Source organism: Furipterus horrens, unplaced genomic scaffold (assembly GCF_987537825.1).
Source record: "Furipterus horrens unplaced genomic scaffold, mFurHor1.1.pri manual_scaffold_1, whole genome shotgun sequence".
NCBI classification, from domain to species: Eukaryota; Metazoa; Chordata; class Mammalia; order Chiroptera; family Furipteridae; genus Furipterus; species Furipterus horrens.
The window spans coordinates 136959734-137031822 of NW_028327171.1; the positions used below are offsets into that span (position 1 = coordinate 136959734).

At 37.6% G+C, this 72089-nt stretch overlaps 2 pseudogenes; both read right to left on the reverse strand.

The window, feature by feature from the left end:
- Positions 1–9172: 9172 nt before the first annotated feature.
- LOC150021965 (interferon-stimulated 20 kDa exonuclease-like 2 pseudogene) lies at positions 9173–12929 on the reverse strand (annotated as a pseudogene).
- A 16452-nt stretch (positions 12930–29381) lies between these two features.
- LOC150021966 (translationally-controlled tumor protein-like) lies at positions 29382–29898 on the reverse strand (annotated as a pseudogene).
- Positions 29899–72089: the final 42191 nt, after the last annotated feature.

Below are 72089 nucleotides of genomic sequence, written 5' to 3' on the forward strand. Positions count from 1 at the left end.
GGGGTCCTTTCCATGTAAGCTGGGGAGCCCAGCTTGGGGTTTAGACCCTATACTTCTCAGGGAAACTTCTCAGGTGCTGCAATATCCCTCTGGTATTTCAGCTGCCATCTTGGAAGCTCAGCCAGTCCTGCTGCACCACCTCTGCATTCCCTACCAGTCTTGTTGTGGTGAAGTGGTTTCTCTTCTCTGTCCATGGTTATAAGGCTTCTCTCCAGCTAGTATTCAGTTAGTTATTCTGGATGATTTCTCTACAATTTAGTTGTAATTTCAGATAAGTCCTGGGAGGAGGTTAGTGTAGCTTCCACTTACTCCTCTGCCATCTTGGATCTCTCTTGGACTTAGTTTTGATTGCTTGATATATTTTCCCTCATTATGAGTTCTATTGTGTTGCTACTTTCCATGACTGATGTTTTTTTATTTGATACAGACATTGCAGATTTTTCCTTTTTGTGCCTGTATAGTATTATATTCTTTAAAAAATTGAGACTTGTTCTGGGATAATAAGTTACTTCGGAACAATAAAAGTATTTCAGGTCTTCCTTTTTTGCTTTGCTAAATAGGAGAAAAAAATATTATTACTTACACAAGATCCATACTAATTCTCTGATAATTTTTTGTGAATTATGAGCTTCCTCTCTGGAGGAAAAATGGCACCATTTTGTTCTGGGCAATTTTCCCTCAATCCTTTCAGATGGTCTTTCTCTGGCCTCAGGCTGTTTTCTCACATAGATTCATTAATAAGCAATCAATTGAACACTTAAATGGTTCTCTCTCCATACCCCAGAATTCTTGGTATGTGCATTTCTCTCCCCCTTGGTACTCTCTATGAAAACTCTAGCTGCCTTAATTCCCCTAAACTCCCAGCTCCAATTCCTCAATTCAGGGAAGCTCTGCTTGAGCATCTTCCTTGCACTGTGTTCTGGAAAACTTCCTTAGGCAGTAACTAAAAAATAAAGGGCCCACCTAGTTTGTTCTCATATCTCAAGGATTAATTGTTTAATATTTTTGCATTGCCTAATGTTCAATGTTATAAGGATTGTTGTTTTATATTTTTATTTTATTTATTATTTTAGGATATTGTGAATATTTTATATTGAATGATTACTTTTAGTATCTTTCTTTAAACAGCTTGTTTACCTAGGTAGCTAAATTACTATTAGATTAGCTTGAGTTTTTAAATCAGGCTATTTTTCCAAAGTATGTTTCCACATTTTGTTAGAGCATGTCTAGAGTCATCTTTATTCTAAGGCTAATTTAGACTGATTATTAAAGTATAAGCCTTCTAAGTCTCATCTGAATGCCTTACATGTCCAGCAAGGTTTTGTCACTCATACTGTTTAGGACTTAAATATCTTCTAATTTTGTGTGAAATTTGGGGAAAATTTACCTTGTAGTTTTTTGGTAAATAGCTAATTTTTTTTCTAGCTTTGCTGAGTTTCATCCGCTGTATGCACAGTTTAGTGTTCAAAGACTTGAAGGCATGTTCTAGAGCATGAGCATGTTTTCTGGATAGTATCTACCTATGTAGAACCTTGCTCTGCAAAATTTACGTATCTCTATCTTTTTCCAATTTCAATTTCTCTGTCCTCAATTCATTAATAACACACTCTGCTGACCTTCATAGTTTGTCCTGAATCAGAAAGTGCTTAAAAGCAGAAAGTTGGGACAATAGTAGAGATCACCTATTTTCTACTTTTGGGAGAAAAAATATAGTCCTGTGCTTCCTGTTGTCCAACATTCAAAAACAATATTTTCATAAAGTTTGTCCAATTTTCCAATTGTTCAGAGAGAAGGGTACAGAGGCAGTCCAAATTATTCCAAAATGGAAATAAAAGTTGGGATATTGAGAGAGTATATGTGTTAATATATATAAAGTTCTTATAACAGTTCTTGGCACATAGTAACTAATCAGTAAATGTTACTTTAAAATTCCACTTAGTCTTTCATCTTTTGCTACACTGTTTTTTTCTTGTTAGCTTTATGACCTCCAGGAGGGTCAGGCTTCACTCTGTTTCATCAATATATGGAGCCCCTTTTCTGACTCATGTGTTATTAAGATATGTCTGATGTTGTTCACTTTGTCTGGAAAGGTCTTCCCCAAAACATTATAGTATATGTGTTCCAAGTGACTCTAAGTCACACTTTTCACTTATATTTCACCTTAGATATAACTTTTTAATTGATATGCTTTTGACACTTCACCTGCAGCCTGACCTCAGTGCATGTTTATACTATTTTAGAAAACAAAATTTTCATTCAAAGAAATCCTCACAGTTTTTAATGGCATATATTTTTATATGATCATTTAATATGATTATATGATTAATAAATTTCTCTTTTTCTAAAATCAATGTTTGATGGGTTCTCAGAAGTAATAAGAAAGAATATAAACTTAAATGAGGTCAGGGACACTACTACATTTGTTCATCATGATTCTACGTGTCTGTTAAAAGTCCTGGACACAGAAAATGTGCTCAACAAAAACTTATTTGAAGGAATGGATTCATGAATTCACTTTGTCATTCTCTGAAGAATATTTTTTTCTGCCTTATACTTGATAGTAAGCAAAAGAAGCAAATACTGTAATTATATTTACCTGAAAATAAAATTCAGTAAAACCAAATAAAAAGGACTTTATAAATCATTTATTATTCCTTAGTCTTGTAAGTAAGTCTTATCTCTGCTAATGCAAAATGTTCTCTCAAAAAACATAAGTTCATCATTTCCCCAAATGAAATAGGAAATAGCATAAACAAAAAGAAAAACATCAAAACCCTTTGAAATAGTTAAAATAAATAAACCTCCAGTTATCCAGGAAATGCCAAAGGAAATAAACAAATTCAAACTAACTTAATCCCCTACCACATTTGAACATGTTTCACATGGGATTTCACTTTGAAGTTAGTTACAAATATTCCTAAATTAACTGAGAAGAGATAATTTCCTCATTTGGATTGAAATTTCCTGCTTCAGGGTAAAAAGTCCTTATGGGACAAAACTTAGCTCCAACTAGAAAAACTTTAAAAAAAAAGTGAAACAAAAATAAATTTAAAGACACTTCAAATTAATACATCGTAAGACTCCAACCCCAAGTTTCTGTAGGTAGTTGACATCTGCTTCAGATGCAGAAAACTAGAAATGATACTACTTCTGTGTACCCCTATAACATGCTACAGCATCAGAAACAACAAGAGCCCCAATCTACAAAATAATTTTCTCTTAACAATAGAGTCAGAGGCAAAACCCCCTAACTTAAAACCTAAGAAAATACAGATGCTTCAAAGGAGAGACTGAATGTAAATACTTGTCTTTCTGAGGCAGATGCCATATAGGAATGTAAGAAGAATTCAGCTAAATTGTTAAAGCACTGCTAATTATCATGGACTACCATGAGAGTATGAACAAAAAGGAATTTGATCCCACTTTTATAATCATCTTGATGGACTAGACATCTTTTCCAAAAAAAAGATTAAGGGCAGAAAAAGATATCTGATGTATGTCTAGTGATGTCAACTGCAGCTTCTAGAAATAAAGGTATACAGCCCTGCTCAGATCCTTTTCTCCTATTTCCCTAACAGAACAACAATCTGTATATCTTTTAAGCTTCTATGACAGGAGTAGCAAACCATTCGTTCTTAAAGCACAGGTGAAGACCCCATACGATTGGAGGAAGGGAACACATTAGAACCATCTGTCTCTGGGAAAGAGACAGAAAAATGTCCTAGGTCTAGACTGTCAGTGATCCTCTAATGGAGAGGAGCAAGATAATCCTGAAACCCAGGGACACATGCCTGTCTAAGCCTTAGGATGAATCAGAACAACAAAATATGACCCACTTGTCCCTTACTTCCACAATCCTAGTCAAGTAACAAATAACAGTAGTTTATTGGTGGAAGGAAAAAAAGCCCAGAAAGAGACTTTCTGAGAGGTGCAAGTACAAAAGCAATACTTCACCCTGCACCACACTAGCATAGTACCAATCATAAACACAAAGTGAGCTAGAAAAAATGGAAGAATATAGTGCATTAAAAGTAACCAAAGCAACAACAAAATCCAAACCCAACTAAACTATTAACTAGAATGGTTTAACCCTCCCACACTACAGTCCTCCAGAATACAAGGTGTACCTGCTTCAGGAAGATGCTTTTACTTCACATCATTCTCACCTCATAATAAATGTCTAGTAGGAGATGATATTTGGCCATTTTCTCACATTAATAATATCTACTTCTATCTCTACTGTCCTACACAAGATGCCTAACAATTCACTAAAGTTGTGATTCAAAAAAAGCAAAAGCAGGTATAACAACAACACTGTCAATACTCTAAGTAATCAATAGGGCAAGATTTAAATATAATACAGGTAGTAGCAATATCAGAAAAATAATTTGAAATTATGAAGAATAATATGTTACTGACTATTGAAAAAGGTAAACATCAGGCATGATTAAAAGCAATTTCAACAAAAGAGAGGAAAACTATCAAAAATGAAATGGAAATCCTAGAAATAAAACACATAATAAGAGAGATGGAGAAAGCATTAAATGGGCTCATCATTAGACTCTACACAGTTGAAGAAAGAATCAGCGAACTTGAAGATTAGTCAATTAAAAAAACTGAAACACAAAGAGAAAAAGAGTGGGGATAAAAAAGCAGAACACAGTGTCCATCAACTGTGAAACAATATCAAATGTCCTAACATGCAGGTAATTGGAATCTGTGTAGAAATAGAAAGAATAGGCAGAAGAAATATTTGAAGAGATAATGGCAAGTAATTTTTTAGTTAATGGAAGACATCATATCACAGATGTAGGAACCTAAGGGTATGTCAAGAAGAATTAATAGCAAGATAAGTAAATAAGTACATAAATAAGTAAACAAGTAAATTAAGTCAATCAATCATTCAATAGTAGACAGATTACATTCAAACCTATTAAAAACAGGTCATAAAGAGCATACAAATATCCAACAGGTACATGAAAAAGTGTTCAACATCACTAATTATCAGGGCAATACAATTCAAAACCACAATGAGATACCACCTCACTCCTGTTAGAATGACTACACTCAAAAAGACAAGTGATAACAAATTTTGCTCAGGATGTGAAGAAAAGAGAATATTTGTGCACTAGTAGTAGGAATGGAAGCTAGTGCAGCTGCTATGGAAACCAGTATGAAGTTTCCCCAAATAATTAAAGATATAATTACCATATGATCCAGTATCCCACTTTTGGGTATATATCTAAAAGAAATAAAAATTATTTCAAAGAGATATCTTCACTTCCATGTTTATTGTAGCATTATTCACAATAGCCAAGATGTGGAAGCAACCTAAATGTCCTTCAACACATGAATGGATAAAGAAGATGTGGAATACATATTCACTGGAACATTATTTAGCTGTAACAGCATGGATAGACCTTGAGGAGTAAGTAAAATAAATGAAACAGAGAGAGACAAATGCTATCTGATATCACATATACCTGGAATCTAAAAAAGCTGAACTTATAGGAACAGAGACAAGAATGGTGATTACCACGGCCTAGGTTATGGGGAAAATTGGTAGATATTGGTCAAAGAGTACAAATCTCCATTTATATTGTACATTTGAAAGTTAAGAGAGGAGATCATAAATGTTCTCATTTTCCACAAAAATAAATGGTAGTTTTGTGATGTGATGACAGTGTTAGCTAAAGCTATGGTAGTATTCATTTTGCAATATATATGTATCAAATCAACATGTTGTATACCTCAAACTTACACAATATTTTATGTCAATTATATCTTAATAATCACAAGAAAATAGTTTAAAGATAAAATATTGAACAAAAATCTTTCTATGAATATGTTTTTTTATTGGAAGTTTTAATATCCAGACTCTTTTTTATCGAACAATTTTTGATACTCATATCATTCAACTTTCTAATGGTCATTGCAAAAGATTAAGAGCAGATGTTTAATAAACAAAATTTTCCCTGCCCTATAGATAGGTCAAAAAAAGATTTATCTCTGACAATCTCTTATTATGGACCAGCCCCCTAATTTAAGTTATTTTAAGTAGTTAAGGGAGAACACTCACACTTCAGTAAGCAAATTAAAAAAAATTTTTCTGAGGAGTAAGAGTCTTAGAATTCCAACAGCAGGGATTGTTAAATGTTGCAAATGTATTAGAAGTAAGATACCAGACTAAATGCTTCCTCAAGGATAGTGAATTTATCTTTCACTTTATTCTGGCACTAATAGAAAAATCTGAACCACATAAACAAATATTTAAAAGATGCCTCAGAGAATAATATTCTAACAAACAAATTCAAGCAGCAGAAGAAAATAACAAGAAAGTCTTAGAATGAAATAATTATAAATCACTGCATCTTTAAGTAAATTTTCCTTATTTTCTATCACATTGCTCTGCAGTATACTTCATAAAGGATCCTTGAAATTATAATTTTTTTCTGGGTGCTACATCAAATCAAGCTTAGTCTAAGCATTTATTTCTAACCAACTTTTGCTCCCTTCAATGTGACACTAGCCAACCTCTGCTTCTCTTCTGAGAAATTTAAAGAAAATAAATTTCAGGAATGCATTTGATTGTAACAATGATTGGCACAGCACTTTAGCTGCTAAGTTTGTTCTTTATTAACAAGTCTTGGAATAAACATGGGACCGATTGTCTTCAGGCCAATAGAGAGATAGGTACTCACAATGTTGATTGCTTATGAAATAAAAGGAGCCAGGGTCCTAAGGAAAGGAGACCAGTCAGCAAAATAAGCCCAACTGCATGGCATGCAAATGCACAATTATTGTTTTTCCTCATGTGTTGTTTACTTCTCTTCAAATGAAAAGTAAAATACTTTTGTATAGAATATACTACATGCATCATATCTATAGATAGTGCCTTTGGACCCAACAATTCAAGATGGAGATATAAAATAGAGACATTATAATTAAAAACATCACTTGTAGGGAAAAAATTCTAGTTTTAAGGTGACTTCCAGTTTACTACAAGTCAGAAGTATGATTCAACAATGATATTAGCATCAAAATGAGTAATGGAAGTTTAGCAGCATAAATAGAATAATAATATTTACTGATATTCTGATCTGTGCTTCTTGGAGTATATCTGAAATGCTATATTCTGTTCTGTAAGCCAGAGGTTTAAAGAAATGTTTAAAAAACAAAATAAAGACACACAAAATCAAACAACTAGAATAAATAATAGCCATAACAACAACAACAAAAACTAGAGCACACACATAGAGAAGACATTGATGTTGTGTGGACTGACTGATAGATCTTAGCATGTTTACCTGGGGGAAAAGAAGACTTAAGTGGGGTTCAATAATATAAAAAAGTAGATGTTAGAAAAAGAGCTAGTTCAGTCTATAGATTTCCTGAGGGAAGGCCTCAGGGAAATAGTTATAGAAGAAATAGTTATAAAACATTATAAAAAATAAAGGATTCCAAATTAAATGAGGCTGCTTTTGAAATAATGTTTTCCACTGGCCTCATTAAAAATGTTTTGAGGACAGTTCAATAACAGTGCAATAAAAACAATAACAAACTACAATAAAAGTAATATCTCTAAGCATGTATTACGGGTTGAGTGCCAGCTGTTCTATATGTAATGCTTAACTTAGTCTTCAAAACAACTCTTGATATAGGTGCTATTAGCCTCTTTTTGCATCATAAGAAAGTATCTTGTCCATGCTCAAAATCAATAAGAGACAAAAAAGAAAAAGTTGTAGCCAAGTACTCATTTTAGAATCCAGTTCCCACTTTCTAGAAGTGGTAAAAACATGCTACACAAATGAGTTAAATGGCTGAATTGGACAAATCAATGTCATTTCTATCACTTCTATCAATTCTACCATTCCATGCCTCAATATTTCTATCAAGGTTACAAGTTAATTCAGTGTGTTCTGTTAACATGCTACAAAAGATGGTCTCCAGTTATGTGACTGAAAAGAGCTCTGCACAATGTGCAGTTCTTTCAACACCGTATGCCTGAAACCACATAGCACCACTCTGAATTTAGCACTGAGAAATCCAGGAAAAGTGGAATTTACCCCTTTCTTGAAGTAATTTTCTGTTTAACCAAGGAAGTTACAACCATGTAAAAGAAAAAAAGGGAAATCCAAGTTGGTGAGCAAAAGGAAGAAAGTAACAGCCGTGACAGGTTCCTTTCCAAAGCTCTTCTGAAATTTGAATTTTTGCAAACATTGAGATCTATATTCAGGGAGGATGTCTAGTGCCAGCAGACTGAGACATGTTTTTTAAATGCTGCTTTGGGTTGGGAAGAGTATGATTCCATAGCCAGACTAGGCATTTGCTGTGAACCCTCTTGCCAGCTTCAAGTTCCCTAAGAAGCAGAGAGTAGAACCAGGATGGTCTTACGCAACACTAGGTTACAAAGGCACATTTATCTTTTTTTTTTTTTTTTCCATTAACATTTATCAAGAAAGAAGAATTTTATCAAGGGAATAATTTGAGTTTTTAGAGGCTTGGTTCAGCAAAATAAAAGACTTTCAATTCTTTTTGAACCTGTCAAGTGGGATCTAAATTAAATAAATCCTCTTTTTGCTTTAAGAAAAAATGCTTTTCTAAATCATGAAAGTTGACTTCCAAGTCACACTCTCTTACCTCTACTACATTGTAACCCTAAGAACTAAAGCTCACCACGTATGGGTTCTCTTGAAGTCAGGGTGGGAAAAACAGGCAATATCCTGAAACAGACTAAATGTAGACTATTATATGTAATGTGATCATACAATTATCATCTAACCAGAATACTTCTGAGAGTGAAAAAGGGTGCTGTTAATCATTCAAGAACAAAAGGCATACAATGGGTCATATGGCCACCTTAGTGATAAGGCAGTCTGGGAAACTAAATTTCCCAGTATGCCCTGCCCCTTAAAAGTCAAAAAGCTTGACTAGAACAAAGCACCCTGGGACCTATGGTTAGCACCATTTAAGAGGTAAACAGTATAGGGCTGGGTGCTGAGACGGAGACTCCTCCTTTCATGGGACACTTAACCAGACACAACACAACATCTGAGGAGAGACTTCAATACATATTAAGTATGGGGTGGAGCCTCTCTCTCCCCAACAACTCTAGCTTCCAAAGGTATGGAGCTGGTCCATTGATGCACTGCCCTGTTTCTCCTAGGTGTGGTGCTGCCTCTGCCTCCTCTCATCATGGGTATTCCCACCGCTGCTAATCTTTGGGGGGATTCTGGGCCAGGTGCTGTTCCCACTCGACTTCAACCAACTTGTACAGCTCCATGGTGGCCTTAGCATCTTCCACAGAGGAATGTCCACTTTTTCCAGCCTGGATGTTCTGATTCAGCAGCTTCTTGGTGAGATGCTTCAGAGACATAGCATTTTCTGGGCAGTCAGCCTTCCGGTTGAGAGAGGGGATATGGGATGTGTCACGGGTGAGAGACTTGGGATGACAATACTGAAGGGCTTTGAAGTCATTGTGGATGGCATGTCCCACCACTATCTTCCCTGTGAGTATCTTCAAGATCTGGCCACGAGCATTCTTGAAGGGTGTAGCATTCACCATGTGGTGCTTGCGGATACCACTGCATCTGGTGCGGTAGTCCACAGTGTAGCAGGGGGGAAGGATGTATTCATCATAGAGCACATCTCCATTGTAGTAGATGATGCTACATCGAGCCAAGGAACTGACACGCCCCTTGGGTCCTGTGCCAACCATCTCACAGTCAACTGCCACCATCTTCCTTGGCATCGTCTGGGACACTCCGGAGCATTTATTCTCTGAATGAGCTGGGGTAGAGTTCTGTGGGGTGCTCTTCTGAGGAGGGTTCTTTTGGGGTCCCTTCAGGTGGCGAGTTGGGTGGCTCTTAATCTTTGGAAGGGCACTCTGGAACTCCCCCAGCAAATCTACTTTAGCCACAAGAGAACTGGCCTTCTGTGAAGGGGCAGGGGTCAGCCAAGGCACAGAAGCGTTCTTGTCCAGGGACTTCTCCGACCCACTACTAGAGGCAGGAGTCTTTTTTTTTTTTTTCGGAAGGGAGGAAATTTTCAAAGTGCCATCCATCTGATGAATTTCCCCTTTCTTTGGAGGTTCTGAGTACAACTTAGGCACATTGCTAGAGGGCTGGTTCTTATTCAGAAAGCCTCTCCTTTCCAAGAGCCGCCTCTTCTTGACAAATTTTTGGTGCTTGGCATTCCCCTCGAATGCTTTTCTGGGGGGGAGGTTCGCCAAAATCCAGATTGAGGAGTAAGGTGACATGAGAGTGGTGAGTGGCAGGAGAGCAGTTGGGAAGAGCGGCTTACCGATGAAAGGATAGCGAATTCATCCTCTGCTGAATCCCGCAGACCAACATCTGAAGGTTTGCAATACACCCTCCCAGACGGCCCTCTAAGGCCGGAAACGCCCGGGCCAGACACGGAAATCAGCGCGCACCTCGGGGCCTGGATCGGCAGACGCGCGGGTTGGAACACGCTGGCCCGCGGGCGCGCGCCCAGGGTTCTACCTCTCGGACCGAGTCCCGGGCACCGGCCTGAGCGGGGGCAGCAGCGTGAGCATGCGCGGTGCGCTCTCCGCTCCCTTAGCCCCGAGGAGGTAAACTCGAAAGTGTGAATCGGCCTCAACAAACGGAGACCGCTGCGCGCCGGGACCCCAAGCCTCACTTCCGGGGATGGGTCCCCATTTATCTTTTGACCCAAATCTTTAAGGACAGAAATTACTTAAAATATATAGGAAGAGATAAGATGCAGCAGTGTGGAAATGTGGACTAGTGTCCACATCAAATACCTTTAAACACAGGCAATTTCTTATCCACTGGTGTGAAAGACTCACCTGAGTTTTCTCCTTTAAAAATAATAAAAATGGGTGGGGTAAAGACCAGAAATAGGAGGAAAGTGAGGCTCTTGGGAGCATAAAAATTTTTCTTAATGATGAGAGGGAAGAACTCACCCAGGAGCCAAATTTGCCTAATACGCTTCTGGAGGGATTGACTGAAAAAAATAAAAAAGATCTGCGAAAATGCTAGGTCCATTTATCTTAGAAAGGTAGCAGGGGCTCTATCTGAAGGTATGTAACCTTCATTATCTTTGCCAAGTCCTTCTGACATGTATGGTAATGGTCACACATTCTGAGGCTGAGGGCTTGCACATCTCTGGAAGTCCAATATTCTACTTCCCGCGGGCAGGCAGGCAGTGGAATGTTGCTGCTTCAGTTTTCTTACTAGTTAAATGATGGGGCTGACTAAGCAGTTACAACTAAATGCCTTGCTTTCATGATAGGTAGGTAGGCTAGATAGCAAAACAAGGCAGGGAGCAGGACGGATACATCTCCCACCCACTGACTCAGCAGCCTTGAAATTCTATGCATCGTTTCCACTATCTGGGAAAGAAAGCTTTTGAAACTGTGCTTTCATCCCAAGGCCCAAAAGACCAGAAAGGGATTATAAAACCTAAAGACGCCCATTAACATCTTTGGGTATTCATGCCCTCCCCACCAAAGCTGGCACCGCCTTTACCTGTCAATCAATATGTAACTTCTTCACCCTCCCCCATCCTGTCAACTATCTAAGTCCTCCAAAGGACTCGCTCTCTCTGGCCAACAGGCCTCATGCCACCCCCGCTCTTGCTCTTGCCCCCTCTGCCCTTACCAACCTTGCTCTTGCCCTTCTCCCCCACCTAGGCAAGGACTGTTCTCTTCCATAACATATCAGTAAACCCTGCTTGATCACACAATAATAGACTCCATGATTTGTAATTCTTTACTGGGTTGTCGAGAAGAACTGAGTCTTAGGAGTTTCTCCTATAAAATATGATACTGATGATGACAGCCTACCTTCCACTGACATTTACATTTTTTTCTTCCTTTAAAAAAATGCTGTCAGTATTTTAATATGTCAGATTAATCTAATAAAAATCTATTCATGCATCTATGTAAAATAAACTAAGAATACCACTTCCAAAGCATCTGATTTTGTGAAGTTCTTACTTAAAGAACTCTGACTTCATCATCTTGTATGCTAATGATTGAGGGGATAGTGATTTTTCACAGGTGGGTAGTTTTACAGTTGGCATCAGAAGAGGGCTTTTTCAAGTCCAGATGGTGTGTACAGGGTGCTGTAACTTAGGAATGTCAGAAGAATCTTAACATACAGAATCATAATTGTTTATCATGAAGTGGATGCTGTGATGCACCATCAACATCTCCTTTAAAAAATGAAGGATTTATATTCACAACTGCTGGTAGTTCTCCAGGAAGAGGCCCCTCAGCCCTCAGCCTTCTGTACTCACTGTTTAGCTACCACTGTCAATGTGGGAAATCCTTCCAGGGGCAAGCAACATCCAGAGATTAATCAATATGGGGTTTAAAGATTCAGTCTCCTTGCTTAATTCAGGACAACTCTAAAATGCCATTCCAGCTTCAGTGCTCCTCAGAAGATCAATAGAGGCTTTTAGGTGGCTAAATCACAGCTCTGTTCTTACTTCTTCTCAATCATAATTTCATCCCATCTCCTCCACAGACGCTGATCTTAAGCATGCTCCCTAATTAACTACCCACATGCTCCACAGTCTCAGAGACTGCTTCTACGGTAAGGCAATCTGCAACACTAAGTAAAGCTTAATGCTTTATTAGCATGAAAGAAGGTTATGGTGATCATTACTGGTCTGAATAAAAATTGATGCAAATTAATGTCATCTCAAGTACAATCCTCTGTCTTTTAATAATAGGGATACTGTAACAGCGGAAAATTATAGCAGTGGGAAATAATCACCCACCCCACCATTCTCTGACATTGTTCATGTAAGTGCTGACTGACTAATACGTGGCTTACAGATGAACAGCATATTTGTATAAGAATCCTAGGAACTAGTTTCAAAAGATAAAGACTCCAACCTTCAAACATTCTAGCTCTGGGAGATTTGCTGAACTTGTTCATGGAGCCAGGATAACATAAAGCTGGGATGACCTGAATCCATGCTGACTAAACCAGGATAATGAACACTGGCTCATCACTTGCCTTATTGGAATGGACTGTGCTCATTTGCACGTTGACAACTTTGGAACTCCCTCCCTTGATCCCTGTGTTTTGCTTCCCTCTCCCTCCTTATAAAAACACCTCTGACTCCAATGAGAAGTTGAGACAGGACTTGAGACATGAGTCCCCCACCTTCCCAGGCAATGGGCTTTTAGACATGAGTCCCCCATCTTCCAGATGGCCAGCATCTACAAATAAACCACGTTCCTTTATATCAGCACCTGCTTCTTGAGTATTGGTTTTCACAATGGCAGACAGCCAGGCCTGTGTTTCAGTTACAGTACTTCTGAGAATCATATCAATAGGTAATTTTATTTTGTACAAATATCACAGAAAGCATTTACACAAACCTAGATGATATAACCTACTTCACACGTAGGCTATATAGTGTAAAGCCTATTTCTCTGTAGGAAAGAAAAATAATTTTTCCTCTACCCTTCTGGGCTCTTGGCTGTAATAAAAGACATATTAACAGGAGAAAAGTAAACAAAGTTTAATAACATGTGTACCTTCTGTATACATGGGAGAGATCAATAAAAACTGAGTAACTCTTTAAAATGGCTGAAGCCACCACCTTAAATACCATCTTCAATTAAAGGCAGTTGTTGGGGTTGGGGTGGAGTCAGTTTTGGAAGGTTACCAGGAAAGACACAGCAAACAAAGGTAAAATTGCTCTACAGATTAAAGTCATTGTCTTCTGTGTTGATAAGTGTTTCTAAAGGTAAGGTCATGCCCCACCTTCAGACACAACCTGAGAGAAACCTTTACAAATGGAGATTTTCATTACAAGTGTGAATGTGTTTTATAGAGGGTAATTTCTACTTTGTTCTCCCCATCTGCTATTTCTTAAAATTAACCAACGAAAAATAATTCTTATGCCAAAGAGACATATATTGGGGTGACAAATTTTGTTTTCCTATAGCTCCTAAGTTACAAGCCTCTACAACATGTTATAGTACTGAATACTATGAGCAATTATAACACAATGGTGAGTATTTGTATAATGTTATAATGTTATGGTGGTTATTATATCACTAGGCAATAAGACAATTTTCAGCTCAATTATAATCCTATGGGACTACTGCCATGTATGTTGTTCACTGATTCAACACATGACTGTATTAAAAAATGAAGATGATGATAACGATGGTTGTTACCAAATAACAGTTGTGTTCCTGCTGCCCACAGATTATAGACAAATTCCAGAGACAGAGGTTTGGTGAAAAAGAGAAGGATCCTTTATTCAAAAGCTACACACTTTTGAAATAACAGCTTTCCACATGCATTAGTCACTTAAGCCTAATAACTAAAGCTAAAATCTTTAATTCTTGAGTTCCCTATCATCCCCTTATTAGTTTTCAACCCTACGGCGGTTGCAGCTGATATGAGATACAGACAAACTCTTCTTTAAATATTGTTGCATATATTGGGTACAAAGGTTCCAGGTCATGACTAGCTGTGTGTTTGTATGTGACTAAGATTAAGCCATAATGTTTAAGCTGTCAGTTTGGTTAACATGTGTTGCATAAGAATGTGTAATATTCTGTAGTAAGTTGTATCTAAGAGATACTGCAAACTCTGAAGTAAGTGTTGATGTAGTTGTTTATTTACTTATTTATGTGTTTATTTATTTATTGTGTGTGTGTGTGTGTGTGTGTGTGTGAACTTTAAGGTGAGTGTTGCTTTTTTTTTTCATGTACTGTTGAAAATGACTGAAAAAATATATCATTTCAATAACCCAAAAGATTTAGAACTTCAGCAAATGTTACTCGAGTAACTTATTAAAATATTTTTGCAAGTGTTATGAAAAGTATTTATGCCTTGAGCATAGCAACGTTGTTTGTGATGACTGTTACATTTTGCAAAGCTGATTACTGAAGATTCTGATTAGTTAACATTAAAGACATTTTTGTTGTATTTTTAAGCAATATTGATGTTTGCATTATTTGAAAATAAAATTTTTTATTATTTGTTTTTATATTTCTTTAATAATTTCTAGATTATAACTGAAGATAAATTTAAAATTATGTTTTATTATAGAAATTTAATAAATGCAAATTTGCAGTGCTTTTATTTAATTTTTACATTTCAGCACATACTAGTAATTAATGAATCTCTCAGATACACATGACTTACACTGTAACTTTTTTGACTGTTACATCTACAAGGTTAATTATCTTATTTCTATAAGATTAGTTTACAAACTAAAACAACATAAGATACAAAAGCTACACCATTTTGGAAGACTGGCAGGCTTCTGCATCAGAGCCATTCCCCTCTAGAACACCCAAAGAAAAATAATTCTTCCACCCTCTGCCAGGCCACACCAGTCCTAGACTGTGCCCAGAGTTCCTTCTCCCATTTAAAATACTGTCTTTTGGGAAATGCAGGCAACTGTAGCACTATCATCTAGGAAGAGAAAGAATGCCAATTTCTTCCTTCTGTTTAAATCTCTGGCCCATAATTCCATGTGCTCCAGAGGCATCCAACTTTTCAGCCAATCCTGTCCTAGACTGGCAGATGAGGGTAAAGAGATCTGTCATGTGCTGCACTAGCTTATTTACCATGGCCTTGGGCAACCTCCTCCTATAGCCCCTCCTCCTCAGTTATTTGAGCAGATATTTCTCTATCATGATGATTTTTGAAAACTTGAATAATTACAAATCTCATACTACCTAATATAGAATAATTTAATAAAGCAACCACATTTTGTGATAAGATATAACAATAAAATAATTTATCACAAAGGTTTAGTCTATCATTGTTTTCTCCAAAACTTAAGGCAGATATGTCATTGTTTTCTTTATTACAACAATTTCTTGATGCTGTTTTTAGACCTATGTGGATGAAAAGGAGCCACATATGAAACCTGACAAGCTCAGGGGAGGCCTGCATTATAGCCCTACAAACTCAAAGACCTAAAGTAACCACAAAGAGTGATTTGAAATTAAAACTTATTAACTAAAAGCAGGTCATGGGAGGTAGTCATTGCCCTAGGCTAGAATCTTCCATGACAAAATGTCAATCTTTACCTTAATTGAACCTGTCTGTTATCCTTTCTTACCTCTGGAATGTCAGGTAACTTTATTTTTGTCCAAACCCCTGGGGTACAACCACCACACCATAGCAAAGATTGCGAATCCCTTCATTGTTACCATTATCATGTTAATTGTTGTCTGTTAACTATCCTATATCCACTTATGTAAAAGAATGTGTCTATCATTTTACTTTTTAAAAAAATATGTTATTTATTGATGTTTAGAAAGAGGGGGATAGAGGGAGAAAGAGAGGAAAAGAAACATGAATGTGTGGTTACCTCTCGCGCATATCCCTTACCAGGGACCTGGCCCACAACCACAGCATGTGCTCTGACTGGGAATCAAACTGGCGACCCTTTGGTTCGAAGGCTGGTGCTCAATACATTGAGTCACATCAGCCAGGGTTCATTTCATTTTTTTATCCAATCCCAAAGGTTTCCCCACTTTGCTTTCTCTGGCGTCCTTAATCTATCACCAAAGGATTTTATGAAAACCCCTTAGATCTCCTCTTTTGATTGTAATATATAAGATAAGGTGCAAAACTGCCATTTTTCTGGATAATTTTCTCAATCCATTGAGGTTTTGCTTCCTGGCAATTGTCATCTGTTTGGATGAAATAAACTCACAGAAATTCTCTACAGGTTTAAATGTTTCTAATGTTGACACCTATTATTAGGGTTATTTTATAGACAAAAGTACTGGATGTTATACTTATATAAAACATTATTTAGAAATACTGCAGACCTTCCGTGGATCAATGATGCCAGGAAAACCGCCGTCATCGACAGGGAACTGGCACGACTAAACATCGACATTGTGGTTCTACAGGAGACCCAGTTGGCCGACAACGGAACTATCAGAGAAACAAACTACACCTTCTACTGGCAAGGGAAGTCTCCGGACCAACCAAGACAGCACGGTGTTGGGTTCGCTGTGAAGAACACGCTTGTTAACTCCATAGAGCCATCCACAGGAGGCACAGAGAGATTACTTGCCCTCTGATTGTCAACAACTTTCGGCCCAGTCAGCATTCTTAGCGCGTACGCCCCAACCCTCTGCGCCACCACCGAAGAGAAAGAACAGTTCTACCATGCACTGGACGAAGCGTTATCCAAGATCCCCAGAAGTAACGCTCTTTATCTCCTTGGAGACTTCAACGCAAGAGTAGGAGCCGACCACATGGCCTGGCCCACCTGCCTTGGAAACTTTGGGAGAGGAAAGATCAATGAGAATGGTCAGCGACTGCTTGAGCTTTCGTGTCACCACGGCCTGTGTGTGACAAACACATTCTTCAAGTGCAAAGAGATCCACCAGGTGTCATGGAGGCACCCCCGCTCCCGCCACTGGCACCAGCTTGACCTCGTCATCACCAGAAAAACGGATATTGACAGCACCCTCCTCACCCGCAGCTACCACAGTGCAGACTGCGACACGGACCATGCCCTCGTGGTAAGCAAGGTGCGCATAACGTCGAAGAGGTTGCACCACTCCAAGATGAAGGGTCGCCCACGCATCAACACCAGTTGTGCCAGCAACCCAGTTAAGACCCAGCAATTCATCAACAGGATGGAAGATGCACTCGGCGAGGGAATGGCGGCAGATGACATTATCGAATCCAATTGGCCACGTCTCCGCGACGCCATATACAACTCCGCCATTATTGCTTACGGGAAGAAAGAGCGGAAGAATGCTGACTGGTACGAGGCTCACTGGGAAGAAATGGAACCCGTGATCGAGGCTAAGAGGAAGGCCCTACTGGCTTACAAGGCCACGCCCACTCCCAGTACACTTCAAGCTCTACGGGCTGCCAGGAACAAAGTCCAGAAGACCGCCCGCCACTGTGCCAACACCTATTGGCTAAACCTGTGCAGAAGCATCCAGGAAGCCGCCAATATAGGCAACGCACGAGGAATGTATGAGGGTATCAAGAAGGCAACAGGCCCAATCCCCTCCAAGATCGCCCCCCTTAAGTCCAAGACAGGTGAGGTCATCACTGACCAAGAACAGCAAATGCTGCGGTGGACCGAGCACTACCTCGAGCTGTACGCAACGAGGAACACCGTAACAGACACTGCTCTTAACGCCATCCCAGACCTACCAGTCATGGAGGAGCTAGACACCCCACCTACTGCGGCAGAGCTCGGCAAAGCCATCGACCGCCTCGCTTGTGGGAAAGCACCAGGAAGCGACGGAATCCCTCCAGAAATCCTAAAGAGCGGGAAACCAGTCCTGCTACAGCCTCTCCACCATCTACTCTGTCTCTGCTGGAAGGAGGGTTACATCCCCCAGGATATGAGAGACGCCAACATTATCACCATGTACAAGAACAAAGGAGACCGCAGCGACTGCAACAACTACCGGGGCATCTCTCTCCTCAGAGTCATCGGCAAAGTATTCGCCCGGGTCGCTCTTGCCCGCCTGCAGACCCTTGCTTCCCGCGTCTACCCAGAGTCCCAGTGTGGCTTCAGAGCTGGCCGCTCAACAGTGGACATGATCTTCTCCCTACGCCAGCTGCAGGAGAAGTGTCACGAGCAGCATAAACCGCTCTACCTCGCCTTTATTGACCTCACGAAGGCGTTTGATCTGGTCAGTCGAAGCGGACTCTTCAGCTTGCTACGGAAGATTGGCTGTCCACCACATCTGCTTGCTGTGGTCATGTCCTTTCACGACAACATGCACAGCACGGTGTCCTACAACGGCGCAACCTCTGAGGCCTTCCCAGTCAGCAGCGGAGTAAAGCAGGGCTGCGTCCTCGCGCCTACGCTGTTCGGAATCTTCTTCTCCATGCTCCTCCAATACGCCTTTAAGGACTGCAGCGAGGGTGTCTTCATTCACACCAGATCCGAAGGCAAGCTCTACAACCTGGCCCGTCTACGAGCCAAGACCAAAGTCAAAGAGATGCTCATCCGTGAGATGCTCTTCGCCGACGACGCAGCCTTGACATCACACTCCGAAGAGGGACTCCAGCAGTTAGTCACTTGCCTTTCCCACGCATGCAAGGAGTTCGGACTACCCATCAGTCTGACGAAGACGAACGTTATGGCTCAAGGCACGGGGACTCCCCCATGCATCACCATCGACGGATACACCCTGGAGGTTGTCAACGATTTCACTTACCTCGGGTCCACCATCTCGAGCTCTCTGTCAGTCGACTTGGAGGGCAATCGGAGAATCACCAGGGCAGCCACAGTTATGGCCAAACTGAACCAGCAAGCGTGGAACAATTCCAGCCTCACTGAGAAAACCAGACTGCGCATCTACCAAGCCTGCGTACTCAGCACTCTCCTCTATGGCAGCAAGACATGGACCACCTATGCAAGGCACGAAAGGAAACTCAATAGCTTCCACATGAGGTGCCTGCGACGCGTCCTGCATGTTGCCTGGCAGGATAAGGTTCCCAACACCGAGGTGCTGAAGCGAGCCAATATGAGCAGTTTGCATGCAGTTCTTAGTGAGAGACGCCTCAGGTGGCTCGGCCATGTCAAAAGAATGGATGCAGGCCGTATTCCCAAAGACCTCCTCTACGGCGAGCTAGCAGAAGGCCAGAGGATGACAGGGCGCCCAAAACTGCGGTTCAAAGACATCTGCAAAAAGGACATGACACAATGCTCCATCAATCTCAACACATGGGAAGTTCAAGCAGACGACCGCCTAGCCTGGAGGCTCGCGGTCAGGCAAGGTACGTCACGCGCAGAGGCTGCGCGCAACGAGGAGGCGGTCCAGAAAAGATCGAGGCGGAAGCAGCGTCAACAGCAGCAACAACAGCCATCTGCCTTCACCTGTAACAAGTGCGGCAGGGATTGTCACTCCCGAGTCGGACTGCACAGCCATTCTTGGCGGTGCAGATAGACTCTCAAGAAGCTACGCCATCGTCTCTCGAGACGGACGGCTGCCGACGACGACGATTTAGAAATAGATCTGTCATAGATATTTTGCTCAATTTTATTAGATAATGTAAGACATTATTTGCATTTAGTGAGGTTAATGCAAAGACTTTTAAGTAGCTGAAGAGTTTATGATATTTTTCTGTTTCAGTAGAGCCATATCCTGATTCAATTATTTATTAACTGGACCAACCTGAGAACAGAATGTGACATTATCATAAGAAGGAAGAGATAAGAGGTAATTCAAAAAGCTAGTACACTGTTACAATTGAGAGGGCATAAGGAAATGAATTAGAAAGAAGAAACAGTTATGGAAGGCATTATATCAATAACAAAAGAAACAAGAGGTCCTGACTATGGACTGTGTCAAGCAAGTTAAGACTTAAACATAACTTTGTGTGTTTGGTTATAAGGACATGGCATGGAGTACCATGTTGCCTAACTAACAGAAATAGGGAACATGGAAAAAGCTGCTTAAGATAAATGATGTGTTTGATTTCGAATATACTGTTGCAGTTTTAAACAAATTCAGGAGTGAAACATGGAAACAATTGAAGCAGTTTAAAGAGCATTGCACTTAAGATATTTCATGTGTTTAAAGCAGAAACAAATAAATACCTTTATACAATATAGATAATTTAAATGGAGAAGTTTTTTCCCCTGCAATTGCACAACCTATTAAAACTATCATATGAAGAGTAAACAGAGTAATTTATTATAAAGCTTTCTGCAATGTAATGTAATTACAAATTCAACTAAATGTAACACTAATGTCTTCTGTCAACCAATCTCACAACAAGACAGAGGATGGTGTTGGGGAAAAGCCCCAAATGACTAAATTCAGGATTGATTCCCAAGAACTGACACATAGCCTTATTCAAAATTCTAAGAGCTTTAACAGGAGAAATTTGCATACGTGGGCAAAAGAGCTGAGCTCCCAGTGGTTGGCTGGCTGGGAATTATCCACACCTCTCCCAGGACAGGGTCTAATTTTTTATAGGAAGTTAACACTAAGCCACATCGTGGGTATCCCGTAGACAACAATTAACCTCCTTCCTGGAGTCTGACATTTATCTCTGGGTGTCATTGTAGTTTTCTGGGTAGTCAGCCCAGCCTGACAGGCTTCAGAGAATTAAACAGTTACAGAGAGTTAAATAGAGAGTCCAACATTTCCCAGACACCTTTGTTGCTGGAGCCACATTACATCTCTAAGTAAGTTCCCCTACAGAAAGTGTAACTGCTGACAAAAAGAAGTATTTAGGCTGTAATAAAAAATAAAATAATTTATTTGAGCAAAGGAGAGATTGCTATCCAATGACACAGATTCAGATAGCAATTTATGTTGTACTCTGAGGGAAAAGAAGAGCCAGATTTGATAAAGGGCAAAGCATAAGAGTTGTTCCTGCTCCAGACCTTCATGTAAATGAAGAATATTGGCTAGGTCAATTGGGATTGATTAGGTCCATTATGTAAATGAAGGATGGTGGTTGTTGAAACTGATTGGTTCCTTTCAAGGTGAAAAATTCACATGGTCTGGAAACCATGATGACAAGGAAGTAAAGTCTATATATGTCAATGTAGAAGTCATTGATCCAGGATGTTTCTTGTTTAGCAACAGGTCAGCAAGTTAACAATAATTCCAAGAATTGACATATGAGGTATGCATAGGCCCCGTTTCCTCAAAAGCCTCCCAACTTCATTTTGAGTGACTCCTTAGCAAAACTTATTCCATTTTATTTCCTCCAGTATCATAATCTAAAACGGCAGCCATTCAAACATACATATTAGGATTTGGATTATCTGGTGTATCAGATTCCTTTCATTCAAGCTCTTCTCACTGACTTTAGGTCATGGGACACAACTAAGCGAACCTGAGCTTGCACAGCCTTTCTGTGTGTAGGGGATGGCATCATCAGTGGCCAGAATGGAGGAGACTCAGGGCACTGAATCACCTGCTGCTTTGGATGTTTATGAGACATAGATCTTGGTTGGGTTATAAATTTACTTTTGCATTATTTATAAAGAAAATACATGCAAGTCAAATTCTTAGTTAAAAAATGGAAAAAAAAAGTTTAGCCATTATAATGACAAAAAATTTTGTAAGTGACTTTTTAGCAAATTAAATGAATGCTACTAATTAAAAATTAGTTTTATTACTTTACTCAAAAAGGCTTGGTTGAAACTTAACATGAAAATATGCCATTCAAATTATTATATGCACTTAAGTGACAGTGTTTCATTGTACTTTTTATAATATTATACTTACTTCTTTAGAAGAAAAATATTGTTGTCTAAGATCTTAAATACACTTATTTTAGTTTTAAAAAATAGATTTTTGAGTGGAAGTGCTTATACTTACAGAGGATAACATTAAATTCAGTTAAAGGTAAGATGCCACTTTTCAATATTTTATCTTTAGTTAGTTCTTCTCTTCCTCTTTTCTATTTTTCTACTCTGTGAGAATAGGTACCAAATTGTTTACATATGCAGACACATACAGACACAGGTGAGTGTAAATACTAGGCAGACTGAAGCAAAGACTGTGATTTTTTTTTCTCAATAACCTGGTCATTTAAATGGATTTTTAAAGGAAAAGGAAAACTTAGGCTCAATCTTTCTGTCATTTACAATTGATTTCTTTCTTCCTCTTTTTTTTATATAAGCACTGTTTTCTTTAAACTGATCCATCTAAGAATTACAATTGACAAAGGAAGTTATAAGAATCTGATTTACAATTTTCAGAATATAATTAATCATATTTTGCTTTATATTTCTTTTGCATCACTTTTCTTTCATAAATAAGAGTAAAAAATCTCAAAGAGTGATGAAATTTGCTAATATGGTATTTAGCTCCTACATGATTTTTCCCTCCCTCTCCATTTTAGTTTACAGATATTGAGAGGTGATTATTTTATGAGTAAAATATAAAATTCTGTAAAGGAAATTGGTTTTCTTTTGATTTTATTAGTTTTTAATGCTAGTTTTGTATTAACTTGTGTTAGATTACGTGTCAGAAAACAAACCTTTTGATTTAGTGTCAATAGTAGCCTTTAAAAAACTTTTTTTTTTTCTATTTTAGAGAGCAAGAAAAAGGAGCGAGAGGGAGAGGAAAAGAGTAAGAAAGAGAAAAAGAGAGAAACATCAATGCATTGTTCCACTTATTGATGCATTCATTAGTTGATTCTTGTATGTGCCCTGACTGCGGAGCTGTCCCACAACCTTAGTGTATCAGATTCTCTAATCACCTGAGCTACTTGGCCAGGGCAATGGTCACCCTTCTGATGCATAATTTCTTCATATTCTCCCACTGCAACCCCATTGGTTATATACTGCCTGACTGGAGCAGTAGATTCTCTTTTCAAATTACTGGTATTATTTTAAGAGCTTAGATTTTCTCTGGATTTTAACAAGTAAATCTTGACACTGTACAGAGACTGCTGCTACCTGGTATACATATTTCTCATTGTCATGACTCGCATTTAGACTACATTATTTTGCCTCTTGCATCTAAGTAGTACCATATTGTCATTTCTCACCAACGGAATGTAAGTGAAAGTGACACATGTCACTTTGTGGCTGAGGACATTAAGACCAGCTGTGCTTTTTCATGCTTGCTCCCTTTTCTCGTTCATCAACAAAATAGAGAAAATTCAGGAATATAGAAGAAATAAAGCTACAGACTGGAAGGAACCCAGGTCCCTAGATTACTGTGTGAAGCAGAGAGACCCCTTTCCTGACTTGTTGAAGACTGATGTCAGCAAGAAATAAAACTTTATTATTAAGCTTTCAGATATAGAGGGATTTTTACAATAGATAAGTCAACATAACACAACAAGAGCCCAACTACTACATAAAACTAGGAATAACTTCAGCAGCATATAACAGGCTGTAACAAATTGAATGTACTTAGCGAAAAAAAATTAATATATATTTTCTGGGTTTCAAATATTATCAAGGACTCTTATTCTGATATTTAGCTTTCTTCATCATACAGATTAAATCTTTTTATTTGCATTAAATAGCTTCCTACATTGTTACCTTTATATTACAACTGTCAAAGAACAAATTTAAAAAAGGACCTGGAACAAACTACAAATCAGTGAACAAATAACTGAGATTTCATAAAGAAGAAAGCTATTAAATAAAATTTTCAGATCATGAGTATGGTGAACAGAATGAGTGATTTAGTTGCTGAAACTAATTTCTCCCAAATTAATTCACAGACATTGATTTTAATACAATTATGCACCACATAACATTTTGATCAACTTCAGATTGCATGTACAATGGTGGTCCCATACTATTTTGACAGAGCTGAATTTTCTGTGAGAAGTGGAAGGATGTGTGGTTCAAGAGATTTTTCTTCTCTGGCGAGAGCAATATCTGTCGGTCTTCGTAATAGATTTCCTCTTACAGCACTTCAGTTCTGAGTGCACAGACCACATCGCAGTCAGCTAGCCACTGAATTGTTTCAGCACAGAGAAGCTTGTCCACTCAGTGGTACATACTGAGAAGGTGCTTCAGCCCTCCCAGATCTAGCTTGATGGACTACATGGCTAAAGGTTCTTTGTTGAGGACCTAAGACCCTGTACAAGGACACAGGTCCACAGGAATTATGTTAACAAGTATTAGGTGCCACTGCCATTTTATCAAAAGCTTTCTGTGATCACGTGGAGTCACCTGTCTCTGTGAATCAGAAATATTTTATGTTGTAATGACGTAAAGCATAGGTAAGTTTTTTTTTTTTTTTTCTTTCAGCAATTCAATGCCAGGTGGAGTAAATGGAACCAAAAACAAATTCCCAAACTCAGAATAATTAAGTCCTCAGTTCTATACTATCTGTGTTAAACACAGCACTGGAGTGGAGCTCCGCGGCCCGGCTGGAGCGTGGGGACAGTTCTCGGGCTCAGGCAGCCCTCTGGGCCTTTGTGTGCTGCTGCTGCGGTTCCTGTTTCCTGGAGAGCCCTGTCCACTGAGGGGCCAGGGGGACTGATTGGTCCCCTGAGGCTGTGTTCACTGTTTGCTCTTCTTTGTGCAACTGTCAGTTCAAGGGTTTTATTTGGGTCTCCTGGGTGTAGAGAGAATGACAGAATCGATCAATGGGCAGTGCCCCCGAGACTGCACACAGCGGAGGCAGGACTGTGGGGGGCACAAAGGAGCCTGAACAAGGATCCTGAAGCAGCTGATCCTCGGTTCCCATTTCACAGAAGCAGAAACTAAGACCCAGTGAGAGCAGCATTTGTCCAAGGTCCAAAGCCCAAAGCAAGCTGCAACCCAGCCAGGACAACCCTACCGTTCCCCAGCACCCCGTGCAGAGGCCTGTCTGGGGGTGGGGGAGGGCAAGGGGTCTGGCCCCTAGTCTTTCAGGAGGCCTACTTTGGGAGGGCTGGGAAAGGATCCCCTGGCCCTCCTTTCAGAGCCCAGAGCTCCTCTCCCAAGGGCTCTGCTTTTTGCTCATCCCATCATGAGCAGGGCTCTCTGCCTTCTCCTGAGTGTTATGTGAGTGGAGCCCTAGGCCGTCCAGCTCTGGCAGGTCCCTTTCCAGAAAGACAGTGGTGGGAGCTTAAGGGTCTCTTGGGTCCCGGGTCCCTGCCCCCAGACCTGACCATGTGAGGGTGCTGGCCATGCCTGGAGATGTGGGCCATGCAGGACTTCCCCCTTAGGCCCAGATGGAACATGCTGTTCCTTTGAGCCAGGTGGGCCCCATAAAACTTCCTGCTTCACCCCCCCCAAAAAAGGAGGAGTTTCTTATTCTGACTCCTGTGCCAGCATGCCACAGCCATTGCCATAGGCTTCCCCTATGTTTCTTTATATCTCTAACCTGATTTCTTATCCCTATACATCCTCATGCCACCTTTTATATCTTCCTGACAGTTACTATGTTAGTGACTTACACATTATTCAGCCTGTTTCTCCTTGATATTTCCAATCACAGCCCACATCTCTGTTTATGGAGTCGTATTGACAGCTTTGATTTTCTTCTTTTAACACTATTGGAAGTAAGCAGTTGGGAGGGCTTGTGGGACACTGTGTATAAGGCCTTCAGTAGCATGCAATGATGACTACGACTTTACATTTACTCACCACTCACTGACTCATCCAGAGCAACTTCCAGTCCTGCAAGCTTTATTCATGGAAAGTGTCCAATACAGGTATACCATTTTATATGTTTTATATCATAGGAGTAATAGGCTATCTCATATAGTCTAGGCCTAGTAGGCTAATAATGCATATCTCAGAACATGTCCCATCAGTAAGCAATGCATATCAAACCATAATTGGTATCTTGACATTTTTTATAGTAAAATAAAGCCAAATTAACCTTTTAAAAAGTTTACATTTTTGCACTATGTAACTGGTCTTTAATGAGTAAAAACATATTTTTAAACAAAATTTCACATGATTTAAAGCCTTAAACTTAAAGATAATTTTTAAAATTGTTTATGTACAGAACTTTTTATTTCTATTTATTTATTTATTTTATTTTTAGAGAGAAGGGAAAGGAGAAAGAGAGGGAGAGAAACATCACTGTGTGGTTGCCTCTCACTTGCACCCCCAACTTGGGACTTGACGTGCAACCTAGTCATGTGTCCTGACTGGGAATCGAACCAGCGACACTTGGCTCGCAGGTCAATGCTCAATCCACTGAGCCACAGCAACCAGGGCAAAGATAATTTTTAAAAATAAAAATTCACATTGAATCTTCTCTGGTTAATTTAAGCCTGACTATATAAAAACCAACTTCTCTGGCTATTCCATTCTTCTTTAAATTTTCTAACCAAATTTTAAAAATTTTTTATACACTCAAGTATATGTGCATATATTTCATGCAATTCACATATATCTCTTACTTTTTCAATTAGGCTTTTAACTATAGTAGGAAAAGTCCACAAGGCAGCTTCATCCTGGTTTCTCAAAAGACTTTCCAAGTGAAACATTTTGTTGGGATACCTCTTAAACTCTATGATCAGTAAGCACAATGAGCAACCACTGCTTGTTGCTGTTCTGTCACAGTGCCCTTAGCATGCTCTACCCTTGGACATATCCCTTCAGAGCCTAAAGAATATGCACCACACTCCTTGGATGAGGGGTCTATGGAACTGCTGGGAGTTTGTGTTCTATGTGTTCAACTGTTTATAAGTCTTCATAAGAAATACAAATGACCATATCATGGAAACAAGGTTAGATTATTTTTAGGTTTGGTACACATTTCACTAATATTTTAATTTTTCATATCAAAATAATATTGCGTAAGATTTTTTACTATGTCACATCCTAAATATATATATGCAAAACCTTCTATGTTACCACAGTGTATCCTATATGTTTAGTATTCTATGTATAACATGAATGTGGAAAATATTGCAAAGTTTATAACCATTTTAATATTAACAAAAAACAGATTAATTTTTATTAATTTCTATTAATATTTAAATGTACAGGTGTGAACTCTATGGGCCTGTAGGGACAGTTTAGATCACAATTCTTGAGTTGATAATCATCTCACAATTAAAATACATAGTGATTATTTGCCAGAACAGAGTACTTATATGGCACTTCATAGGCCTTAAGCATACAGTGTTATTTATTTTTTACAAAAACCCTGTGAATAAGATATTATTATCTCTGTTTTACAGATTTTTGAACCAGGTAATTTTTAAAGGTCACACAGTCTATAAATAGTGAAGCTTAAATCTAAACTATGGTCTTTGTTAACACTATATACTCTCTCTAAATCCTTAGTTGTATTAACCTAAATTTTTATTTAAATGTTATGAATAACTTATAGCATAGATTCTCATTATAAATCAGATAATGAAGAGTACATTAATAAACATCACTAATCTGTACTATAATATTTATTTGTTTGGCAGTTTCAGTCTTTCTATGTGATTAGTCCCTGTCAACTTAATGTTTCCACAAACATGTCCTTTCTCAATATTGTCAACTTTTGGAAGTGATAAATGGTAGGTGAGAAAGATGGAAGGTAATGACTTGAAGTTGATACATAAACTAAGTTACATTTGGTATCTCAATAAATCAAGAAATTAAATTGAGGCAATTTTATTTTACTTCTAGTGAACAATTTTATTTGAAAAAAGTGGGAAAACTTGCTCTTTGCCAAAATGTTATAAATCTGAATCATAACTAATCTGCAGATGATGTAAACAAATGTTTACAGAAAAGTGTTCTTGTATCACCAGTCTGGTTTCATCACTTCCAATATTATGTATTTCTGAAAGTTTTTCTTGATAAGTTATGACCACAAATGACCCAGGTCTTCTCATTCCTCTGTCCTGCAGGTTTTCATAATCATTTTTTATTCTCACTGACCAACTATAAAGTAAAACTCAATTATGAAATTGTATAGGTATCTACAATATGTTTCTAGGGAGCCAGAAGATAAATTAGAAAGAAATTCAGATCACCATTATCTTCAGAGGAGAACCGACTTGCCCAAAGTCACACAGTAAGTTAGTGGCAGACTTATTTAATGTCACCTTTCTTAACACTATATCATTGTTCTTGCTGTCACTAGAGCAAGAATAGCTTCACTTGTCTGTGAACTAGACAGTATGCTTTACTGAACATTTAATGGAAGAGAGCATTAAACTAACATTCTTTCTTCTTTCGTAACAAGGTATGTGAAATAGAGCTTTCTCTGCTGAACCCTTCCTGATTGAACAGAAATGAATACAAATTGCCTTGCCCTACTTCTAATTCCAGAGGGCAACTTATATTTCCACAGTGTGAGAAGTCATGGGAAGCTCAACTAAGGCGGTGAATAATTGTAGTACCTGACACTATGTTAACTTCTCTGAGTACAACTTCTTAAAAGAATTTATAATATTTTGGGAGCAAAACTTTTGTCACTATGTCCTTTTTACTATTTACAAACTTTTTTTTTTTTTGCTTCCAACTGGTTTAGTCTTTTTATTCTTTTGGTAATTTCTTCTGGTTAACTACTTCCTTTTTTAGGTGATGAAAAATGTCTAAGGAATCCACTTCAAATGTTGGCTCTGCTGTGAACATGGTCTTTCCCTTTACTTCAACTCAGAATTAAGATCCTTGCTTTTTATATTCCATTCCCAGTAGTTTTCACTGTAGAAGTTATCTGAAGACAGTCTTAGGCTTTGTAGTAGTGGCCCACAATCAGGCTCTAGTTTTTTCAGGAACGCTATACAGGATGGATTTAAATATATATTAAACTAAGAGGCATTCTCTCAAATAAGTTTAAAAGCATTTTATTTTGAGACAACCTACATGACACGTTGTTTCTTAAAAACAACGCCTCTGCTCCAAATAAATCAAGGTCAAAATAAATGAAGAGCTCAAAATAACATCAGTCCCATTTGTTGGAGTCCTGGTATGTGGATGAAAAGCAGCAGCCAGTTATGACGACCGGTGATAGATACAAATTGCCAAATTTGTTAATATTTTTCCATTTCTAAACCATCCTTAAAGAAAATCATATCTGGGGTCACACCATCCTCACCGTAGCCCAGCAGAGCAACTATACCCTTTGGATTCATGTTTTCACCAATAAAAAACAGATAGCTTTTGAAATTAGCAAGTATGTGCTTGATTTGTTCTGCAGCCCCTGTCATAAAACGCTTTACTCTTTTTGGTCTCTATTCTTCAAGTTTTCCTTTGATTGATTTCATGTAATCTTTGGTGTACTTCTTGTAGGCTTCTTTTGTTAAGCTGGTTTCCTGCAAATAATGGTTCATGACAATATCAACACCAGTGATTACTGGGCTTTCGGTTCCTTCGCCTCAGGGCCTTCAGCGGAGGCATTTCCACAAATAAGCGAGTCATCAATGTTACCCTCTGTCCTATTGACCATCTTTCCTTCTACCTCCAAACACAGCCCATCTAGGACCTTCCGGATCTCGTAGATATCAGAGAACATCTCATCGAGGCTAATGAGCCCCGGTAGATGATCATGATGTCATCTGGAAGACAATGGCGCTGGCTGAGGAGGATCCCAGAGCTCTAGCAAGCTTGGTGCAGCCTGAACAGCACTCTCGGGGAGGCAGGAGTGGGTGGAAAAGCCAAACATATGTTTATTATCTGATTTTTTAGAGGCAAATCTTTACATTAAGGGAGACTGAGGAATATTGCACTATTGTCTCTGGTGAAATAGCCTGACTCAGGCTGGCCGTGGGTGAGGATCCCACCATTTTTTGCAATATAGACATATAAGTACCAGCAGTCACCAGTCCAAGACTCTTAATTTTACAAATGGAGAAAGCAATTGCTCAGAGAGGATAATGATTTGTGCAAGTGACCTCAGTTATGAGCAGAACCAGGCATATCATATTTTAACACCCAGAAGGTGCTCTTTTTACCACAGCACATGTTTCTTAATAGTTATGTTGGCGTTCTATATATAACACATGCAATAAAATGCATATTAAATGCAAATAACTTTATATTTCTATTGACTCTGCTGATTCATTTAGCAAATGTTCATTGTTTATCAACACCTCAGTTCATTTGGAACATAACCTTTGGAGTTGAAACTCCTGGGTTTGGATCTGTCTTCCACAATATTGTAATATGTATAAAAGGCTTAAAAAACATAACCAGAGACAAAAACTTCTACTGGGAACTACACAAATCAGATAATATTATTTCTATGTGCAGTGTACAAAAAGATATATAGATGTAATAACATTTACCTTTTATTTAAAAAAATAAAAATGTATTTGTTTAATTGAATGCAAAGTACTATTTATGGTAAGATACATCATTATTTTATATAATGAGGAAAAAAGAGTAATACCAACAGAGCTATGCCACAATGATAAGATGCAATCAATGACAGATACAATGATATTTCAAAGATAATAAAATACAAAGAAATGTGTTTCAGAATTCATAAAATGTTATATATATATATGTATATATATATATATATATAATATGTAAAGTCAGATAAATAAAGGGATAGAGTATCACATACCATGGCACAGTGTTTGCTGGTTTTATAGGTATAACCTCATTCAATACTCACAACTGTCCTTTGAATTAGGTGCTATTTTTATTTCATTTTATAGATGAGCTGGACCATAAAATGCCTTTTCAAGATCACATTATTTCAATAAAAATTATGGGTACACATTATTAATCATTTGTATGGTGATCACAATTTTGCTAGATGACTTCTGGTAAATCAAGTACTGTCCTCAGGTGCTTTATATTTAGTTGAGGTATTAAGTCATGCACACCTGAAATAAGCAACAATCTCATGTCTTAACATAGTCTAGCCCAAGATCGTCTAAGTCCATGACTGTATATTGACTTTTTGCTTAATGCATTTTCTTAAATTTTGTTTTTTACAGATTGTGTTTTCTTATTTTTAGAGAGAAAGGGAGGGAGGGAGAAGAACATTGATCTGTTGGCTCTCATATGCCCCCAGTCCAGGCGTGTGTCTTGACTAGGAAGTGAACTGGCAACATTTCAGTTTGCAGGAGGGGTGCTCAATCCACTGAGCCACAGTAACCAATGCACTTCATGCTATTTTTGTAACTAAAAGAGATGTGCTTATAATTTTTATAAACCAGGGTAAACAAATAAAAATACTAAAACCAAAGATTTGCTTCAAAGGACTGTAAATCCAACTGAGCCCAACTTTCATGACTTTATAAAAATAAAGTAGAAAAAAAACCAAAACTGAGAATGGATTTTCATACTTTTTAGCACATTATTTTTTCCCTTTTACTTCTACCTTCCAAAAACACAATAAAGTCAGTTAAAACTTGAAGAATGGGAAATCTTCATCTATACACAAGAGATATTCAAATCTTTTCATTTGGATGATTAGGGAATAGGATGGTTTCTGATGTGTTTTATTTTTGTTTTATTTTTTTCTATTTTTAGCAAGTTCAAATTAATTGGTTTTGTGCATTGCCTACTATTCCTGTGGTATTTGTCAAAAGGAAAGAAAGGAAGGAAGGAAGGAAGGAAGGAAAAAAGAAAGAAAGAAAAGAATGAAAGAAAGGAAGAAAGAAAAAGAAGGAAAAGGAAACAAAGACATCAAACTAGTATGCATGCCAGGACATCATAGAGAATTCAAACAGAATTGGGAGCTTTGCACTAGGGAACATATTTACTGAAACAGAGAGTATCCTTTGTGTGAATAACCTTCCCTAAAATATCTTGGCATAAATGTTCCTAAACTCACTCAGAATACCATGCTCTCTATGACATCTCCATGCTTGTCAAGTTTCTCAAACTATACTGCAAGCTAACCTCATGGTATGACTATTTTATACTTGCTTGTGACATGCATTCAGAAATTTAAAACTAAATCAATATTTTAAAATTCAATAATAATTTAAAATTATTATTTGCTAATGTCATTATATGTTTAAATAGTTTTAAAACCAGAACAACTCTAATTATCCATTAATTTTATATAAATATACCCTGTAATATCCAAAGGCATTCATCTTAGTTTAGTGATACGAATTATTCTGATTTCCATTTGCCTTAACACCTAGGGAGATTACAGACATGGATTGTAGTAAGCTGAAAATTAATTGAGACCCTCAATTACTTTTTCCCCAAATGCGCCAGACATTCTCCAGGTAATTTTATTGTGCTGTAAGGTTTAACAACCACTGACTTATACAACTAAAGGATGATATCATGAAGGGTACTAACTAATATAAATATACTTCGTGGAATCTAAGACAGTACTATGACTAGGTCTCAGGAAAGATTGAAACCAGAATACAAGAAAAGATCTTGAGAGAACCTACAGTCTTTCCTCTGTCCTCTGCTTCTTTCCACATGTAACTGCTATCTATTTTCCTAAGGTTTTTTTTGCTACTTAGTCTGCATCATTGAAATAGAACTACCAATACCTCTGAAGTTGACAGTTTAGTCAAGATTACTCTGAAATTTCTCAGCTCCAATTATAAATTGGTGGGAGAGTAAGTTTGGCCATTATCGAGTCATCTAGATACTCTTAACCCTCTCATGATCTGTGCCTGTCATGTTTTGTGAGCAGGTTGCTCTCTCATGATTATGGGCAGAAGAAAATAGAGGTGGGAGAAAGGAATACGGGCAGAAAACCCCAAAATGTTGGCAAATGTTGAAAAAAAAAGCTTGTTAATTTAATTTTAATGATCTAGTGTCTAAACTATGTATATAGTGGTAGATCAGGACCTGGTTTGACAAAGACACATGATTGTGTGAGTAGATTGTAAGGATTCCTTCCTATGATTTTGAAGGGCCTGTGTAAATGAAGGACCATAATAATGCAATATTTATTTATTAATTTCTCATAAATATGTTTCTTGTACAGGAAGAAAAAAATATTCATATGTTTAGGACTCTAGCTTCCTGGTACAGCTTCTGTAGAATGAGCTCATATGAATATATTTTTTCTTCCTGTACAAGAAACATATTTATGAGAAATTAATAAATAAATATTGCATTATTATGGTTAGCTCAAAATGTTCTGTAGTGGAAATTGCAAAGTGAGGAGTGGGGTTAAGGAGAAGGGGCATATTGATTTCTCCTTTACTTTCAAATTAAGTAGAAAATTAAAAATGAAGTGAAACCAATATGATGACTATAACTACTTCTTTTATTGTGGGGGCAATTTCAAATCTGGCTGGTAGAGGTTAGTTTTGTTGGTATAGCAATACAGAAGTGGAATAAAAATGGAAGTGCAAAATCAAAACCAAGTACTATGAAATTAAAATCTAGAACAACAAACACATGATTTTAGAATCATGATTTCTTAAAGCAGAAGCCAAGATTAGACAGTACCATAGCAATGAATGAGCAGAATAAACTAGAAAAAAGGCACAAAAGGCAGTGTGGAAATTTCTCAGAAATGACCAATAAGATTAGAAAGAGCTGTCAAAGAGAGAAAATAGTCCAGAAAAATAAAGACTGAAGGTTAGGAGAAACTGAGAGGCAGCACAATCTTTTTCTAGAGTTCAGATCCAGTCTTCTCTTAAGCCTGATTATTCAGTTACATTACTAAAATAAACTTTATGAAAAGAATCTATTTTATTTGCAAATCCATTATCAGTTACTTTTTGAGTTTCTACTATTTGATAAGCACTGTACTGGCACTTTGGAGTTACAATTTATGCCACTATAATTTTGATAACATAAGTTGCCATATTTGGTCTTCCAAAATGACAAAGAGAAACATGAGACCCAGAAAAGTAGAAGAGCTAAAATTATCAATTAAGCTCTATATCTCGTAGCAAAAATTATCAAGTGCCATAATTTCATTAACATGTTGTCTTAGTATGAATGCATGAAAGCTTTTTAAAGGACAAAGAACATGACATTATTAAATGGCTTTCCATCATTTTAGAATGATAGGGTTTTTCCTTTTGCTTGGGTGCAAAGAAGACACATTTAAGATTTATTTATTTAAAGTTTTATTTTACAAATGATTGGCACATAGCATTTTATTAGTTATATTAGTTTCAGATGTACAATATAGTAATTTGCCATTTTTATATCTTGCACTAATCCTACTAATTATTTCTCACTGGACACTGTTATTGACTATATTTCCCCTCACATTTTCATCCATCCTCTCATTTCCTCCTCTCTGGTAACTGTCCCTTTGGTCTTTGTTACTACTAGTCCATATTTATTTTGTTTTGGTTACTTTAGATACCACATGTAAATAAAATCACTGATATTTGTCTTTCTCTTTCTGATTTATTTCACTTAGCATAATACTGTCTAGGTCCACCTATGCTGTTGCAAATGGTAAGATTTCAGTCTTTTTTATTGATGTGTAGTATTCCATTCTGCATTTGTGTGTGTGTGTGTGTATATATATACATACATACACATATGTATGTATATATGTTTATGTATATTGATAAATATATCTTGTTTATACATGTATCATCAATAGACACTTAGGTCACTTCCATATCTTGGCTATTGACTACTGTACATAAACATAGTTGTGCATATATCTTTTCATTTAGTGTCTTGCTTTTCTTCAGATAAATACCCAGAAGCAGAATTACTGGGTTGTATGGTATATCTATTTTTACATTTTTGAGGAATATCCATATTGTTTTCCACAGTGGCTGCACCATTTTTCATTTCCACCAGTAGTGTACAAGGGTTCCCTTTTCTCCACATCCTCGCTAAACAGGTTATTTTTTGACTTTTTTATTAATAGCATTCTGGTGTAAAGTGCTAACTCATTGATGTTTTGATTTGCATTCTCCTGATAATTACTGATTTATTTTTAACTTGCTAAAAACAATATTCAGAACATTTTGATTTAATCTTAAGAGCAGGCTGATCAGCTTGAAAAGTTGAAAGTGTACACATAATAATGTTAAGTTGATATTTTACTCAGTATTTGTAGAATTTTCACTATATTCTTTATTATTTATAAATCTCATTAATACTTTTTAAAAAACTAGGATGTTAAAAGCAGGCAAGACAAGGACTTGTGTAGAAGATGGAAGTATAGGTAGACACATTGCCTCTTCCTTCACAACTAAGAAGGAATACATCTTCCTCAAAATAATAAAAACCATAAGTTTCAGAAAATTGAACTGAAGGGAAGACCAGCAAAAATATAAAGAAAAAATACTCATTGAGACAGGTAGGAGGAGCAGAGCTGGGGCGAAGAGAATGCAGTGTGGTGCACATGTAGTAGCAGTGGCTGCACCAGTGATGGCAGCATAGGTGCCACTGGCGGTGGTACCAGTGGCAGTGACACCAGCAGCAATGGCAGCGCAGTGGCTGGGGCCAGTCTGTGGAAAATGCAGTCACACATTAAAAAAGTCAGGATGGAAACCCGAGAAACTATCCCAGCCTCAGACCAGATGGGCAGCTCACAGTTCCAGCACTGGGAGAAAATTAAGTCTTATTGCTTCTGACTATGAAAACCAGTGGGGGGTTGGGATGGCGGAAGAAACTGCCAGTCCCTCAGCACAGTCCATTTGTTTAGTGCAAGAGGGGCAAGTGCTGAGCAGGCAGCATTGGTCCCTCTCAGACCCCTCCTCCACATACAGTGCCACAATGTGGGAAAGAGGTTGCCCTCTGCATTGATGAATACCTAAGGCTCTGCCCCTTATAATGTAACAAGTGCAACAGCTCTACCCAAGACACAGAGGCAAACACAGAAGGCTGTGTTTGTTCATAGACCTCCAAGTTCTTTATAGATATTATGTATATTACATATTATATTTATATATATTATGTGTAATATATATTTAAAGTAAATCCTATTATCTTAAAAATATGTTAAAAATTAGGCTGGACAAGAAAATAAAGAATTTCCCACTTACGTAAGCCTAGCACCCAGTAACCAGCAAGAATAGGATGCTCCTGGGGATGGGGCAAGTGTGTAGAAAGAAGCCTCACCGGAAGCACAGGCCTGCAGTGTCCCCTGAGAACTAAAGAAAGGTGCAGCACTGATGTGGAGGAAGGCTTTCTGGCACCCCAAGAGCCACACTAAGCACACGGTATCCACAGACAACCAAGAAGGTCTTCTGTGTATACTTAGAATGTAGAATATCACAGAGAATATTGCATCTGTTGTAACAATGGAAAAAAGAAAGATAATCTCAATTTAATAAAGTGAACAATTTGTTTCTGAATTATTTTTAAGTTAAAATTACAGCAAATAATGTTTTAAGAAAAGTAGCTTATAAATGAAAGCATAATATTAAAGCCTTAGCAATATCAAGCTTGTGACAAAATTTTAAATGCTCTATTTAAAAAACAATTAAAGTCTCTCTATCTTAAAACAATGATGCCACTTAATAAATTGACAACATTTCTTGAATGACTGAATCTCTGCTTTCCATTAGAACAAAAATAGTCTTTTCAGCTTTTTGTGCCTATCACCACACCGTGCTACTGGATGTTGACACTTCTTTGTCTTCCATAGGTGGTGCCAGAATTCCTCCTTTATCAGTCAGGCTGCCGACAGTCTTCTCTCCTGTCCCCACATTCTCTAATTTAATTCATAGTTCAAAGCCTACTGAGTGAGAGCCAAGCCATAAGGAACTATACAGAAAGGCCACCATTCCCCATAGTCATAGTTTTACTAGCAATGACCCGTCGCAGCTATTATTAAGAGGAGCCTGTTTAAGTTACTATTGTTACCACTCATTAATAGGCATCCAATATCAAAGCATATTCAGTGTGAGAAATAAAGATATCTCTTACTGGCTTCTATTTCTGATCTTTGAGAGAAGAAGTTCAATTAGTGCAGAAAATAGAATAGGTAACATAAGGAAAATGAGAAAAAATATTGCTGTGGACTAGTACACATCAATTTTAAAAAATGTTAAATTCACTTAATAAATATTTAATCAATATTGTACTTTTTATTCAAAAACTGCTATAATATTTGTAGACTTTGGTTCAAGAAATGCTTAATAAATTAACTATTACATTTATGAAAATGTCTTACATATTTAGCCAGTTGCACATTATATAAAGGAAGAAACCACTTGACATTTGAGGTAGAAAATCTTAGTAGAGAACATTCCTAACCTTAGTTATTACCCCTCTTCATTGAAAAACAAGTTGGCTTGTTTCTGGGCTGAACATTCTAATTAACATGGGTTTTAATAAGATTCTTGAATTTCTTAGATTTGCTTGGAGTGGGAGGTGTTTGTTGATTGTTTTGTTGTTGATTTGTTGGCTAGGTTTCATAAAAAACCTTGTTTCCATGTGAAAGATAGCAATTGTATTTTCCTTCTTAAAAGAGAATTGCTTATACTTCTCACTTGTTTTAAATTATGAGGGGAAATTTTGTATAAATTCAAAAACAGTAAGTCACCCTGAGCCTTCGTTATGTGTATTTTGTGGGTTTTATGAAGAATGAGGCAGGGGGATGTAACATACAGTGGGAGAATACCCCACGACTAAGGAGACTGACTAGTCTGTACACCTATTTCAACAAACACTGGTATCTTATTTTATTTTCTTGCAGAGAAAATGAGGCCCATTTTAATCAAGCAGAAAGCAGTATTGACATTTGCTTCAAATTACTTTCCTTATATGCCACTTCCCTAACGCAACTTTGCATTGTTGATTTAAGAAACATCAAAAGCTGTAGAGGATTGTCATCAAAATGATGACAATTGCTGGGAAGCAAAATTTCAATGGATTGAGAAAATGCTCTGGAGAATGGCAGTTTTGCAGCTTAGTTTATCTGTTAAACTAAAAGGAGGAGATATAAAGTGGGTTACATAAAATCACTTGGTGTTAGATTAAGGGGATGAGAGAGCAAAATGGGGAAGTCTTTGGAATTGGATAAAAAAGCGCAATAGAGAAACATCTTTTACATTGATGGGTACAAGGTATTTAATAATTAACATTTATTTTTTTCATATAGATTGTAAGTGGAAAACAAAATAACAATGAAGGTACTTAGTCTCCTCCTCTGGTGTGGCAGTTGTGCTTTAAGGGATCTGGCAAAGAAGATTACTCTGACATTTCAAAGATATGTTATTTTGAATGCAAAAAGACAATAGGTTAAAGTTTAACTTTTGTCAAGAACGCTACAGGCCCACTTTTAGCTAGAAGTTTTTATGTTTAGACCATCCTATGTGGTTACTTTTGGTTTCTGAGTTTGTAAATCTCGCCATGCAGGTCTGCCCTGAGCTTGTCAGGTTTACAGAGTGGCTCCGCTTTCATCCACAGTAAGATAACGAGTCTTGTATCAGGATATGAAAGCCGTTTATTGGGAGTTCATTGATGAGCTTTTCATTTCCCACAATGCACCTTATGACCGTAGACAGGATTTTTGATAGGTAAAGTGAGATTGGAGGATCAACGCCACATGAATAGGGAAACTACTAGCTCTGTTCTCTACTATCCGATCCATGGTAAATCCTGAATTTTTATTTTTTATTAAGGATTGAGTGAATAATTAAAGAAGAATTCCAAAGGTACTTAATATCACCTCTCAGGATTTCCCTATGCTACTGTGAATTATACACTTGGCAGATGATCCTGCCTCTCCAACCTCTCAAGCAGCCCAGAAGTCCAAGCCACCTACCCTGTGTGAAGGTCCTCTAAAACCCTGATGAAAGGAACTCGTGAATGTGGAGAAAATGCTTAATCTTTGGCAGCAGACTTGCATGTTGATGCAATAAGCATCTCTCCTTCTCTCCTGTACATCTAGTAATGTTTAATTATAATTTCAAGGGAATGTGTCATGCACTTATTTTAATTTTAAACAAAAGCGTCATACACAGGTGACAAAAACACTGAGGTTCTGATAAATTTAAACTGTTAATATGTGGAGAATTACAAATGTTATACAGAAGTTTGAAGCTTGGGCCCTAATTTTTGTTCACTCTGCAAGTCTAACCAGATGGCACTTCTCAAATTACCGATGTGTGAAATGAGATTTTGCTACTATAGTCCTTTTCATTTGTGAAAATGTTCATCTTGTTTTAGGTTGCAGTGAGTGCCATATAGTGTGTAATGTGTAATTAAAATAAGATAATGGCAACGAATTGTCCAACATATTTTTAGATTATGTATTCATGACTTATTCTTTTCACTTATTTCTCTTGAAAGAGTGACATGTTCTAGATACAGCATTTTCTGCTCCTTCATTAAAAATTAGCAATGATGAAATATCACAGTATGAATGATACCATGTTAAAAATTACTAGATTAATTAATAGATAATAGAATTATGGAGGAGATTTTAAAAACAAATTTGCTTTATAATGTAATTAGAAAACATATGCTTACACACCAGTAAAGAATTATTTTGGCAATATAGTAGTGATAGCAAAAAAATATTTGTATCTTTATAAATCCCATGCTTCAAAAAGACCAACTAGCCCTGGCTGCTGTGGCTCAGTAGATTGAACACTGACCTGTGAACCAAAGTCATATCCTGACCCCTGTGTGTGCAGATGTGGAGACTGAGGAGAGAGACCATACCTGTAACATTGCTTCACAGGAAGCACCATGACAGCTGTGCTCTTTGGTCAGTGGGGTGGGGAAGAATCTTTCTTCATCTTAGTCCTCAACAAGGAATTTCTACCTTCCACCAAAGTGAGTAACAACTAAATGTCTCCAAGAATATAATGTTGATTACCATAGCAAATACAAATTAAAAAAAAAAAAAGCAAGTAGAAAACCAAATCTGTTTGTTGTAGGAAAAGAAAGGGAGAGGTAAAAATGTTTTTTTCTAGCACATGGTTAAGGTAGAAAGTAAGCATTGCACAAAAATCTTCAGAATTATCTACTAGTCATATAAATTTTTAAATACTGATTATATATAGATGACTAATTAAATGATGTATATTGATGTTATCTCCTTCTACTAGACATGGAAAATGACAGTTAGAAAAAAGAAAAAAGAAAAGGGAAGTCAGCTATTAATGCAGAAAGATGATGGGAATGGGGGATGGGAAGTGACAGTGAATGAAGGTTTTTTCGTCAAGTTTTAGAAAGAAGATGGAAAAGTGATAACAGACCATAGAGTTGAAGAAGTTAAATCTATGTGCCTACAAAGGCAAATATCTTCAAGAAGTGAGCTCACAAGCTCTGCAGATCCTCTGAGGATCTCTATTTTATTATTAAATTATTTAGAAGCATTATATAGGATAATTTTGCAAACTATTTTAACCTTCCTTCTTATATAATTCTACTTTCTTGCCTTATCTGTTTCATTGACTTTGGGTTTGTAACAGTAACATGTTTTGACTGACTGGTGTGTTTTGACATTTGGATGGAAGTTTAATGTGATTCATAGTTTACCTAGTGGTCTCTTGTTCACAAATTCTGTGCTAAATAAAGGGGTACCTGGAGATGTGATACTCTTTGTGTCTGGACCCTGGAATAAGGAGCAGGGACAAAAACTGAGCCTACCTGCTGCCCAGCAGAAATGAACCAAGCAGGAAGCTGGGAGAGGGCTCCAAGGACTGTGCTTATTTAGGCCTCAGGACCCTCCTGAACTCATGCAGGAGAGGACTGCTACACCTCCTCAGTGCTGCAAGAGGAGTGTTTTACTCTGTAAGGCAAAAGAAACAAATAGTCTCCATGTCCCCAAGCACAGAGGAAGGAAGTGGGGAGACAGGAGCTAAAATACTTTGTGCTTTAGGAAATGAGAACCCTCAGCAGCCTCCCTCAGCACATTCAAGGAAGACTGCCTTCCAGGCAAATGGCACTCCCCAGCTCAGCAAGCCCAGAAGAGAGAGAGGTGTTGCCCTAGAGAAACTGAGTGATGTAGAGAAAAGAACTTCACATTAAAACGTGTATTTCATTCATTGTGTGACCCAGAAGTAATATTTTCTTAACATCTCTGATCAATGACAACACACACAGGATTTCCATAAGGGCACCCTGGCAGTGGCCTGTACACTGTGTTTGCCTGCCTTACAGTGCCAACACACTCTTGCTCTAAATAGGTGCTAATAAATATTTTCTGAGCCTATTAATGAATCCAGCCACATACTTTTCAAATCTCAGTTATCAAAAATTATAAAGCACTGAAAGAAACTTTTGTAGGTCAACTAGTATGTTCCCTGGCACAATAACTTCTAAACAGAGTTTTCTATCACATTTCTGTATAATGTCAAGATAGAAGTGAACAAACTCTCAGGGAACTTTAGAGCTCTTATATTTTTGCTTCAGTGAAGCTAAACCAAATTATTTAATAGCTTAAAGTCAAACTCCTATCTTCTCAGAATTTCAGCATCAGCATTCATGAAAGGTTTTAGTGGAGTTTTAGACTACCAACTAAAAAAGACACTGGTAGTCTACTGTGTATCCATGGAAAAAGGATATGAGGAGACTTTTTTGATAAGAGTATGCTATCTTTGGGATAGGTTATAATGACACTGGTGAAAGGAAATGCAGGACAGAAAAGGGCCTGAAGCAAGTCCGTCCTCATTAATTTTATCTCAACTCCATTGCTCTCATTTGTCATTGGCACTGTGTTTTTCAACCCTCTGGCTCTGTGAGAACATGTCTAGTTGCTTCTGAAGTTCATTGAGAGTCTGGCCTTTATGGAGGATTATTGATCACTCACTTCCTATTTAACTATTCAATAAGGTTTTATGCAAAAGTTATTGAATTAATTTCTTGGTTATAGTTAATGTTCTAATTTTTAGAATAAATCCTTGTGCTTCTTCTCAATGATCTCTTTAGCAAAGCAGCCATCCTTTTAAAGTTTCTCAGTTTTATATACTGCCTTATTGATTTCTATACTGCCTCATAGGAATCAGTGAGTGTAAAATATATAATAATTTGTAGCTGTTTGAATTTTACATCATTACTATTGCTAGCTTGCAATTTCATGCACTTATTGTTAACACTTTAAAAAACAAGTGTTTTGTTCTATATCTGACTAATGCTTAAATCACGCAGAATCATAATAAATGTTATTCCTTCTTTTTGACAGTTTCTTTTCCTTTCTTTTCTTTTCTTTTGAAAACAAATATAGAGTCATGAGGATTCAAGGTTACATAACTACAGTTTTGAGAATCCTCATTTCCACAATCATATTAGCTTTTCAAGTAATGCCAGGTGAAGGGTTTATTCCAGTCCTGTTTTTCCTCTTTGAAAAATCTCTGTCAAGAATATTTATGTTTCCTTTTATTCCTCAGGACCTGAGATAGAAAGTGTATACTCTGTATTATTCAACTGCATCCATTTTTGACTTAAATACCCTCTCATTAAACAATTTTAACTATACTGCTAAAATATTTATTTGCTCTCTTTTGTCAAAATCTATTTCTTTTATAAACAAGGTACATTAAATTTCACCTGTGTTTTGTAATTAGAGTTACAAACATTCAGGTGTGCCTTGGACACATTCCTTTATGCCTGTTTTCCTGACATCTCTTCCAGTTTGCATTTGTGCTTGATTTTCCATATTTTAACAAAGTATAACAAACAATTGCATTAATTTATACTAGGATGGCTCTGGCAGACTCCATACTGACTTTCAGTTTTGTCCTGTTCTTGTCTAGTACTTTTTTATAAATTAACCTCTAATACAATACCCTGTTAGCTTCACGTGTACGTCATAGTGATTTGTTATTTCTATGTAGTATGAAATAGGCCTCATAAGTCTAGTTACTGACTGTAACCACACAAAGTTATTATAATATTATTAACTATTCCTTGTGCTGCACATTATATCCCCATAACTTATTTATTTTGTAACTGGACGTTTGTACCACTTAATCTAGTATTCTTGAGATGTATGTGCCAGGAACAACATTCTAAATTTAAAACTTAGTTAAATCTGAAAAGCAACCAATGATAACCAGTCTCTCCTTTCTAAGACCTTCTCAGACTCAATGTTACAATATATACGATGATATCTATAATACACACACACACACACACACACACACACACAGAGGAGGGAAGAGAGAGACAGAGTCAGCTTACTCATATTAATTTACTGATACTGGTGACAGACTAAATTTAAAATGTTAAACAAAACACTTATATATACATTAAAATATTAGAATAAAATTTAGATGCAGACTTTTTTATGACTCTGAAGTGAGGAATTAATCTCTAACCTTTACATCCGAGCCAGCAAATAAAATAAATAAAATAAAAAAGATTGACAGAGTGGACAGCACAAATATTTAAAACCTCTTTAGAGAAAAGAAACATTAATAATATTAAAACAGATTACAACCTAGGATAATATTGAATCTCGTGACAATTTCCTTTTGAAAAAAGAGTTGCTGTTTTTAAAACAAGCAATTTTTACCAAAAAGGATAAAAATTCTTAAGAAATGAGCAAAGAGAATAAAAATAGACATTTACCAAAAATATAAATGTCTCCCATCAAATTAACATCATTTAGTAAAACGAATGCAAAATAAAAATATAATTAAGATTTGGTTTGAGTTTGTCAATATTATAAATTTTAAGAACATCATTAATACTCAAAATTGGCAAGCTTTTTGAGGAAATAAAGTGTTTTGGTAAAACTTCAAATCATTAAAAGGTTTTGGAAAATAATTAGGTAATAAGTAGCAAAATTTAAATTGTGTCAACTCTTTGATTCAACAATTCTTTTAAAATCGATCTCAGAAAAAAAAAAAGCAGTTTACACACAAGAGAAATATTTTCAATTATTATTTTTTAATATCAAACTTTAAAAGTTTGTTTTGTGGTCAATTACTCATGAATGGTTCATAAGAGCAGTATTCTCTGAATTATTAATGTTGAAAATATTTTTTGTGTTCTCTTTGTACCTACAAGTCAGTTTTGTGGGACATAAAACTTTTAGCTCATTTTCTTCCTGTTTCTTTTAATATTCCCAAAATTTCCTTCAATATCTGGGCATCATTGTTACTAAGATGTATAAGAATAATATAATTTTCTTCCTCTGTTCTTTGCTTAGACAGTTTTTATTTTGTTATTATTTTAGAAATTCACTATAGTACCCTCAGAACTATACTTGGCTCTTTTCTCAGTATTTACTTTGAAATCTTTTCCTTGTTTGTTTAGAAAAATTTTCCAGAATTATAGTTCGCATCACTTTTCCCTGCCCCTTTATTCTTCCATTCGTCACCAAAATTCTTATTACACATCTATTTAACTTTATTTATCTTTAATATTTATTTTTTTCAGTAGAATTCTTTTTTATTTTTTCCTTCATATTATTTTGATTTTAAAAATCCTCTTTCTTAGGTTCTATTTTTGTTTATTTGAGTTTAAAATTTAACAGGAAAATATAGTGTTTATGGGTGACTATAAAGGATAAAATTATTTAAAAGGATTAAGAAGTGATTAACATAAAATTCAAAATATTAATTACTTTGTATTTTGAGAAAAGTTGGAAGTTGGAAGTTGATAAATGAAGGGGGTCTGGTGTGGCTCATAATATTTTATTTCTTAACACAAGTAGTTATAAGGATGTCACCTTGTAATATTTTATTAAACAAATTATTAAAAATGTTCTACCTTTTAGTTAAAATGTTTTATTCTTCTGTTTGGTCATTTGACATATTATGTTAATAAAACATTTTAGTAAAATATAGATATTAATAAGGCAGCATGCATTAAGGTTTTTGAAGTTTTCAGAATAAATTGTAGTATCTACATTTAAAAATTAAAATAAAAGTAAAGCTAAAAATAAAAATGAATTACTTAAAGGAAAAGTATGACAATGAATAAAGAATAGATTAATCACACAGGGTTAGGCAAAAGTAGATTTACAGTTGTGAGTTTGTGAAACAGTTTGTCCTGTATTAGTTTATTAATTATTGTATTATTTATTTGTACTACAACTGTAAACCTACTTTTTTTCCACCATGCATAATACATAAACATATGAACACATACAATAGACTTATATGTTTGAACCTAAATATTAGAAATCTGAGTTTTATATAAGAAAATCAACAGAAATTATCTCTGAGTGATGGATGACTTTCAATTTGTTCTTCATAATTTTTCATATAATCATGCATAATAGTTAAAGTTAGAGGAAAATCTTATTAAAAAAAATACTGCAGGGAGCAGTATTAGCAGTAATAGCCTACCTATTAGCTACTGGGACAATGCTCAGGATAAAGTCGCAGTGTCGACTGAGGTGTCCTAGATTATTTGAGAAAATCCCGTTGTTTTAGTGATCTATTTCTAGGTAAAAAAAATTACCCTTAAAGTGATCAGTTTAACACAATAAATACTCATTTTTCTCACAGGGTCTGTGGACTCAGGTTTTCTCACAAGACTTTAATCAGGATATCAGTTGGGGAGTGATCATCTCAAAGCTCAATTTGGAGAGGATCCTCTGCCAAGTTCATTCACACAGCAGTTCACAGGCCAGGGTCTTGCTGGTTTTTAGACAGAGACAACTATTCCTTGTCATTTGGGCCTTTCATAGTGCAGCTCACAATATGGTGCCTGGCTTCCCACACAGAGCTGGCTTCCCACACGGAGACTGAAACAGGGAGTGAAAAAAAAAAAAAAAAAGGTCCAAGGTGGAATGTAATTATTTTTAAAGTATATTTTATTGACTACACTGCCACAGTAGTCCCAACTTCCTTTCTCATTGCTTTCCTCCTCCCAGTACCACCTCTCCCTCCAGCAATTCCACCCACCCTAGTTCACATCCATGGGTTGTGCACACAAGTTCCTTGACTTCCCTCTGTCCACCCTGCACCCACCAATCATGCTTCTCAATCCCTGCACCATTCCCCCACCTCTCCTTCTTCCCCCTCCCAGTTGATAATCCTCCAAATGATCCCCATACCCATGACTCTGCTCCTACTCTGGTTTGCTTAGTTGGATTTTGTTTGTATTTTTTAGATTCAACTGTTGATAGTTGTGAGTTTGTTGTCATTTTAGTGTTCAAAGTTTTGGTCTTCTTTTTCCTAAGTCCCTTTAACATTTCATATAATAATGCCTTGGTGATGATGAAGTCTTTCAACTCTACCTTGTCTGGGAAGCACTTCATCTGCCCTCCCATTCTAAATGTTAACTTTGTTGGATAGAGTAGTCTTGGTTGTAGGTCCTTGCTTTTCATCACTTTGAATACTTCTTTGCCACTCCCTTCTTACACGCAAAGTTCCTTTTGAGAAATCAGCTGACAATCTTATAAGCACCCTTTTGTAAGTAACTCTCTGCTTTTCTCTTGCTGCTTTTAAGATTCTCTCTTTATCTTTCACCTTTGGCATTTTAATTATGATGTGTCTTGGTGTGGTCCTCTTTGGGTCTAGCCTGATTAGGACTCTCTGTGCTTCCTAGAGTTGTATGTCTATTTCCTTTGCCAAATTTGGGAAGTTTTCCTTCATTATTTTTTTCACATAAGCTTTCAATTCCTTGCTCTTCCTCTTCTCCTTCTGGCACCCCTATGGTTTGGATGTTGGCATGTTTAAAGTTGTCCCAGAGGTTCCTAAGCTTCTCATTTTTTTGATTCTTGTTTCCTCATTCTGTACTGGTTGACTATTGTTTTCTTCCTTATGTTCCAAATCATTGATTTGAACCCCAGTCTCCTTCTCTTCATCATTGGTTTTCTGTGGATTTTTCTTAATTTTACTTAGCATAGCCTTCACTTCTTCCTTATGCCTTTGCTATATTTAAGCATATCTTTCAAGCCTGTGACCATCTTTATCACCAGTGTTTTGAACTCTTCATCTGTTAGGTTGGCTCTCTGCTCATCTCTTAGGTTGGTTATCTCCTCGTTGCTTAGTTCTCCCACTGGAACCTTTATCTCTTCCCCCTTTGGGGCCATACTTCTCTGTCTCCTCATCTTGACAGGCTACTGTGTTTGCTTGCCTCTGCATCTTAGGTAGAGCTGTCACACCTGTTATGTTGTAAGTGGTGGGGCCTTAGTTATTCATCAGTACAGGGTGACCCATTTCACCATGCTATGATGGGGAGGTGTCTGGGAGGGAACAATGTCACTTGTTGAGCACTTACACCTTTTCTAGGCACTTTTCCCACTTCCGTATGGGACTGGCGCCTCTCTAGCTGTTGCCCTGGCCATCGTTCTCAGATTGGGTGGGTCTGTGGATGTTCTAGGACCATGGGGGCCATTTAAACCAGCTGACTCTGCTGAGAGACCAGAGGTTTCTTCCTCTTCCCCAAGCCCCACTGGTTTGCACAGTCAGAAGCAATGAGGCTCTCTTTTCCCTGGCGCTGGGACTGTGAGCTGCATGGTCTGGTCTGGGGCTGGGAAAGCTCCCCAGGTGTCTCTCCTGACTTTTAAAAACATATGACTGTGCTTTCCACAGGACTATCACTGCTGCATCTGCTGCCACCACCACATTGTGTCCTCTCCACCCTTGCTCTGCCCCTCATACCTGTCTGGATGAGTATTTCTTCTTTATTTCTTTGTTTGTTGGACTTCCATACAGCTCGATTTTCTAGAACCTTTTGTTGTCTCTAGTTTTGATGTAGTCGTATTTCTTCTATTTGTGGAGGGAGATGTAGTGTGTCTGTCTAGGCCTCCATCTTGGGAGCAAGTGCAGAAACGTAACTTTTTATGCACCTAATCTAAGAAGAAGTATATTATTTCCTTTACTATATACCTTTTATTATAAGCCCATCACCATTTCCAAGGGGAAGGGATTACACAAGAGCATGACTACCAGGAAAAGGGGATCATTGGTAAAAAAACTGCCTATCACACATGTAGACAAATATCACATGGACAATATTTTAGATAAATCCATAACTACTGAGGTTAATCTTCAGTATCACATAGGGCATAATTCTAATTTAACAATGTGTTTTGGAAGAGGATGTAGTGTCACTAATAATTATGGAAATGAAGATTTTATTGAAAGTATAAAGTGAAGAAAAAATTAACAATACAGAATAACATCAAAATCTTTCTGTCATCTGATACATACAGAGAATGATGCATTTTGGTATTCTGTGAACTGAAACTCAAAGTTATTTTGTACCTTCTCACTTAAAAAAAATTCTAAATACTTGCTCTGGGATAAATTAATTATCAAGGAAGTTCCAATATAAAGTTTTAATCTAGCAAAGAAATAACATTACTATATCTCTTTAAAATTTCTATAGATCGACATGTAAAAACCCATGTATGTATGTACATGGAAAGTGGGAAAGGGGGTCAGTGTTGTTTACTAACTAGAAACAAAAAAATAATAGTAATATAAATTATGGTTATATTAATTTATAATAGTGCTTATTTTAGTTTCAACTGTATTAAGTAGCTTTCTTTCTTTCCACAAAGAGTAGCAGTAAATTTTACAGACAAAAGGTCTTGACTTTTTTTTAGGGCTTTCCATCATCTAGGCTGTCTCTATGAAGGACCATAGGAGTAGTAGAATCTTAATTTTGCCAAATACTCAGAATTCCTCAAAAAATGAAATACAAGGTCTGCCCAGAAAAATAGAGATATTTACAAAGAAGATACAAGACACACTGTATACAGGACGATGATGCCTTAGTCCCCTTCAAAGTAGGCACCTTGGGACCTCACACAGTTCACCCAATTGCTATCAGCTGCCCCATCATATTTTCCTGAATATCATTGATGGCCTGAAATCTCTTTACTTTCAAAGGTGACTTTAGTTTTGGGAAAAGCCAGAAGTCACAGGGCACCAAATCTGGGCTGCAGAGGGTCTGGGTCACCTGGGTGATTTGATGTTTCTCCAAAAAATCCTGCATGAGATGTGATGCACGAGTGGGTGTGTTGTCATGGTGAAGCTGCCAATCACCAGTTGCCCACAGCTTCAGCCTTTTGAACCATCCAAATAGTTTCTGTGGAACAATGTTCAAGCTTAATGGAGATTTGATGCAGATTCATTGCTCTACTTGCTCAGTCATTTTGAATGTGATGGCCACACAGTACACATGCTCACTCATGACATCTACTACCCCCACCGACTAATACCATGAAGTTGTCAATGTTCACACATGGGCATTCCAGCCCACTCTCCTTAAATTGATGTCGCACAAACCATTCTCGTTATATTAACAATGGCTGAACTTCCTCCAGATAGGCCTCGTATATTATTATACATTTGTCCAAACCAACAGAATGTAAATCAAGAGTAAACCCTAATGTAAAGTATGGACTTTGGGTAATTATAATGTGTCAATGTAGGTTTCTTAATTCTAACAAATGTACCACTCTAATAGGGAATGTCAATAATTGGGAAGGCTATGTATGTATGCATAGGAGATGTCTTTATTGTCCTTTTTAAAAATTAGTTAATTAATTTACATCTACCATTCTTTCAATTTTGCTGTGAAACAAACAACCAAAAATTGCTCATTGCCAAATTAATCCATGTTTATTCAGTTATAATCATTAAAACTAATTTAAAAAATTCAATTTAGAGTTAAAGGTGGAAAATACATTAAAAAAAAAAAAAGTTCCTAAATCCAGTAATTCAGAATCCAGGCAATACTTCAAGATGGAAATAATTTTTTGATTTAAGTAAACATTCAATTTCTGTATCTTTCTCTGGATTGAAAAAGGCCAAGAATTTGAAGTAATTAATTCTGCTTTATTTCTCCTCACTTAGCAAACATCTATTGAGTGCTTATTGGGTTTCAGGAGCAGGGTTAGATGTCTTATATTTTGCAGAACAATTCCTAAACCACTGAGCCATACTAGTCAGGGTTCCCATTTGTTTTAAAACAAATCTCACTTACAGTACTATAATGAAATTCTTTTGTATCACCAGGACAAATAATAAATTTATAAAACTAATTGGATTTAAACAAGCTGAGGTAATGAGTGTCATTTGGGTCAAATTCTCAAATTACAAATAAATGTTATAATTTATCAACTGAACACCTTTCTCAATAAATCTTTGTACTGCTTTTCTTACTTCTCAGGCATGTAGTTTGAGGTTTCCATGGGTCTGACCTCTCCTGAAATGGAAACTTTACCTTCACACAGCAGCTATTAAAACATTATGTAATGCAGAATGTAATTTAGAGGGACATTACACTTTAATTTCACTAATACAACCAATTTTCATCTTCCCCAAATAAGTCTACCCAAGAAAAGTGTTTGCTTCTATGAGCAAATTTCTAGTGCACTTTGTGTTCCACTGATGAAGACCACCCTTAGTGATTAGCATATTTAGAATATACAAGAGTCCAGCAAAAATTATTGGGTTGCCAGAAAGTTCATTTTTTCCCCCGTAAAATGGCTCTAGTAACATTTAGTTGTCTTTAACTTTATTCAGAAACAATTGTTGTATTGTGACAGCTGTCATATCAGTGTGCGTTAAAAAAAGTTATCAAAATTGGTGAATTTCTGTGGAGCCATTTTAATATTGAAGGTAGAAGAAAATATGGGGCATTTTTGGCATATTATGCTTTATTACTTCAAGAAAGGTAAAATGCAACTGAAACGCAATACACATATATGCAGCGTATAGAGAAGGTGCTGTTACTGATGGGACATGTCAAAAGAGGTTTGCGAAGTTTTGTGTTAGAGATATCTCACTGGACGATGCTCCACAGTTGGGTAGATCAGTTGAAGTAGATAACAATAAATAGAGATAATAATTGAGAACAATCACACCACATGGGATATAGCTGACATACTCAAAACATCCAAGTCAATGACATTGTTGGTGAAAAAGTAAAGTATGTCTTTTATTTTACAGAAAAAAAAAAAAAAAGAAGAAAACAGACATTTTGACTAACCCAATATTTGTATGAGGCCATTTTTAGAAGAATGAAGATGAATGTAAGATTTCTCAAATGAAGATGGGAGGTTCGGATTTCTGTTGTCTTAAGGATGAACATTGTTCTGGAACATGTATTTTGCACTGTAGAAAAATGTCAGGACTACAGCTCCCTTGGCTTCATTTTATTTTTACCCCATAAACGGTCTTTTGTCTAGATTGTCTCACTCATTTTTTATTTTATTTAAATTAGTATTTCATATGTTATTGTAAACATACTTAGAAACAAATCAAGGAATATATAAAATTTTTATAATGATAAAAATTAAGAAATATTGCTGAATGATTATATAAATAGCAGAATAAATGAAAAAAAAAGTATTAGTTCCTTAAAGGATTTTCTGGTAGATGGCTTAAAAGTGAGAGGATTTTAGATTTCAACAAGAAAAATGGTGCAAAATAGGGTAGAAGCATTGCCTAAAACAAAAAAAATTATGTTCACAACTTTTCTTTCAAGCAACTATTATGCTTTTTTTTTTTCTTTTTGTTTTCTTTCCGCCCTTGGTCTCTTTTCTGTCTTAATTGTTTCTATTCTAAGACTTCCATGTTAATTGACACAGAATATTCAGTTACTGTGATAAAAAAAAAAAAAAAACCTCCTTAGTAATATGACCAAATTAGTTGTTCAGATCCTTGATATTAAGGGATGGAAGTAAATTGATAAGGTATCTAAATAGTGAATTAAAAAAGGAAAGAAGGAGGAGGAGAAAGAGGGGGAAAAGAGGTTGAAGTTAGGGGAAGGGAAGGAGAATATGGAGGAGGAGAAGGAGGAGAGAAGAAGAAGAAAAAGGAGGAGTAAGAGGAGGAGGAGGAGGAGAAGAGGGGGCTGGGGAGAGAGAGAGAGGCTAGCTATAAAGCTGCCATGGATGGGAGGTTGAGAAGAAAACCAATTATTCATTGAAGGTGCCAGAGGAGAATTAATGATATGAATTCATAGATTCTCACCATAAAGGTGAATAATGACACAGACACTTAGACTGGGGAATTAGAAGGAAAAGGTGTAGGTAAGGTTCTTCTATTTATACCTGATTGACAGATGAAAAGAAAATGAAAAACGGGATTATTAAAGAAAAATTTCAGACCATTAAGCAATTTTAAGAATGATTTATCTTAAGATATGGCTATCAATTATTTATAGAGGTTAATAAATATATTTATAAGCCAGAGGTACATGGATTCTAGCAATACATCATAAAAGTCCTATGAATTATTTACAACCTTGACAGGTCATAACACATGAACTACTGCTGAAAAAACCATTTACTTGATTTTAAAATTTGTACCATAAGCTACAAATGGTCTGGTTATGGAGCATCGGCCATTTGTAATGTGCTTTGCAATATCTGACATCAATGAAATGTGTTTTCATTAGCTGCTGATCAGTTGGACTAATTTAATATGAATTCCTAGTGCCTAATGATTTATTTGTAGGTAAAATGATCATAACTATTTAATGATTTTAATATCAGAGGTGTAATTATAAAACAGAAAATAATAACTGGAATTTAGTACATGTAGTTTAATATCAAGCATCCAAAATATTAAAAAAATAAAACATTTGCTAGAAATAACTTATTCCACCTGATACTTTTATCCCATTCATGTCCAGCTTTTCATATTTACTTCTTTCCTTTTATTTTTACTTTAGGTAATCTCTTAATATTCCTTTCATATGCACATCCTTTCCCATTCTTTGTACCCCTTTTGTTTTCCTTCTCTGGTTATTTCCCCAAAAGCTTTTGGTTCCCAAAGGGGAATGCTTTTCTATTATGCATGGCAGGAAACAAGAGGAAACATTTCTTAGTTCTCCTGGTTTCTGTAATGAATCACTGGAATCACAGAGTCTCTGTCATCATCTCAGTCTCTGACTGTTATGATTCTCAGTCTGGTCAATGCCTTATTGTGTCTCTGTTCATCTACAACCCACCTCTTCAAATCTTAATGTCTAGAAATACATATAAGTTTACAATAATTTTAGAGTAATACCCGCATTTATTGCATCTTAAGCACTACTAGCAAAGGGAATAAAGATTTAGTGGTGGATAATAGTCTATCTTTAAAATGTCATGGCATCACATTCTTTTCATATTTTGTTTCATTTTTCAGTTTATGCTAAGTTATACCCCAGAAAGAAAATAACAAAGTTGCTGAACTAAGTACCACCTTACTTATATCCATTCTACATGTCAATTGCAAGTTTTCAGAGGACTCTGCTCATCAGGTTGACTCGAGCACCTAGGCTGGAGGGAGCCCCTATCAAACACAGGGTTCCAAGACTCTGGCAAGAAAAGGACCTGGAACCAGAGAAGAGACTGTAGATTCATCAGTTTCTGTTTTTATTCAGTTTTAAGGCCTTTCCCTGATCCTTGTCAATTTAACAATTTATAATGTGAAAATACTAATATAGTTGAAAAATTAAATCTGTATTATCAAGATATATCCAGAAAGGCCCCATATGTTTTAGTTATTTATTTTCATTGGTTTTTATTTTATCCTTCTTACATTTCTACTTTATAACAAAACAAACAAAGATCTCCTCTCTATCAGAAAATGTAACATAATTTATTCTGTTTTTCAAAGTATATTTTATTTATTATGCTGTTATAGTTGTCCCAATTTTTTTCTTCCCTTTGCCCTCCTCTGTCTAAAACTCCCCTTTCCTCCAGCAATCACCCCCACCCCTCTTAGTTCATGTCCATGAAATGTATGTGTAAGTTCTTTGGCTTCACCCTTCATATACTAAACATCTCACTGTCTATTTTGTTCCCCACACTTATGCTTCTTGACCCCTGCACCATTTCCCCCTTTCTCCCCCTTCCTCCTCCCAGCTGATTAACCTATGCTCCCCATGCCTATGATTCTGTTTCTGTTCTGGTTATTTGCTTAGTTTGTTTTTGGTTTTATTTTTATTTTTTAAATTCAGTCATTTGTTGATAATTGTTAGTTTTTTGTCATGTTACTGTTCATAGTTTTGATCTTCTTTTTCTTAAATAATTCCCTTTGACATTTCCTATAATAATGCCTTGGTGATGATGAACTCCTTTAGCTTTACCTTGTCTGGGAAGCACTTCATCTGCCCTTCCAATCTAAATGATAGCTTTGCTGGATAGAGTAATCTTGGTTGTATGCCTTTGCTTTTCTTCACTTTGAATACTTCTTCCAAGTCCCTTCTTGCCTGCAAACTTTCTTTTGAGAAATCAGCTGATATTCTTATGGGAACTCTTTTGTAGATAACTCGCTCTTTTTTTTTTTTTTTTCTTTCTTTTGCTGCTTTTAAGATCCTTTCTTTATCTTTAACCTTTTGTATTCTAATTATGATGTGTCTTGGCGTGGTCCTCTTTGGATCCAATTTGTTTGTGACTCTCTCTGTTTCCGAACTTCTTTGTCTATTTCCTTTGCCACATTATGGAAGTTTCTTTCATTATTTTTTCAAATCAGTTTTTAATTTCTTTTCATCTTTTCCTTCTGGCACCCTTATTATTCAGATGTTGATATGTTTAAAGTTGTCTCAGAGGTTCCTAATACTTTCCTCGTTTTTTTTTTCAATTCTTATTTATTCTTTCTGTTCTGGGTAAATGTTTATTTCTTCCTTTTGTTCCAAATTGATGATTTGAATTCTGGCTTCCTTCCCATCACTGCTGGTTCCCTGTATGTTTTTATTTATTTTACTTTGTATAACCTTCACTTCTTCCTTTATTTTGTGGCTGTACTCTATCATTTACCTGAACATCATGATCACAAGTGTTTTGAACTCTACATCTGATAGGTTGGCGATCTTCAATTTATTTAGCTGTTCTTTCATCTGGGCCTATTTCTTTGCCTCCTCAATTTGGCAGCATCCCTGTATTTTTTTCTGTGTATTGGGTAGAGCTGCTTTGACTATGTGCCTTATCAGTATGGCCTAATGTAGTAGGTGTCTTATAGAATCCAGTGCACAGCCTCCCCTATCACCAAGCTGGGTACTTGAGATATGCCTTTTGTGTGGGCTGAGTATACCCTTCTCTTGTAGTTGAGCCTTGGTTGCTATTGGCAGATGAATGGGAGGGATTTACCCAGGCCAGTCAGCTGCAATGACTGGCTGTGACCAATGACCACAAACCTCTGCCCTCTGTTGAGGATCTGCTCTGTAGGGGCAGAGTGGTGGTGCTCTGATGTGGTCTATTGCTGTCCACTGGGTGCACTGGCCCTTGGGTTTCCTGGGTGGTGCAGGCCAAAGTCAGTCCCCACCTGTGTTTTTCCTGGGCCACCTTGCCTGAGCTATAAAGCTATCTGAGCTGGCTGCTACTTGTTCTGGGCTTGGAGATTCCAAGGTGAAGCCAATCTGTGAATCTAAGCTGACTCTTTGCTGATAGTGCCAGACCTGGAGTTCACTGAGGCCAGTTGTTGCTTGTTTTGAGAGGATTTAGGAAGTTGTGAAGCATGAGCCAAGACCAGTTCTTTATATGGAAAAGCGGCTTGGGTGTGCCCATAATTTGGGTGGGGCAGAGTCTCTAGGGATCTCCAAATAGTGTTAGCCAGGTTGATTGAGTCTCAGATATAGCACCAGCTTGTCAGCTCTGTGGAGGAAGGGTTTAGAAGAGACAATGGCCTCTCTTCGCCATGATTCCAGACACTTCAGTTTCTTCCTGTATGCCACTGGTGTCTTTCAAGCTGCTATCCCAGCGCTGGACCTCAGAGGTAGTGAGTTTGAGTAGGTATGTCCATGTGTGGATTCTTTAAGAGGAACTGCTTAGGGCTGCAGTAGTTTCTTCCACTGACTCAATCCCTGTTGGTTTTTGCAGCCAGAAGTTGTGGGGACTTACCTTCCTAGCACTGGAACCTTGGGTTTGGGGGCCTGGTGTGGGGCTGGGACTCCTTGCTTCTGAGATACCCCTCCTGAATTTTTATCCACCATACATGGATAAAAGATCAGTTCATTCCACATTTGTGTCCCTTCTACCTGTCTCAATAGGTGTGGTTTCTTTAATTCCGTAGTTGTCAGACTTCATTCAACTCAATTTCTTATGGTTCTGGCTGATGGCTCTTCTACATTTTAGTTGTAATTTTGATGTGGTTGTGTGAAGAGGTGAGCCATGTCTGCCTATGCCACCATCTTATTTTTTCTCTTAATATATCCAGGAAATTACCCACATTGACTGCAGCTGCATAGTTCTTTGAAATGAGAATGCACTATATCTTTTTTATCTGATCTTCTCTGTATGACTATGAAGGTTGTTCCTAATATTTCACTGGTATAATGCTGCAATGGATATCTTGTGCATATTTGTTTTCATGTTGTTTGAGTTATATTATTAGGGTAAACACTAGAAGTGGGACTAAAGAGTGAAATGACTGACAAATTTGCCATTCTGTTAGATATTGAGAAATTCTCCCTTTTAGGGGGGGTCACACCATTTTGCATTCTCCCAACGATGAATGAAATTATTTGTTTCCCTGTATTTTTACCAGAGACTACATAATCAAGCACTTAATTTGTTATCAATTTGGTAAGTGAGAGAAATTTTTATTATTATTCCCCTCATTATGAATGTATTTGAACATCATTTCACAAACTTAAGGGGAACTTTCGTATTTTTCTGTGAACTATCTGTTTATATCTTTTGCCCATTTTTCAAAAGGATTTGGTTATATTCTCTCATGTATCAGACTACTTTATATAGTAGGGATACTAGTACTTAATATTTGATATGTACTCAAATATTTTCTTCTGGTGTATTATCTGCCTTTGGATTTCACTTATAGTGTGGTTTTATTACACAAACCAAATATTTTGCTTTATTTTTATGTTGTCATATTTATGTTTTATTGCTCCTTGATTTTGAGTCATAGAAAGTTTCACCACCAAACCAAAGTTGTAAAAGGAGTCACACACGTTTTCTTCTTTTGTTTGTATGGTTTCAGTATTTTTACATTTTCGTTTCTATCCATTCAGATAATTTCATTAGTCTATTGATTTAAAATATTTCATCCTAAATAAAACTTTCCACTCAATAGCACATCTCTCTGGTCTCCTTCTCTTAGCTCGCCCTAATTCTTTTTCTTAATTCTCTACTCTAAAAATTTCTTTATCTACAACTATCATCAGACTCATTAAAGAGGTTTTATTAATATGACTTTTCCTTATATAAATTTCTACTTTCCTTCTCTATTATTATTATTATTATTATTATTTGCTTTTTGAAGAAAGAACAGCAATATATCAGTGGTATAAACAACAAAGATTTATTTTCTTTCTCAGGTGATGGTGCTGGGTCATCATGGTTAATTTCTGCTGGGCAGCAGGGAGACTCAGTTTTTGTCTCTGCTCCTTATTCCAGGGTCCAGACACAAAGAGTATCACATCTCTGGGTACACCTTTTATTTAACACAGAATTCGGGAACAGGAGACCACTAGGTAAATTATGAATCACATTAAACTTCCATCCAAATGTCAAAACACACCGATCAGTCAAAACATGTCACTGTCATCGTCATCGGCAGCCGTCCGTCTCGAGAGACGATGGCGTAGCTTCTTGAGAGTCTATCTGCACCGCCAAGAATGGCTGTGCAGTCCGACTAGGGAGTGACAATCCCTGCCACACTTGTTACAGGTGAAGGCAGATGGCTGTTGTTGCTGCTGTTGACACTGCTTCCGCCTCGATCTTTTCTGGGCCGCCTCCTCATTGCGCGCAGCCTCTGCACGTGACGTACCTTGTCTGACCGTGAGCCTCCAGGCTAGGCGGTCGTCTGCTTGAACTTCCCATGTGTTGAGATTGATGGAGCATTGTGTCATGTCCTTTTTGCAGATGTCTTTGAACCGCAGTTTTGGGCGCCCTGTCATCCTCTGGCCTTCTGCTAGCTCGCCGTAGAGGAGGTCTTTGGGGATACGGCCTGCATCCATTCTTTTGACATGGCCGAGCCACCTGAGGCGTCTCTCGCTAAGAACTGCATGCAAACTGCTCATATTGGCTCGCTTCAGCACCTCGGTGTTGGGAACCTTATCCTGCCAGGCGACATGCAGGACGCATCGCAGGCACCTCATGTGGAAGCTGTTGAGTTTCCTTTTGTGCCTTGCGTAGGTGGTCCACGTCTCGCTGCCATAGAGGAGAGTGCTGAGTATGCAGGCTTGGTAGATGCGCAGTCTGGTTTTCTCAGTGAGGCTGGAATTGTTCCACACTCGCCGGTTCAGTTTGGCCATAACTGTGGCTGCCCTGGCGATTCTCCGGTTGACCTCCAAGTCGACTGACAGAGAGCTCGAGATGGTGGACCCGAGGTAAGTGAAGTCATTGACAACCTCCAGGGTGTATCCGTCGATGGTGATGCATGGGGGAGTCCCCGTGCCTTGAGCCATAACGCTCGTCTTCATCAGGCTGATGGCTAGTCCGAACTCCTTGCATGCGTGGGAAAGGCAAGTGACTAGCTGCTGGAGTCCCTCTTCGGAGTGTGATGTCAAGGCTGCGTCGTCGGCGAAGAGCATCTCACGGATGAGCATCTCTTTGACTTTGGTCTTGGCTCGTAGACGGGCCAGGTTGTAGAGCTTGCCTTCGGATCTGGTGTGAATGAAGACACCCTCGCTGCAGTCCTTAAAGGCGTATTGGAGGAGCATGGAGAAGAAGATTCCGAACAGCGTAGGCGCGAGGACGCAGCCCTGCTTTACTCCGCTGCTGACTGGGAAGGCCTCAGAGGTTGCGCCGTTGTAGGACACCATGCTGTGCATGTTGTCGTGAAAGGACATGACCACAGCAAGCAGATGTGGTGGACAGCCAATCTTCCGTAGCAAGCTGAAGAGTCCGCTTCGACTGACCAGATCAAACGCCTTCGTGAGGTCAATAAAGGCGAGGTAGAGCGGTTTATGCTGCTCGTGACACTTCTCCTGCAGCTGGCGTAGGGAGAAGATCATGTCCACTGTTGAGCGGCCAGCTCTGAAGCCACACTGGGACTCTGGGTAGACGCGGGAAGCAAGGGTCTGCAGGCGGGCAAGAGCGACCCCGGCGAATACTTTGCCAACGACGCTGAGGAGAGAGATGTCCCGGTAGTTGTTGCAGTCGCTGCGGTCTCCTTTGTTCTTGTACATGGTGATAATGTTGGCGTCTCTCATATCCTGGGGGATGTAACCCTCCTTCCAGAAGAGACAGAGTAGATGGTGGAGTGGCTGTAGCAGGACTGGTTTCCCGCTCTTTAGGATTTCTGGAGGGATTCCGTCGCTTCCTGGTGCTTTCCCACAAGCGAGGCGGTCGATGGCTTTGCCGAGCTCTGCCGCAGTAGGTGGGGTGTCTAGCTCCTCCATGACTGGTAGGTCTGGGATGGCGTTAAGAGCAGTGTCTGTTACGGTGTTCCTCGTCACGTACAGCTCGAGGTAGTGCTCGGTCCACCGCAGCATTTGCTGTTCCTGGTCAGTGATGACCTCACCTGTCTTGGACTTAAGGGGGGCGATCTTGGAGGGGATTGGGCCTGTTGCCTTCTTGATACCCTCATACATTCCTCGTGCGTTGCCTATATTGGCGGCTTCCTGGATGCTTCTGCACAGGTTTAGCCAATAGGTGTTGGCACAGTGGCGGGCGGTCTTCTGGACTTTGTTCCTGGCAGCCCGTAGAGCTTGAAGTGTACTGGGAGTGGGCGTGGCCTTGTAAGCCAGTAGGGCCTTCCTCTTAGCCTCGATCATGGGTTCCATTTCTTCCCAGTGAGCCTCGTACCAGTCAGCGTTCTTCCGCTCTTTCTTCCCGTAAGCAATAATGGCGGAGTTGTATATGGCGTCGCGGAGACGTGGCCAATTGGATTCGATAATGTCATCTGCCGCCATTCCCTCGCCGAGTGCATCTTCCATCCTGTTGATGAATTGCTGGGTCTTAACTGGGTTGCTGGCACAACTGGTGTTGATGTCACTGTAACAAACCCAAAGTCAATGAAACAGATAAGGCAAGAAAGTAGAATTATATAAGAAGGAAGGTTAAAATAGTTTGCAAAATTATTCTATATAATGCTTCTATATAACTCAATAATAAAATAGAGATGCTAATAAATATATCAGTTTAATAATATCCTAATTACAAGTAAGCAATAATCTTAGAAAATTTGGAGAATATAAAAAAGGATGAGAAAGAAAGAAAAATTTATGTATAAATTTCACATCTAGTTATAAAAGTTATCAATATTTTATATATCTCCATGAGTTAATATCATAAAATCTTGGTCAAAGTATCATCAAATGCTATTGTTAGTAAATAATATATATATATATTTTTAGTAAGAGGGACTATATGTGTGGGGATTAAAATATATGTACCTTATCTATCCCAAAATATGCTGCAATTTATTAATTTTTATTTTACTTTGAGGCTTTTAACACTTACTTCTGTTCATTTAAATCTGACTATGTAAAAGAATGTTTAAATGACAGTTCATTTAATTCTTACACAAGTCACCCAGTTAAAGGACCTTTACCAAGGTTGTTAAATGCTTTCAAATTTACATAATTTGACAGTTGGCTCATTTGATAGCCTTTGCTTTAAGAATGTCATCTTTGTTAGTTGTCTCTTTTATTGTTTTAAAATTATGTTTATACTGCTGAAAACTACAGAAAGAATGACTGCAAAACCTTAGTCTGGATATGAGGCAATAAAACAAATAAATGCTAATTCACTAGTCTGCAACTTTCCTTATATTCCCCAAATTCCTGACAGAGAATAGACACTAACTATATTTTGAAAGGGTGCATTATAAATAATCTCTCTCCCCCGACCCCTTTGTCCCTCTTCATTCTCTCTCTCTCTTTCTTCATTGCTCAAATTAACCAAAGAAAAATCCATTTTCATACAAGTTTTGGGCATGTTCTGAAGAATTTCTGACTTTTTAAACAAATACAATTTGAGAGTCTTCTATGTGACAGACACTGTACTATATATTAGGGCTAAATTGTGAATAAGATAATACTCCTGCTCTTGAAAGCAAGGACTTTTCAGCTGGCAATGAGCAATGCCTTGAATGAACAGATATTAAAATGTATATTCAGATGCAAGATTTAGATAGGTTAGACTAACTCATAGGGTCTCATTCTTGAGTGCACATTAGAATAGCCTACACAGTACTTTTTATAATGTCAGTACTAGGCCCCACCCATAGAAATTCTAATTTAATTAGTTTGGAATAGGGATTGTGCATAAGTGGTTTTAAAATTTCCCCAGATAATTCTAATATACAACTTCGGTTCAGAATCATTAGTCTATTTACTCCAGAACCTTGCTACTATAAATGTGGTTCTTAGAATAGTGTCCTTACTATCACAAAGAGGTTGCTAGAAAGGCAGAATCTCAAGGCTTATCTCAAATTTATTGTATGAGAATCAACATTTTGACAAGATCTTCCAGGAGATTTATATGCACATTAAAATTTAACAAGTGCTGTGTTCAGCGTCTTGTTAAGATATGACAAAACTATATCTTGGGGATGGCTGAGAGAAAGGAGTGGTATAACACTGTAGGAGGCAGGTAGATAGGCATGAGCAGAGCAGGAAGAATGGGCCAGGTGCATAGGATCACCAGGGCAGAGAGCCCCAGGTGCCTAGCAATGGGCAAAACTACAAGCCCTTGCATGACCACTCCCTTAAGCATTAATCCTTGGAAGAGGATATCCAGGCCTAAATTGTGTTTCAGCTCCAAGCCCAGAGGAGCAGCAAAACTAGATAAAGCGATTCCAAGGCTGATGTCAGGACCAGCTGCATTGATTAATGACCTTGTGCCCTGAGGCTGGTCAATGAGGGGAGACCATGACCCTAAGGGGCAAACCCAGAAAGCTGATGAATATTATATTGAGATCCTCCCCAGAGACCTCCAGGTAAAAGGCTTTAGGACTGGAGCCCCTCCCTGTGCTGTGTTCTCTTTCTTTTTCCCAGCATGTTCACACTTTTCATCCCTCTTTCATCTCTCAAGGATTATATCTCTTTGTCTCTCCTAAACTCCAAGGGCCCTTTTTTTGCCTCAGTAACTCACTTCCTGAGCTCATTTCTTCTACAGCTCATTTCCTCTACCTCTGTGACATTCTAAATAAATTTTCTCTTGCAATTGTTTCTTGGATCTGAATGTTTTCTTAGCTGGAACTCAAGTACTGAGGTTGCTGAACTGAGGTTTAACACCTGGTGCTGTTTCACTGCCCACAACACCAAGTATGTCAGGAATTTTCCTGGTAAAAGCACCAAGCACCCACAGTCTATGCTGCAGACTAATGTCAATAACGATCATCAGCTATATTTTGTACAGACACATAACACACTAAAAAAGTGTGTTAAAGTTGAAGTTGGCAAAAGGGAATGATTTTAAATATTTACTCAAAGAGATTTAAGATATTGCATGTGAAGATACAAGAAATGTAAATTTGGATGAGGACAAATTTATAATTTTTTTCTAAAGCATAAACATATGAGTAGTGATAACCCTGTCATACCTGAAAAACTGGCAGAACCCTAAGGAGCAGAAAAATAGCAGTATGGGTGTCAAAGACTTCAGATTTGTTCTCTTCCAGAAGAGGAGTTGTATTTGGCAAGACCTATTAGAGTACAGTGGATTTGGCTTAAAATTAGCTTTAGAAAGGAAAATGTCTTATTTCTAGCATTTAAGTCTATATTCATTTATTGCATCTAAATCATTTATTTTCATCTATTTTTTAGCTTAGCCAAATATCCGTTGGTCTAAGCACTCTTTTTAAAAAACGTTTTTATTATTATTTCACTATTTTACCTTTTTGTTAATTTCTAATATAGTTTTGAAAGAACACCTGGATTGTGTGTTTCATGATACCACTTTAACTTTCTGCAGTCTCATTCTGCTCTTACTGAGTTTAAATCAGATTTTGAACTATGCTTACTTAATTTCTTTGCAATCTTTCTTCATCTCTTCTAGCTATTCATTTATTTATGCTAGCTGCATCTCTACCACCTTCCATTTCATTGCAACATTTCTTGACTTCTATTCATAACATGATGTCATGATTTTAAAAATGTAGTCTCATTTGTTTTTTAAAATTCTAAAGAGTTTAATTATTGTCCAGATCTGCAGTACAACATTGTCTTTAAAAGCTTCATTGGTAATTCTAATGCACAGCCTCATTGTATTGAGAGAGGAGGTGACAAAGATGATGACAGCAGCTGCTCCTGCATGCCTCTCCCCCGATGGGCTCACAGAATATACAGCTATGCATGGGGGAACTCACTCTGAAAGAAATCTAGAAATTAGTTCAATAACTCCTACACATCAAGTGAATGAGAAAATACCCACAACAACACAAGTAGGAATAGCTGAGACAAACTCTTGCCATAAATCTCACCCCCAACACAGCACCATACAATCAGGAGGGAACACCCAGCTCCCAGCAGATCCCTGAGGTGCAAGGGGTCTGGACTGCACATTTAACACTCCAACTCTTAAGACTCCAATATAAGAGACAGGCCCACAAAACACCTACCTCTGAAAGCAACCAGTGGTTTGCATTCATGACACCTATAGGTCTATGGTAAACACAGAGGCAGTTCTTAATCGTGAACACATGGCTATCCTCCCTGGGCTCAGCCTGGAGAAAACAGACATAAATCCTTATCTTTCTTCTTTCTATAACATTGATCCAGCTACATACTTCATGAGCAGCTGCCTGAGGGTCTGGCTTCCAATTTTAGCAGACACCTAGGGGCCGGCTGCAATCCTCCCCAGAGACTGGTGATACTAGTTTCTCCACCTTATCCTTCTAGCCTGATCTTGCAGTAAAGCAAGTGACTTGTATCTCCCAGAAAGGGGTGTATAGAACACAATCTGGGTTTCACTTTTGCAGCTGATGTGAGAACTGTAACCCAGATCAGCTGGATCTGATAGCAAAGGAGCTTTCATTCACTAGTCTTACAAGACTAGGAAAATAAAAGCAGTTTTATTTTTCTACAGAAAGTCACTTTAGCTTTCTTCCTGGGCTCAGTGCAAAGGAACTGGCAAAACAATACCCATCACTCAATCTTTCCATGAAAGCAATCTATCACATACTTTACCAATTCCTGTCAGATGGTGTGGCTTCTAATTTAACATGCATCTAAAGAGTAGTGGTAATTCTCCTCAGAGATTGAGGAAATCAATGGATATTTTTATCCCTGTCTCCCTTCAGCTCACAACAACAATAATACCAAGTTTTCAGTAAATCTATGGCATTAGTTTACATGTCTGATGCCTCAGCTTTTCCAGTTATTGCTGCACAAGGGATGGACCTCAAACAACCTATGTCAGATGGTCACTGGGGCTTGCATTCACGAGTTCCACAAAACTATAAAAAAAGAATCCATTTTTAAACAGACAAAGAGCATCCCATGATGGCTATATACCTAGGCTCAGAGTAAAGAGAGTAAGCAAAAATGTCCATCTCCCAGTTCCCCCAAATAGGGGCCTAAATACATACTTTCACAGATACTGTCGGGGGATCTAGCTTTTTTTTTATTATATTTTATTGATTATGCTATTACAGTTGACCTGACTTTTTCCCCTTGGCCCCCCTCCTCCCAACACCACCCCTATCCCTCAGGCAATCCCCTTGCCATTTTTCATGTCCATGGGTCATGCATGTAAGGTCTTTGGCTACTCCATTTTCTATGCAGTAATTTACATCTCCATGGCTATTCTGTAACTACCAATTTGTGCTTCTTAATCCCCTCACCTCTTCTCCCATTCCCCCACAGTCCCCTCCCATCTGGCAACCATCAAAACACTCTCTGTACGCATCATTCTGTCTCTGTTCTACTTGTTTGGTTAATTTCTTTTTTAGATTCAATTATTAGTAGATATGTATTTATCACCATTTTATTGTTCATAGTTTTGATCTTCTTGTTCTCAAGTCCTTTTAACATTTTATATAATAATGGTTTGGTGATGATGAACTTGTGTAGAAATATTTCCAAAGAAGACATACAAATGACCCACAGTTACATGAAAATAAGGTGCTCAATATGAATGATCATCAGGGAACTGCAAATAAAACCATAGAACAATTTCACCTCACACCTGATAAAACACTTATTATCAAATGGAAAAGAAATAACAAATGCTGGTGAGGATATGGAAAAAGGGAAGTCTTGTGCACTGTGAGTGGTAATATGAACTGATACTGTCACTATGGAAAGCAATATGAAGTTTCCTAAAGAAATTTAAAATAGAACTACTGTATGACTCAGTAATCCCACTTCTTGGTAAAGATCCAAATGAAATAAAACCATTATCTGGGAGAGATATTTGTATGCCCATATTCATTGCAGGATAATTTATAAAAGCCAAGGTACAAAAACATCCTAAGTTTCCATCGATGAATATAATATGTAAAATGAAATATTTTTGAGCCATGAGAAATAAGAAAATCCTGCCATTTAAAATAACATGTATGATTCTGAAGATGGTGGTGGAGTAAGTAACAGTGTTGTCTGCTTGCTCCCATCACAGAAAGGCTTGGAGTACAAACACGGAGACGAGTGAGTGCGGATTTCAGATAGCACAAACAGAGAAGGGAGTGTGGGAGTGGAGTGGAAAAGGGCAGAAAGCTCGCCTGACTCGCAAAAGGAGTCACTGGACCCCCCAGCCTGGCGCTGCTGCTGCACCGCACCCCAAAGGGGCAGCAGCAGACCGGCTCATTAGCCAGGATCTGCTTGGAAACTGCCGCCTGCCATAGGCGCTGGGACCAGCAGAGTCCCAGAGGGAGACAATGGGAAGGTTTCCTTGAAACAGCCGGAGGTGTGGGAGAACAGCGAATGGCCCAGACTGTGGGAAGCTGTATGAACTGAGTCTAGGTGGGGACCCCCTGGACTGGCAAATCTGGGTGGGCAACCCTGCACACCGGGTGTGTGTGAATCACAGCACCACTAAACAAAAAATAGTGGGACTGAGCTGCGGAGAGGGGCCCAAACAGGAGAGCTGTGGCAGAAACACAGACTCAGTGGGGACCCCAGGAAGGCAAGCTGTGCACACAGGTGAACAGTGAGATGCTGTCAGCCAAGGAAGGATGCAACCCTGTGCTGCAGCTTGGAGCACAGAAACATCTTGGGAGGAGGATCGAAGAAAGGACCCAAGGCTGGGTGGGGACTAGGAACATGCGCACTGGCTTGCCAGCTGAACAATGTTGCTAGAGAAGCCTGAGGATTGCTGGAGGGTGCCGCAGGACAAGTGGGGAGAGACCCGACTCAGTGCGGCTCCCAGCAGAAAGTTGCAGCAGGCCCACGAGTGAGAAAAAAGCAGCCACAGAAACCAGCCAGATCTCCTCACAGCTAGTCAGCCAGAAAAGATTAGGAACCCATGGAATTTGACCAGGTATGGATCCAGAAAAGAAAACTGTGCCCAAAATATTGAACTAAGTAAAAACTTTCTTTTTCTTTCTTTCTTACTTTTTTCTTTTTTTCCTCCTTTTTTTCCTTCTTCCATTTTTTCTCTTCCCTTTTTTCTTCCCTTTTTAAATTTAAATTATTTCTTTAATCTATTTTCTAACTTCTCTCCTTCCTACCCTTATTCTTTAATTAGTCTTTGTTTGTTTGTATGTTTTGGTTAGCCTCTCTTTCACACTAAACACATAGCATATAACGACTATATATACCTAATACTATACACTTCCACTTTCTTACTTTATTCTACATTCTTTCCTCTCTTTTTTAACATACAATGTAAATATTACTCTCTTCCATAGCCTTGACCCTACTTGTTACTATTATTATTCTATCATCTTCCCTCAAAAATCATCTTTCTTTCATTTAAAACAACTCTTATCTGTTTCTCCTATAGTGTAATAGTCTTAACCTCTCTACATTTATATTAATACTGACTCATTTGCTGCCGATAGTGTGATTGTGGGTGAAGAATATTTTTGAGGGTGTGGGTTTCTTGCCTGGGTTGTGTGTTTATGTTTTAACAGTATCTCCACAAAAGAACTCAAGAAAAGGTGGGTAGAGTGACTCTCAATCAACTAGCCAGAGGGAAGATTCCACCAAAGAGTAACTGAAATACAACCAGACAGCATAAACAAATGACATAAAGGGCATCACAAGAGCGTCAGGCTCAGGAGATCAAAGAGACTGTACCACTGAATTCCCCAGGTCTCCTGTAAAGAATCTCATACCACAAAGGTGGGAAATAAAAACAGACAAATCTAGCAGACAAAAACAAACAAAAGGAATCAAACATGGGGAGACACAGAAACAACCTCACAATGAAAGGAAAAGAGGAATCCCCAGAAAGGGAGATAGATGGAATAGACAAAAGCCAATTCAAAATAATGATGATAAAGAAACTCAATGTACTTAACAATCTCAAAGAAAACCACAACAAACTCCAGGGAAATTACAAGGACTCCAAGGAAACTACAAATAATTGCAGGGAAGCTACAAGGAACTTACAGAGAACTACACTAGCATAAAAAAGGACATAGAAACTATTAATAAGAACCAGGAAGGAATGAAGAATAAAGTTTCTGAACTGAAGAACACAGTAGAATCAATCAAAACCAGGCTAAACAGAGCAGAGGATCAGATCAGTGAGATAGAGGACGACGTAGAAAAGAATTCCCAGACAGTACAACAAAATGAAAAAAAATTTTTAAAAGAATGAAGCGGGTTTAAGAGAACTGCAGGACAACATGAGACTAAACAGCATGAGAATCATAGGGATACAAGAAGAAGAGGAGCAAGGCATAGAAAACCTAGTAGAAAAAGTAATGACAGAAAATTTTCCTAACCTGATGAGAGAAAAAGTCATGCAAGTCCAGGAAGCACAGAGGATCCCAAGGAAGATGAACCCACTTCAAGGCACATCATAATTAAAATGGCAACATTCAAAGAAAAAGTGGGAATCCTAAAAGCAGCAAGAGAAAAACAGCAAATAACATACAAGGGAGCTCCGATAAGGCTATCAACTGATTTCTCAATGGAAACACTGCAAACTAGAAGGGAATGGCAAAAAAAATATTTGAAGCAATGAAAAACAAAGGCCTACAACCAAGACTACTCTACCCAGCAAGGCTCTCATTCAAAATAAAAAGTGAAATAAGGAATTTCTCAGACAAAAGAAGAATAAAAGAATACATCTCCACCAAATCAGCATTGCAGGAGATGCTAAAGGAAATGCTTTAAGAAAAAGAAGAAAAAAAGAGAGGGAGAGGAACACAAGTACAAAGGGAAATGAATAAAAACCTGTCAATAATAACCTTAAATGTAAATGGATTAAACGCTCCAATTAAAAAACATAGGGTAGAGGAATGGATACAAAAACATGACCCACATATATGCTGTCTACGAGAAACACACCTCAAAACCAAAGATCTACACAGACTGAAAGTGAAGGGATGAAGAAAAGTATTCCAAGCAAACAGACATGAAAAAAAGTTGGGGTAGCAATACTTATATCAGACAAAACGGATTTCACAGCAAGGTCCATAAAGGAGACAAAAAAGGACATTTCATAATAATTAAGGGAACAATCCATCAAGAATATGTAACCCTGGTAAACATATATGCACCCAACATATGAGCACCCAAATATATAAGAAAAATACTAGAAGACTACAAGAAGGATATCAAGAGAAACACACTGATAGTAGGGAATTTTAACACTCAATTACCAATAATAGACATATGTTTGAAGCAAAGAAACACCAAGGATATTGAGGCATTTAACAACACATTAAACCAAGTGGACTAAACTGATATATCTATAGGACTTTTCACCCCAAAGAAGCAAAATATACATTCTTTTTAAATGCACGTGAAAACATTTTCAAAGATAGACCACATGATAGGACACAAAACAAGCCTCAACGAATTCAGAAAAATTAAAATTATATCAAGCATCTTTTCAGACCACAATGCCTTGAAACTAGAAATCAACCTCATGAATAAAATCAAAGACACCCAAAGTCATGGAGAATGAATAACATGATATTAAATAATGAATGGATTAACAATGACATCAAGGAAGAAATCAAGAAGTTTCTGGAAACTAATGATAATAAACACACAACAGCCCAAAAGTTATGGGACACAGCAAAAGCAGTCCTGAGAGAAAGGTTTATAGCAATACAGACCTACCTGAAATAAAAAATCTAACCCTACAGCTACAAGAACTAGAACAACAAGAGACAAAGTCCAGGGTGAGTAGAAGGAAGGAAATCATCAAGAGCAGAACAGAATTAAATGACATAGAGACTAAACAAACAATTCAAAAGATCAACAAAAGTAGGAGCTGTTTCTTTGAAAAAATAAAATAGATGAGCCATTATCTAGGCTCATCAAGAAAAAATGGGAGAGGACCCAAATAAACAAAATCAGAAATGAAAGAGGAGAAATCTTGACTGATATCACAGAAAGACAAAGGATTGTAAGAAATTACTACAAACAACTGTATGGCAAGACATTTGACAACCTAGATGAAATGGACAAAAATATAATCTTCCAAAACTGAATCAAGAAGAAGTAGAAAGCCTGAACAGACCAATAACAAAGAATGAAATTAAAACAGTAATCAAAAATCTCCCGGCAAACAAAAGCTCTGGACCGAATAGCTTCATTGGGCAAATTTACAAAACATTCAGGGAAGAACTAACTCCTACCCTTCTCAAACTATTCCAAAAAACCCAAGAAGAGGGAAAACTCCCAAACTCATTCTATGAAGCAAGTATTACCCTAATTCCAAAACCAAGTCAAGAGACAACAAAGAAAAAAAACTACCAGCCAATATCCCTGATGAACATAGATGCTAAAATCTACAACAAAATATTGGCAAACAGGATCCAGTAACACATTAAAAAGATCACACACCACGATCAAGTGTGATTCATCCCAGGGATGCAAGGATGGCTTAATATTCGCAAATCAATAAATGTAATACACTAGCTAAACAAAATTAAAGACAAAAATCACATGATCATATGAATAGATGCAGAAAAAGCATTTGATAAGGTACAAGACCCATTTATGATGAAAACACTCAGCAAAATGGGAATAGAGGGAGCATACCTCCACATAATTAAGGCTACATATGAGAAACCTGAAGCCAACATCATATTCAATTAGTAAAAACTGAAAGCTATCCCTGTAAGATCAGGAACAAGAGAAGGATGTCCACTCTCACCACTCATATTCAACATAGTGTTGGAAGTTCTAGCCACAGCAATCAGACAAGGAAAAGAAATAAAGGCATCCAAATTGGGAAATAGGAAGTAAAATTGTCATTATATGCAGATGACATGATAGTATACATAGAAAACCCTATAGATTCCATGAAAAAACTACACGACCTAATTATCAAATTTGGCAAAATAGCAGGGTACAAAGTAAATATACAGAAATCTAAGGCATTTCTGTACACCAACAATAAAATATCAGAGATAGAAACTAACAGAAAAATCCCATTTACTATAGCAACAAGAAAAATAAAGTACTTAGCAATAAACTTAACCAAAGAGATAAAAGACCTGTACTCAGAAAACTACATAACACTGAAGAAAGAAATTAAGGAAGATACAAATAAATTGAAGCAAATACCATATTCATGGATGGGAAGAATCAACAGCATTAAAATGTCCATGCTACCCAAAGCAATTTACAGATTCAATGCAATACCTATTAAAATAACAATGACATATTTCACAGACCTAAAACAAATACTTCAAAAATTTATATGGAACCAAAAAAGACCCCAAATAGCCAAAGCAATCTTGAGCCAGAAGAACACAGTAGGAGGAATCACAATACCAGACATCAAACTATACTAAAAACCACGGTAATCAAAAACAGTCTGGTACTGGCATAAGAACAGACATATAGATCAATGAAACAGAATAGAGAGCACAGAAATAAACCCAGGACTATATTGTCAACTAATATTTGACAAAGGAGAAAGGAACATAAAATGGAGTGAAAAGAGACTCTTCAACAAATGGTGTTAGGAGAACTGGACAGGGACATGCAAAAAACTAAAACTAGACCATTAACTCACACCATACACTAGAGTTAACTCAAGATGGCTCAAAGACTTAAATGTAAGCTGTGACACCCTAAAAGTACTAAGGAAAACATAGGCAGGAAAATTTCAGATATCCCACGTAGCAATATTTTCACTGATATATCTCCTAAGGCAAGGGAAATAAAGGAAAAAATAAACAAATGGGATTACTTCAAACTAAAGAGTTTCTGCTCAGCAAAAGAAAACATTAGCAAGATGAAAAGGAAACTAACCATATGGGACAACATATTTCCAAATGATACCTCAGACAGGGATTGTTCTCCAAAATATATAAAGAACTTACACATTTCAAAACCAAGAAGACAGACAACCCAATTTAAAAAATGGGCAAAAGATGTGAACAAACACTTCTCCAAGGATGATACATAGAAGGTCCATAGACACATGAAAGAGTGGTCAACATCACTAGCCATCAGAGAGATGCAAATAAAAACCACAATGAGATACCACTTTACACCAGTCAGAATGACCATCATCAACAGATCAACAAACAACAAGTGGTAGTGAGGATGCAGAGAATAGGGAACCCTGGTGTGCACTGTTGGTGGGAATGCAGACTGGTGCAGCCACTATGGAAAACCGTATGGAATTACCTTAAAAAAAATAAAAATGGAACTGCCTTTAGAACCAGTGATTCCACTGCTAGGATTATACCCGAAGAATCCTGAAACCCCAATTCAAAAAAAATTATGCACCCCTGTGTTCATAGCAGCACTGTTTACAATAGCTAAGTGCTGGAAAGAGCCTATATGCCCATCTGTAGATGAGTGGATCAAAAACTGTGGTACATTTACACAGTGGAATACTATGTAGCAGAAAGAAAGAAGGAACTTCTACCATTTGCAACAACATGGATGGGACTAGAGAGAATTATGCTTAGTGAAATAAGCCAGGCAATGAAAGAAAAATACCATGATATTACCTAATACAGGAGACTAAAGAACAACACAAACCAATGAACTAAATTGAGCAAGGAACA